The sequence below is a fragment of the Arachis hypogaea genome, chromosome 18, assembly GCF_003086295.3.
Source record: "Arachis hypogaea cultivar Tifrunner chromosome 18, arahy.Tifrunner.gnm2.J5K5, whole genome shotgun sequence".
Classification (NCBI taxonomy): domain Eukaryota; kingdom Viridiplantae; phylum Streptophyta; class Magnoliopsida; order Fabales; family Fabaceae; genus Arachis; species Arachis hypogaea.
In genome coordinates, this window is record NC_092053.1 from 28,057,963 (window position 1) to 28,130,051 (window position 72,089).

The window sequence follows — 72,089 nt, forward strand, 5'->3', positions numbered from 1 at the left end:
TATGTCCATGGTAAAATAGAGGGAGAAAATGATGGTTATGAAAATGGCGTGATGGAGGAAGAAAAAGAGAAGAAGATGAGGAAGAGAAAAGAAAGAGGAAGAAGAAAAGAGAAGCTGGTTCAGCGATGGTGGTATCACAGTGATGGTTGTGAAGGAGAAGCTCGATGATGGTGGCGATAAAGATGATGGTGACTGACAAAAAGAAAAGAGAAGAAGAGAAGGAAGAAAAAAAAGAGGAAGATGAGAAGAGAAGAGGATGATTTTATATTTTTTTTAGAAAGGAGATTTTTAATTCCTACAATTATTTGGAGTTGACACTTGGCACGACAGACTGACAACTTGCTACTAATAGATTGTAGGGGTCGATTTGTCTAATTTTATTAATAGGTGAGAATCGAATAAAAATTTAAGAATAATTAAGGTACAATATATCATGAAAAAAAAATCAAAAAATGAAAAGGATATTTACTTTTATATTAATTAAAAGTAATTAGATACTTATTTTTCATAGTAAAAGAGTTTGATGACAAAAAATTAACTAAAGAGAAAAAATGTACAAGACTAGGTTTTTGAGTTTAAAAGGGAATAAATTATTTCTAACATAAAAATATAAAATATTAACAAATTTATTTATATATAATCAAAACTAATTTTATATAAAAAATATCTTTGTATGATAAAAATATTTAAATATTAATTTTATTTATAGATAAAAATATTAATATTTTAAATTTGTATAGATTAAAATAGTAATTTATTCTTTTTTTATAAATATAAAATTAATTTTATTTACTTATAAATAAATTTGTTAATATTTTAAATTTTTATGAATAATAGTTACTCACGTGAAAAAAAGTATACTTTGATCTAAACACTCAAGTCAAATGCTTTGTTGTAAAAAAAATTCTGTGCTTCATTCCCACTATTAGCTCTTTAGAATTTCTAGAATATCTTGGGAGAAAGAAATGATGCGTTTGATAATGCTAGATTCAATTATGTAAGGTTGTATATTAAAATTAATTATTATTATATAATACATATTAAAATATAAAATATATATTTGAATTATATATATATATTTATATAAAAATATATAATAGTTAATTTTAATAGTTAATTTAATATATAAATATTATTTTTTTACTAGACTACACGATTATAATAGAAAAAAACAAAATAAAAAGAAAGAGACAGCACATACAAATACGAGAAAATGTTTAATATACCATATTGTTAATATGGATTTCTATTTAAGAGTAATGTTTTTTTTTTTAAATAAATTTACACAAATATCATTATATTTTTAGCTGGCATGTCGTTTATTTGTTTTTGATGGATTCTGGTATCACTATAAGCGAATCATGTACTTCATTCGACGATAGATTCGTATGTAAGCATAAAATAAAAACCCAAAAAAAATTATAAATAGAAATTTAGGTAGGTTCAGATAATCAATTATCCCAACAAAGTCAGAATATGTCTTCTATCTATTTAAATACTAAAAAATATTTACAAATTACTCACTAAAATAGTTTTTACATAGTCGGACAGTAAGAATCAAACTCAAACTTTTATAAAATTTGAATGTTGTTTGTTTGATTAATTTTCAATGTTGTATAGCTCATCCAACCTTAATTGAATTTAGGTTTTTTTTTTTTTTTTTTTTTTTTGGGATGAGATATATGCAGGCTAACGAAGAATGCAAAATATAGATATCAGCTTTTTAATCTTTGGATAAATTATCAAAATACACTTGAATTATTTGTGTGCTGATAAAATGTTTTTTAATTTTATTATCGATAAAAATATTTTTAAATAATTTAAAATTATATTAAAATATCTAGTTGTAATTAGAGATTTGTTCTGTTAACGAAAAAATATGGCGTAACTCATTTGTTAATGTCAACTTTATTTGCCATATAGAAAATTTTATTTGTCACATCACTAGTTTCTACTAATAAAAAATTTCTTAGTTTACAAATATGTATTTTTATCACGTTTTTAAATAATTTGAGAATGTTTTTGTTAATAATAAAATTTGAAAACATTTTTATCAACAACAAAATATTGAGTATATTTTTTAGTAATTTACCCTTAATTTTTTCTCACTTATACTTAAGTAAAATTTTCAAAATACTTTTCTTGTTCTGAGGATGCAGTTACCGTTCCATAAATGATTTATGACCAAAAATAAATAAATATAAAAGACAATTTATGATTTATTAATTAATAATTACTGACTTATACGTCATATGTAACCGATCGATTTATAACAGGCGCATCAAATATATTTTTTATCACCACAACAAAAATTATTTTTAGTGGTAATAATATGATAACTACTAATATATCTTATTTAACTTATGTTTTTATAGTAATTATATATTTGTTTTTATTATTATATATTATAATAACAATTATATATTTTTTCCGGTCATTAAAATTATTTTTACTCGTAATCATATGATTGTCGCTAAAATTTTTTAGCGACAAAATCTAAGACAGCTAATGTTTAATTGTCAATAAATATATTAACATCTATTTTTATTGTTGCTAAAAAAATAAATAGTAGTTAAAAATGATATTTTTAATATTGTACCAATTATGTGAATTGTCTTTGAACAAATTAAAATACAATAAATATTATATTCAAATTCAATTATGTTAAGTGTATACTAAAATTAGTTATTAAAATTAATTATGAATGTAAAATATGTATTTAAATATAAAATATATATAAAAAATAAATAAAATATATATAAAAAATTATACAAATACATAGTGTGCAAATAATATTTTTATTTCGATTAAATAAAATATACTCTTTATATAGATGGTTAAAGACAATGACAATAGAAAAATATTATCACATTATTACAAAAACCACCTCCGGCAGAACTGAAATAGCATATACTCTCTATATGCATTTAATAGGTAAGAAATGTGTTACATCATGATTTTTATCACTAAAATTTTTGACACAAATTCCTCAGTCGGTCAGTCCCTAATAGGCTATAATATATAAAAGATAGCACTTTCTATTTGACTTTGTGATGTTGATGAAAACCACTATTCCTAACATAGAAGGAATGTCTAATCCCAATTAATAATATTTGACTACATATGTTATCATTAATGTTAATATTATTATATTCTATTATGATTTTCCTACATTCCACAACACATGTCACGACAACTTGTGTGCCTATATAAATACCGAACTATCAATGCTCATAGCCTAATAATCACACACACATATACACCATTTTTGATCTCATTCTTTCTCATGGCAATAATAAGCTGGAGAGTTTTGTGCTTTGTTGTTCTCTTCACATCAATTTTGATCAACCACGAGGCTCGGCCAGTTCCTTCGCCGCAGCCGCCGAGGCGTCCGACCAGCCTAGGACACCGTGTCTTTGTAGAAAATGCGAAACAAATGTTGAAGGAAATTATAAGGAGGAAGCAGTTGCTGGGAACCCAATACAAAATCAATAGACTTAGCCCAGGTGGTCCTAATCCTCATCATCATCGTTGATTAATAGTAGTAATATTAACAGGTGAAGATTCATAGGCAGCTATTTTCATGTGAAATTGATAGTTAAAAATCATTAGATAATTTAATATATTTAACTAAATTATTATCTAACGGTTTTTAACCATCAATAAATAACTGCACGCATGTGAGTTTCTACTATATTAATAATTCGCATTCTATCTTTAGGGTTATAGGGGATCATTGTTGTTCCTCAAAAATAATCATCCCAATTCTTTGTGATTATTGTATTATTGTTGATACATTTGTGTATCATTGAGATTATGATGCTTAAAAAAATCAAGAAATTAAAGGGGACAGTGTTGAGTGTCGTCCTATAAGAATTAAGCAGCTGCATTTGGAGCATAGTGGTAAGATTGGTCACATTTGTATAAACTTTATATTTTTTTTTTACTATTGAAAGAAGAGAGAGGGAGGGGTGTTGTATTTTAGAAATAGATTACTTTTTTTTTTTTTCATTTGATGTTTATTATGTATTAAACTTTATCTATGTTGTTATTTATTATTGAAGCTTCTCTCTATCCTTTTTTCTTAAAAACAATCTTCTTTTGTAGTTAGCTAGTCACTCTCATCAGCTCTCAAGTTTGAATAAAAGAAGAAAGTTGCGTTAAATTGTTGACTATAAACACGTAAAACTTTGTTAAATCTTTATATATGGCGAAAATAAAGCTTAATTAGATATTATCATTTGTTATGTACTTACAAGTGTAAATATTAAGATAAAATAAATCAACATAGTATTATAACAATAATAATGGTATTTAGATTAATTTTTAGTAACGCACGTTAAAATTTAGATATTAATAAAACATCTTGCAAATAAAAATCTCAACTCAAAACATTGCAAATAAAACATTCAACTCAAAAATTGCTTTGTGCAAGTTTTTAAAACAAAATTTTGTTAGTAAAATAAAGAAATAAATAAAATTAACTATCCCATATAAAACATGTCATGTGCTAATATAATAAGCATCTTGTTAGTTTAAGAGGAGTTTCTGGATCCCAATAAGTGCTTCTCAACTTTGAGCAATTTTCAGAAAAAGGGGGATAGTTCACTGTTCTGAACCTTCTCTTCAGTCTTAACCATTTTGCGCAATCAGGCTTCTACGCACATGTTCAAAGCACTACTGAATTAAATCAGACTTTGCATTCCTCATCACATGCAAAGAAAGATTCAACAGTGTTTTGGGGTCAACTTTGAAAGTACAAATTCATATATTTTTTGGATTCATTTTGGTTCATAATTCCGGTAAGCATTAAAAAATAGTGATAAATTTTAATATAGTTATAATTTAATTAAGAGTAACTATCCAAATTAATTTCCGAAATTTTTAAGATTAGACACTTTAGTGTTCCAACTTTTTAAATACACAAAAAACTCCATTAAATTTAATTCGGACAGACAAATCAGTCACTGGTCTTATTTTTCCGTTAATAACAAACGAAAAATGCTGACATGAAAAATGGACAAGCACACGTGACACTCAATTGTTCACATGTACAAACAGGATAAATTAATCCCTAGACTTAAGACTTTAAAACTGTATCGTTTTTCTTCTATTTTTCTCTCCGCCATCATTCTCACTTTTGCGGCTCTCTCCCTCATCCAGTTGTCTGTTCTGCTATTTTTTCCCTTCTTGAGCTTGAAACTGCGATTTCAATTCTAGTATACCGAACTCTACTATTATAATCGTCATCGCCTGCTTCTCATCACCTTTCTCTTCGCATCGTGCTCGCCTCCAAACATGCCTTCCAGTTCCAGCCGTTGTTGTCGGGTTCACATCACCTAGCCACCTAAATAGGAAGAACATAGTAGAAAATTTTTCGAAGGTGACTTCCTAGCTTCCTTCCCTTTCAACCATCGCCATCAAAGCCTTCTTTCTCATGCGAGTCTAACTTCTCGTTCCTTTCCTTCTTTTAGTTTCTCATAATGGTTTTCAATTGAATTTTTATTTCATTCTTAGTTGTTATGGGTGGTGGCTATTTTGTTTCAAATTAGTTTTTTATTTCTCACATTGTTAATTAGTGGTGTTTTATTTCAAATTAGTTTTTTTTTTTTATTTCTCACATTGTTAATTAGTGGTGGCTGTTGTGTTAGTGCTTTAGTTCATTAGTTATTCCTTCTATAGTTCTATTCAAGTGATCTTGTGGTCTAAGGGGCTTGAGTCTGATAGTTTTAAAAGAGGATATTTGATCATTAGAAATGCAGAATCAATGGATGAAGAGTGTTATTATCTTATTGAGAATGAAAAAAGAAGCCTAATAATTTGAGATAGATTTAAAACGACACAGTTTTAAAGTCCTAAGTTCAGGGACTAATTTGTCCTGTTGAGTTGTCCATGTATAGTTGTTCATGCCTCTATGTCAGCATTTTTTGTTTGTTATTGACGGAAAAACAAGGCTGGAGACTGATTTGTCTACCAAAATTAAACTTGAAAGAATTTTTTGTATATTTAAAAAGTTAGGGGATTAAAGTGTTTGATATTAAAAACCTTGGAGATTGATTTGAGTAATTATTCTTTAATTAATATATTTATAAAATTTTTTATGTTTTTGCATAGATACAATTATTATTGAATTGTCCTTAAACTTCTTGAAAATTTAACTGTTAGAAATACATTTAATACAAACTAAAAATTTTTAGAATAAAATTAAAATAAATTAAGATTTAAAAATATTTTAAAAATTTTTAACAAATTTTAGAAAAAAAATACTTTATCCAAATTATATGTCTTAAATAACTTTTTGCTACTATAAAATATTTTTTTAGTAATGGTTTTTCTCCATTTAACCACCACTGATAAAAGAATTTTTAAAAATAAATTTATTGATAGTTTATGAGAGTTTAAAACTCCCATAAATTACAAATAAAACTCCTATAAAACTAATTTTTATTATTATTTAACTGATTTTTTAACAGAAGAGTCGTATTATCTTAAAATAAAAAGATTGAAAAATATTAAACCATTCTTCCACCGACAATAATAAAGAAGTCTCACGGCCCACAGATTCAGCCCACAAATTTAGTTTTTATTATCTTATCTTATCTTTACTTTTATCTTTCGTAGGCAATGCTCTATATATATTTAGTTTTACCTTCATAATCAATCAATCAACAATCAATAAAATTTCATTATCTTTTCTTTTCCTATTCTTTCACAATTTTATCATAGTATCAGAGCTCCTCTTAAACTCTGCTGACATCTATGGATAAATCAACCAATTCAGATCTTCTTCGAATTGATGAGCTGCCTCCCTACTCTATCTTAGGTCAATGAGAAAGGGCACACCAGCAACTTTATCAGGAGCCTCTTTTAGATCTCTCGTCAACCCAACACTCTTCTTTCATGACACTTTCTTCCAATAAAGAAACTCGTCATTCAAACCAAATTGGGCTTTTATCAAGTCCAAATACTCATTATCTTTGTTCTTTCAATAGTTTTTCTATTGTTAATAATTTTTCACATCGAGATTCATTCTTGAACACTTGAATCATTGATTCTAGTGTCACAGATCACATTGCATCAAATTTTTCTTGGTTCATCTCTTACACATAAATTTCTCCTATTATTGTTCATTTACCAAATGGTTCTCAAATTACTGTTTCTTATAAAGGCATTGTTCATTTTTTACCATCCTTAGTTCTTCATGATGTTCTTTATTTACCTCTCATTTCAACTTTAATATTATCTCCATCTCAAAAATTACTTCAGCACTCAAATGTGAACTCATTTTTTCATCTTCTTCTTGCGCTCTACAGAGCAACAATTTGGGGACGATTGATTTTGGCAGAATGAGAGAGAGATTATATCAACTTGAACCCAATTTCAGTAAAAATCTATCCACTACACATTCCATAAATTCCATCTAATCCCCACCCATTACACCTTCAAATATATGGCATTTTCGTTTATGATACCTTTCTGAACAAAGACTTAATCATTTACATAAATATTTTTCTTTTATCTCTATGCATCATAATGAGGCTTGTGACATTTGTCATCTTTCTAAGTAAGAAAAAAATTCATTTTTCTCAAAGTTTTAATAAAGCCAATACAAGTTTTAATTCATTACATTTTGATATTTGGGGTCCGTTTCGACAAAATTCTATTCAAAATCATAAATATTTTTTTACTATTGTTGATGATTTTAGTCGCTTTACATGGGTTATTTTATTAAAATCAAAAGGGGAAGTGCAAAATCATGTAAAAAATGTTATTACTTTAGTTGAAACACAATTCAACTCTAAAGTCAAAGCTATTTGTTCCGATAATGGACCAGAATTCATTTTACATGATTTTTATGTTTCAAAGGGCATTATTCATCAACGTAGTTGTGTTGAAACTCCTCAACAAAATAGAAGGGTAGAACGCAAGCATCAACATATTTTGAATATAGTTCGTGCTCTTATATTTCAATCTAATTTACCATCATCTTTTTGGTCTTATGCTGTTAAACATGCTGTTTATTTACTTAACAGAGTTTCATCATCCGCAATTAATTTTAAAACGCCATTTGAAATTTTATTTAATCATCCACCAAATTATCATGAGTTTAAAGTTTTTGGATGCTTATGTTTTGTTTCTACCCTAATGGCAAACAGATCAAAATTTGATCCAAGAACCAAAAAAGGCTGTATTTATTAGTTTTCAACATGGTTTTAAAGGATATATTGTTTATGTTTTAGAAGATAAAAGAATTGAGATTTCTAGAAATGTGATTTTTTATGAAATGATTTTGCCCTTAGTCACCAAAAATGTCAAATTTCATACACTCAACCCAACATTGCCAAACACGCCTTCTCAAAAACAAGATTCAGTTAGTCTTCCAGTTGGACCCTCACCCATACCCATTGACTCGCTTCCATTAAACTCTTTCTCTTCTCCAACAACCCCACTTTCTTTCTCACTGCCGTGTGTTGACCAACTTGAACCCATGACCCCCGAATCTATTTCAAGTCATACAACCTCCCTCTTTCCGCAACAGACACTAACCTACCATCACCTCTTCATCCCACGTCACCTTCCTCGTCACCTGAGCAACTCCGTCCTCGTCATTTCGACCGACCTCACCGACCTCCAGCATATCTCTTTGATTACTTGTATAATTCCTCTCTCACCTCCACAAATCTCTCTCTCTCTCTCTCTCAAAGTGTCATTATCCTCTATCTTCAGTTATGTCTTTTTCTTCTCTTTCATCTTCTCATCATAAGTTCCTTTTATCTCTACATTCTGATGTTGAGTCAAAGTCTTTTAAGGACGCCAATCAACACTCTAATTGGCGTAGTGCTATGAAAGATGAGTTGGATGCTCTTGAATTGAACAAAACTTGGCGTCTAGTTTATTTCCCTGCAGGCATTAAGCAGGTTGGCTATAAATAGGTCTATTGCATCAAACACAAGCCTGATGGTTCAGTTGATCGATATAAAACATGCCTTGTGGCTAAAGGGTTCACTCAGAGTGAAGGTGTTGAATTTTTGGAACCTTCTCCCCTGTTGTTAAGCCTGCCACCATTAAATTAGTTTTGGCATTGGCCTCTATGAAGTATCGGCCCATACATCAGTTGGATATCAATAACGCTTTCTTACATGGGGATCTTTCTGAGGATGTTTATATGACTCTCCCATCCGGGTTTACATCTCCTTGACCGGATCAATGTTGTAAGCTACTGAAGTCACTGTATGGTTTACGACAATCTAGTCGTATGTGGTATGACAAACTTTCTCATCTTTTGCTATCTCATGGATATCAGCAGATCTTATCTGATTATAGTCTATTGTTAAATTCATTGGTACTCAAATTTCTATCCTTCTAGACTATGTTGACGATATTGTTCTCACTGGTAATTCCATTTTTGAACTTGTTGTCATTAAGTCTATTTTGCACCAACACTTCCAAATTAAAGACTTTGGTCCATTAAAATATTTTTTGGGTGTTGAGGTTACTCAATCAACGAAGGAAATTTACTTATCTCAGAGAAAATATTGTCTTAATCTTTTGGAAGATTCTGGTTTATTAGGTGCTAAACCTGCCTCTGTTCCAATGGATAGTACCACAAGACTATATCAAGACAAAAGCCTCCTGCTATCTGACCCTTTTGTATATCGCTGTTTGGTTGAGCGTCTTATCTATCTCACCACTACTCGACCAGACATCTTGTATGCCACTCAACAATTAAGTCAATTTATGGCATCTCCTACTGAATCTCATCTTCAAGCTGCTAAGCATGTGTTACGATATCTGAAAACTAGCCCAAGCAAAGGACTTTTTTTTTAAGAGAATCAGAAATTCAGCTTCTCGACTTCAATGACTTTGATTAGGCCGGATGTCCTGACACTCGGCGATCTTTAACAGGCTATTGCTTCTTGATAGGCAGTTCTTTAGTCTCTTGGAAGACCAAGAAATAAACCACCGTTGCCCGCTCATCCACTGAAGCAGAATATCGTGCACTTGCCAACACAGCTTGTAAACTTCAATGGATACTAAATGTGTTACAATTTTTACGCATCTCTCATATCCGTCCACCAGTTTTATATTGTGATAATTAGAGTGCTCTTCATATTGCTGCTAACCCGATTTTTTATGAACGAACTAAACATTTAGAGGTTGATTGTCACTTGGTTCGACAAAAAGTTCAAGTTGGAGTGATGAAACTTCTCCCCATTTCCTCTTCTAGGCAGCTAACTGACATCTTTATTAAGCCTTTGTCTTCTCAATCCTTCCATCTTAATCTCAATAAGCTTGGTGTTCTTGACATCTTTTATCCTCCAGCTTGCGGGGACATATTAAACCATTCTTCCACCGATAATAATAAAGCAGTCTCACGGTCCACAAATTCAGCACAACAAATTTAGTCTTTATTATCTTATCTTATCTTATCTTATCTATATGTTATCTTCTTGTCTTATCTTATCTTTACTTTTATCTTTCATAGGCAATGCTCTATATATATTTAGTTTTACCTTCATAATTCAATTAATCAACAATCAATAAAATTTCATCAGTTTTTCTTTTTTTATTTTTTTATAATTTTATCAAAAATCAAAATGTCTCTTTTTTTAAAAATAAAAAATGCCTTGTCTTTGGTAAAAATAGAGAAGGAACAGATTAATTTTTTAATAAAAGTAAAATGAGTAAGTGTGACACCAAAGGATCATCGGTCATAAGAAAAATTCCTACTATATTGCCCCCAAAAAAAATGCTTGCTTCGATAAAATCTACTTATGAGAAGAAAATATATATTTTTTTAAAGAAAACTTATCCAAACGGGGTTTTTTAAAAATAATATTTAATCAAAAGAAGTCCCTTTATTTTTGTGAAAAAACGAGGAAATGGTACCCAAAGCAAACCCCTATTTCTTTTAGTAGTTTTATTACGAATGCCATTTTGAAATGGAAATTTTAAAGAAGAGAGAAAATTATATAACTTGATGAGTAAAATATAGAGTTTATACATATATAACTAACAATACTAAGTCTACATAAAAAAATTAACTATTACATAAATTATCAATATAAAATATATATTAAAATATAGAGAAAATGATAAATAGGTCTATGACTTTTTACTTCGCAGACATTTTCGTTCCTGAGCATTTAAAAATACTTTTAAATCTCCGACTTTCACAAATTTTGGACGGATGAGTCCCTCCATCCAATTGCCTCCGTCAGACCCAACAAAAAAGTCTGACGTAGCATGACGGATTAACATGTGGACTGCTGATAACTGGAAGAGTACTTTTAAAAATTGGACAAATAAGTCCATGTACCTAAAAAAAATTCAAAGACTGGAAACAAAGCGTTTAGATTTAGAACATTGAAGAACACAGTGTGCAGGTTCGTCGATCTTTCTTCGTCTATACTTCTCAACCATGAAACATATTAATCATCAAAGCCTGACATCACTCATAAGTCATAATGAAACAAATTAGGGATGAAAGTAAACAAACAACTTGGCTGTTGAGTTGTGGTTGCATTTGAAAGAGATGAGGAAACAACAGGATCCCCATTTTGGATTGAAACAACATTCTCCAGGTTAAGGTTAGTATCCGGAATAACCGAGATTTGTGCCTCAACCTGCATTTTTTTCACCCTAGTATATGCTCATTCTATGGTATTCAAATGCACCAAAGATACAAGATTTAGTTCCCTGTGATCAACAACAAAAATCAATTTTTTCCCTGAGAATAAAAAATATGTCTCAGCTGCAACTCACTCGAATAACTTGTGGATCATAATTTTTTTTAATTCAGGTACACAGCCAAAATTCACAATGTAGTTTACAGGCACAGAAAAAAACCACTAGCATCAGTCTTATTCCCAGTGACCCACTTCACCTTCTTGTAACCTAATTTTTCAATTAATGGCGCATACAGCTTTTCAAGGTCCACCCCTTTGCTGAAGAATCTGTCAATCCACAAGTACCCTCCACCTCTCAAAACCCTATCCACATCAAACAGTAAGAATTCCATCATCGTCACCGAAATCCACCGGTTCACGGCACGCCCTCACCGCACAAGGTTCACCATTCCGTCGAACACCGCTAGCCGCTGCTGCAGCCAGAGACAGACCTAGGTGCATGAGAAGTGGGGCACTTGCCCCCACTAAATTTAGAAAGAAAATAATTATATATATATTTGCCTCCAATTAATTATATTTTTTGTTCCCACAAAAATTCACAAAATTTTGTTTATATATTTATATTAAAAATAATTTTATTAAATTTAATATATAACAATATTTATTTTATTAAATTTAATTTTATATAAAAATTAAAAATAAGTAAATAAATTAACTCAATAAAAAATTAATGAACATTATTAATATAATTTTTAAAACCAATTAATTAGTTGGTTACCAAATTAAATCTCAATTTTCTAAATATAAATAACACTATTAATATCTTTTTTTGTCTTAAAAAATTAGTTAAAATAAGAAAAAATAGTACTATCTATTAATTAATATTTTTTTAAATTATATAATACTTTTTAATTTTATCTCTTAAATAATCTTACTTGTAACAATTATTTTAGATTAAAAAGTATTTTATGTCATAAATATCATAACAAATAAATTTTTTAATTCAACGGGTGGTAATTAATATTTAAAAATTATAATGAGTAGTAGAGTAATTGTTTAAAAACATAGAAGTTAATTTTGATATATTAAAATATGTATATTTTTTATATAGTCATTTAATTATATTTGTTCGTTTAGATAATTATTTACGTAATGAATGTAAAAAAAGTTATTTTTTTAATTACAATACATAATTAAATAGGTGCATAAAATCTTTAATATAATAGTGTATTAAAATTAAATTAAAAAATATATAAAAATTTAATTATTTTAACAAGAAAGGGATAAAAATAATTACAAATTAAGTTTCTATTATTTTGTATAAGAATACTTTTTATATACAAGTACAGGTTTTTTTGGTATTTATATATAATTCTAGTTTTAAATTATAAATACTAGTGTATCAATAAGCACTAATATGCTAACTAATTTTTTATTATTAAATGTGTATAAAAGTAAATAAAAGTAAAATTAGTTAGAATGACAAGTTATTTATACTTTAATTTAGATGTTTTAAGTTCAAGTTTTAAAAATAAAAAATATTTTTTTTATAAATTATATGTAATGAATAGTATTTTAAGAATGAAAGTGTTCATTAACTCTTTTTAATTTTTATATTTTCATTATTTTTTAGTATAATTAACAATGCTTAATAATATTTATTTTAGTATAAATATTTTTGCCCAATTTCTAAAATTTTCTGGGTCCGTCACTGGCTGCAGTGGCACGTAAAGTGGCACAAGTCCCCTTAGCGCCACCGCCTCGCTGTATGGCGCACCCATGCTCATAGTCGTCATCACAACTGTCACGTTGCGGAGCTTCGTCGTGGCGGCGAATGACCCGGTGCCGCCACCGACGTCAAGGCCCACCCGGATGACTGACTTTGCGGACTTGGCAATCTAGAAGAGCTGCGAGATCGGGAGATCGAGGTCGGTCTTATAGGTTGTGAACTTGGATGAATTAAAGGAAGGGTTGAAGCCTAGGTTAGGGTTTTGGCGGTGGAAGCAATCGAAGGATTTGCAAGGGTAATGGTCCCAAATTACAGAGAAATCGGGGAGTGAAGAAGGGAAAGGCTTGAGGGAGACGGGATGAGGGTTTGTGAGGTGCGGTTCGGGAGAAGTAGCGGCGGAGGGAGAGGGAGTGATTTTGGCGATTGGAGAGTTGAAGAGAGGTGATAGAGTGAGAGGATGTTGGTGGCCACCATTGCCATCAGAAGAACAAGGTTCAATGTCATTGAAAAAGGTCTTAAATGAAATTGAGGATTAGAGTAGCACATAAAACGACGTCGTTTTGAGCGACATAGACTTATGTGTCTATTTTTCAAAAGTTTCATCTCACTAATGTGTCACGTGGGAAGCTGTGATGCCAGGTAAGCAGAGGGAGGAGCCACGTCAGTCTTTTCTGTTGGGTCTGACGGTGGCTTATGGACGGAGGCGTTTGGTGGAGAGACAGAGACTGAAAGACTGAGATTGAGAGACAGAGACTAAGAGACAGAAATAGAAATAAATCTCAGTATTCTGTTTGGTGCAAAGTGGGAGACAGAAATTAAAATAAGAATGAAACTCTAATTTAATTTGTACAAAAGGTAAAATTAGAATTAATTAATTGAAATGATGGTATTTTAGGTATAAAATATTATTAAAGTTTCAGTCTCTGTTTTTAAAAATTTCAGTCCCCTGTGTCCTTACTTTTTGGAGGTACTGAAATACTGAAATTTTAGGGACAGAGACAGAAATTTTAGTACCAGTCTCTGAGCCAACAAACATGATACTGAATCTCAGTCTCTTAATCTCTGTCTCAGTATCTCAAAACAAATACTACCTTAAGGACATCAGGGACTTAAAAGTATTTTCTAATGATCAGAGACTAAAATGTCTACGAAGTAAAAAGTCAGGGACTAATTTATCTTTTTCTCTAAAATATGTATAAAATAACATATATATTTATATACAAAATATGATAAGTGAATTAGTAATTAATTTTTATCATATATATATATATATATATAATATTTTATTTTTATACCAGAATTTAGTATTTATAATTTATAATTTAAAATTTAATATATTAATTAAAAATAATAAATTTTATTGGTAATATAATATTGTTCTATTTAAATCTTTTGTTGCTCTTTTGTGTTCTTGTTTTTAAACCAAAAATAAAAAATCAACCGTCTTCTTTGATATCAATTCTGTTTTCTTTTCTCTCCTAATCAAGTGAAACCCACTAACAAATGGTATTAGTTTTAAAATTCAAAACGAGAAAAACTTAATTATAACTTAAACAACTAGCCAGTAACTTGGATTAGTAAGTGCCTCGTGGGGCCCTAAAGGATCCTGTTATCAACCGATTAAGATTGGGAACTAAAAGAATTAGATTGAAATTGACATTTTGTTTGTTAATCAATAATAAAATATGTTTCACTACGTTTACATAGGTGGTATTCTGGATATTATTCAATATATCTAGTCAATAGTCATCATTAATTCTTCCAAAAGTCAAAATGCCTTTTCCCTTTTCATTTTAGATGGCGGTTAATTGATTGGGTTAGTATATTCTACCCATAGAATTAAGGACTAATTAATTATCAAAGCGCTAATTAATCTGAATGCTAAAAGTTATTTACTAGGATTATTAGTAGAACAATGCTAAGGAACCAAAAGGGTATTAACAAAAAATCAGCTAAATACCTTTGAGTGAATCCAAAATTCCTACGAGTTAATATATATGAATGTTTCTTCTGCTAAGTATCAGAATGTTTCTTTTTCATACTAAATGGATGTTCTTTTATATATTTTTTGAATTTTTTTGTATTGCAACTGTGAATGTCTCTATTTCTTTAAAAATTTCATATATATTTTTTTTAATTTTATAGATATTTAATTATTTTTGCTAAAATATAACTGGATATTTCTTTTGTTAAGTATTAACATGTTTTTTTTCATATTAAATGAATGTTTTTTTTTATATTTATATAATTGTTTAAAGACTCCTTTTGGTTAAGATCAAGTGTGTAACGTACATCCATAGACCTAATTAATGTGCTTCTTCCTTGGGCCTCTATCATACACCCTCGCCTACCGAATACTTCACTGCAGTCTGTAGTAGTAGTAGCTGAAGCTGAAGAAGAAGCAATGGCGTATTCAACGAAGAATGGTTTGCTACTGTACAACATATATAGAACCTTAACCTACGCTCTCTCGCTGCTGATTCGGCTCCACTTGAGGTGGCGCATTTTTCGAGGCCTCGACCATCGTTGCCGGTGGCTGGAGCGACTCGGTCGCCCTTCCCTACCACGGCGACTGGGACCTCTGGTGTGGTTTCACGCTGTGCCATTAGGAGAAGGAACGGCGGCGATTCCAGTGATTAGAGAGTGCGTTCGGAAGATGCCGAACGTGAACGTGTTGATGACAATCACTACTATGTCTGCGTTGTAAGATAAACTCTAATTCGAATTGCGTTATTTGCATGCTTTGTTAGTTGTTTATGCGTGCAAAACTTCGAGAGGCGGAGAGGGCCGGTGAGAGAGAGGGGGTGAAAGAAAGAGGTTTGTGTGTGTTATTGTTGGAGGTGGATAGGTTAATGTGAGAGAGAAGAGGAAGGTTTTTATAGGTTTCAATTAGGTTTACTTAATCAATTTTAAATTTTTTAAATTTTGAATTTAAAAAATTTAAAATTAATTATTAATATAAATTAATGTGGTTTTGTTTAGTTTTTAGCTGGTAACCTCTTGGTTCCATATACTTTTCCTTGTTAGTAGTATGAATGATGGTTGTTGTCTCTGATATTTAATTTAGTTTTGCTTGAATTGGTGTGTTAATGAAGGGTATTTGTTTATATATTGTCGTTAGTTTTTTAAGTGTTTTCTCTGAAATTTTTGTAGGCCTTAAAGCCAAAATCTTCTCCCTTTATTTGGATGGTTGAGTCTTTTCTCACAAATTATTGAAAAAAAACATCATTTTCGTTTATAAAATTAAACTTAATACACATTCTTCCTATCTTCCTTTACACATTGATGACATTTGAAGCTGGCACTTGATGCACAAACCTTAGAATAAAAACATTTCCATAAGCTGAACAAGGATAAGATTAAGAAATAGTGGTAATCATATGAGTGCTTGATCTAAATAGTGGGGTGACAATTTCATGTTTAGGAATTACAAAATTGAAGGGTGAGTGGCACATACATACATTTGTGGGTCGGTTATGAGAGGAAACTTTCTGTTGTCAAATGATGACCACTTTCTTTCGGTCACATACATAGCCACATAGGAAAAGATATATGCATACTTAAGACTTTCTATTATACCCTATGCAAATGCAACAACCATCAAAGTTTTCAAATTCTTATAATATATCCATCATTGCTTGTTTGTGAGAAAGAAAAAAGAAAATATTTTATATTCCATGGCGGCTTATAACTTATTAAGTAAAAACAACGAGGCCAATTCTACCAAATAAAGTTCATTTTCTTTAAGAAAGCCATCACCTGCTTCAGGATATCTTTGTTGGCTATGGCTACCGACATTGCCTCCATCCTCTACATTATTCTTTTCTTCTTGTTTGTTCTTTTGCAAAGATAATGTTTTCAAAGTTTTTTCCCTCTAAAAAATAGGGCTATATCTAGACAAAGAAAAAAACTATGCTAGGAAGTGCTGGGAAAAAAAAAACCATCTCAAATCATCATCAAACAAAGAAATAATCTCATTAAGAGTACTAAAATAGACATGTAGTCTCAAATCTTAAAAATATCCGTTGTTTATAAGATCATCTACTGTATCTTGTTATCTTTTCAATAAATCTGCAATATTTGAATTTTTTAATCACAAATTAATTAGAAAAACTTAATTTTTAGAATAAGAATTGCACAAGAGTAAAGATGACTCGTTGAAAGTGAACGAAAAATGCTGCAATCTAATAATATTTTTAAAATTAACTGTATTAAAATTATATATAATTTTGATGTATTAATAATATATATTTCATTATTGTATGATAATATGTCATTCGGATTTATGAATAACATTTTCAAATATTAAAATACAAGTAATTATTTTACTGATTTCAATATACAATTAGAAGTAAGAAAATGGTAAAACTTTTTAAGTGTAAAATTTAAACAGGATATTAGATAATAAGGGTAGTGGTTGTTAGATAAAATAAAGGATTAGCTGCCAATTTAGTATCTGAAAGATTTTGTCGTTGGTAAAATAATTTTTAAAAAAATATTATCGGCAAAATTATTTTTAAATAATTTAAAAATACGATAAAAAATTAATAATTATTATAATTTTGTAAGTAATAATTTTTTTTTATATTTAGCATATGGCTTATCCATTAAATCTAAACTGGTGGCAACATTTGAATAAATCTTTAGAAGATGCATAAAAAAATTCGAAACAAAATTTGATATTTAATTTTTTTTTATTTATAAAAAAATTTAGTTATTTACAATAAAAAGATTTTTAAAAAATTCATTTTACAAAAAATTACCAAATTTTAAGAATGAAAAGATTTTATTTTTAAAAAATGTGTCAGTAATGCAAACTTTCGAATACCATTTTAATAATCTATCTACTTAATATACTAAAATTGGATTTTTTCCTAACTAATGAAAGTGAGGTGTCAAGTGTTAACTCCTCATAAATTCATTTTTCCTCTAAAATAAAAGCACTATTCTCTCTTCTAAAGTTATTTTTAAAAAAAATATCTTTATTATAATTATATTACAATTAGCATTTAATAAATAATTCATGATTATATTAATTTAGAAAAATATATTTATTATAATTATATAAAATTAATATTTAATGCATTATCAATTAATAAAGTGAGGTGTCAATTTTTCATGAATTCATTTTTTTTCCAAAATAAAAATACTATTCTCTCATCTAAATTTATTTTAGAAAAATATTTTTATTATAATTATATTATAATATTTCAATTATATTACAATTAGCATTCAATGAAGGTTTAATTACCTATTGGTTCCTATAATTTCGCAAAATTTTTAATTAGGTCCCTATATTTTTTTTTCTTTTAATTGAGTCCCTGCACCAATTTTTTTTTTCAATTAGGTCCCTCTTAATAGTAATTGGCTTAATTGTATAGGGATCTAACTAAAAAAAAAAAAATTGGTGCAAGGATCCAAATAAAATGATAAAAAAGTGTAGGGATTAAAATAATTTTGGTGTAAGGACTCAATTAAAAGAGAAAAAAGTATAGGGACCTAATTAAAAATTTTGCGAAACTATAGGGACCAACAGAGTAATTAAACTTTTAATAAATAATACATGATTATACTAATTTAAAAAAATATCTTTATTATAATTATATAAAATCAATATTTAATGCATTATTAAACTAATTATCAATCAGGAATATTTTTAAAAATTTTAATTATATTGATACAATTCTAATTCTCATTCATTATGCAATAATTTTATTAGTGGCAAGTTGTTACGTTAATGGTGACCCATTTATATTGATATCAATTGATAATGATAATAATAATAATAATAATAATAATAATAATAATAATAATAATAATAATAATAATAATAATAATAATAATAATAATAATTAAATACTAAAATATCTACCAAACATTGTTTGCCTAACCTCAATTAGTTAACAAATTTAATTTTAATTGCTATGTTTTATTTTCTACATAATTATATTAATTATCAATTTTTTTATAATTATACATCAAATCAGTATTTAATACATAATTATGTTAATTGTCAATAATTTTAATTTTCAATCATTGTAATATAATTTTAAATTAATCGTAATTTTTGACAAGTTGATATTGATATCTACCTTAAAAAAAAACAAAAATCTATGATTCTAATCATGATAAAAATGTATATGATATGATAATGGCTTATTCAATCACGGCAAATATATGATATATAACGTAAATAATAAAAAATTAACTTAATAATAATTACTTTATATAATTATTTTTGTTCTAATAAAGGCTATATATAGTGTTTTTGTGTGATTTGTGATCTTAGATATGAGAGCCAACTTAGTTTTTTTAATTTATTATTCTTTTTTGACTATTTCATAGAATAAAAATGTATTCTTCGTTTTTTATCGAAGTTGATCCTTTTAAGGTACAATTTATAATTTTTTACTAGTATTTTTTATATACTCGTTCTATTATATTATTTTTTTGATAATTTAATGATTGTTCTTACTCCAACTTATTCTTTTCGTCTGATGTTTCAGTGTGATTGTCTTTTGCCGCAATCGTTTACAATGCACCAATCCATCAAATATCATCACAAGTTGTATATATTCACTGATTCGGGCTCTAATTACACAGATGTAAGCGTCTAACGAAGTGGCAGTAAACTCTATTTTACCAAAAAATGATTGGATCTACTCACATATTATGATCAACCCAATGGAATGTGAATAAAGTTAATTTTCTTGGGGGGAGGAGCTCGATTTTTTATTGAGGAGTACGTTGTTTCCATGGAGTTTTGTAGGCCAAGTTCAAGTTCCATCCCCTCCATGCTTTCTACATCTGTCCGAAAATCTTCGAAGTAAATCATATAATGAGATTAAACTTCCTCAATTTAAGTTCAGTTTTGGTAAATTCGTGTCAAAAATTCGAAGATACAATTTCAACGATCGGTAATATATTCAAATTTTCTTATTTTAAACTTTTTGTAATTAAAATAATTCTATAACATATTGTGATTTTTTTTAGAAATTATCGGCCTTCTTTTACATCAATGCAATGCTATTGAAGAGAATAAAGATCAATTTAATTTTTCAAGATAATCAATACATATACTAGCTCAACTCTTCCCAATTCAGAGTTTCTTAGTTAAATTCTTTAATTAGCAATAGACATTAGGAGGCTCTATCAACTTTAAGAATATGTTGACAAGTTGTAGTATGAAAAAAAACGAAGAAAAACTTTGGAGAGTAAAACGGAGTTCATTTTATTATCTAATCCCCCCACTTCTCTCCCTTTCTCCCAAATTTCAACTTAAAAAAATTATTATAAAAGATTATTAATGTATGAATATTAAGAGAGGTTATTAATGTATGAATACTATTAGTACTTTTAGTATTTTTTGTTTGTTGGATATTTTGTAACACTAGTATATGACTTCTGTATGATATGAAGAGGTAGTTAGTATAATTTTTTTTCTTTTTTTTTTTAGTTATATATAGTTGTACTTTTTGTCTCTGTAATGGTGTGATTTCTCCTCTAATGCAATAGACACATTTCTCTCTTCTTTAGCTTGCATAGCAAAATCTTTATTTTTCACCAAGAAATTTACAGATCAGATTTTATCATAGTGCGGTGAGCGTGGAAGAGCTGCAAATATTGTTAAGCAAGAATTGTGAACTTTGCCCCTTCCTTCTGCGACATCCATGGAAGATCGAGAAGCGGGTGTGGATAATAAAAAAAAGTTCACAACTGCAAATATTTTCAGTGAGTGATTTACAAAATCTCACAAGATTGATGAATCAACTTGCCAGCTTTCAAACACAAGTAGGGAGATTAACATTGAACCCAATTTAAGACCAGAAAAGTCCCTTCTACCTCCATCCAAATGAAAGCCTAGGTTTATCACTAATTCAAACTCCTCTCACAACTTGAAATTATCACTCATGGGCAAGATCGGTTTGGCTATCCATCAAATCGAAGAACAAGTTGGGATTCATTGATGGAAGCATTCTGAAACCTGAAAAAACTAACTCAACCTATGAAGCCTGAGACAGATGCAATACCTTTGTACTATTGTGGTTGCATTATTTCCTAAGAACAAAGATTCTTTAGAGTGTTCTTTGGTGTAACGTGGCCTCGGAGCTCTAGAACGATCTCAAGCACAATTCTATGAAGATGGTTTGTTTCGGATGGCTGATCTTTAAGAAAAGATGTTTGTGATGAAGCAGGAAGATCTATCCATCACTGCATATTTCACAAAATTTAAGGGAATTTGGGAAGAACTTGATGGGTTTAAACCAATCCCATCCTGTGCCTGTGGGGCATCATGCTCATGTGGATTGGAGATCATAAGGTAGCGTTTGTTTGTAGAGACTGGAACTGAGATTGGGAGACAGAGACTCAGTATTATGTTTGTTGAGCTAGAGATTGGTACTTAAATTTCTGTCTCTGTCTTCAAATTTTCAGTATTTCAGTACCTCCAAAAAGTAGGAACACTGGAGACAGAAAATTTTAAAAATGGGGACAGAAATTTTAATAACAATTTGTACCTAAATTACCCCATTCTAATTCAATAATTTCAACATTAACCCTAATGTAGATCAGGGCTTCATTGTTAACCCTCGTGACTCCATCTTCTCATTCTTCTTCAAGGTCATCACTGCAGCCTCTAAAGCACCATTTCAAGAACAGCCACCTCGTCGCCGCTGGCCTAGCCACCGCTAGGTAAGTGAGTTGCCATTTCAAGTTCATCTTCGTAGCCCTCATGTTCTCATCTCCTCATTTTCTCCTTCACAGGACAATCGAAGAACGAAGCTGCCGCCTCTCCCCTGTTGGTGTCGACGTCAACCACCAACTCGTCGTCCTAGTTGTTGTGACCCAGGTTAGTTCTATCCAAATGTTGTTTAATTTATTGATTCCTTTCATTTTTTTGGTCGTGCCCTAATCTGCGAATTTGTTCATGACCTAGTAATAGGACTTTTCTCTTCTGATATTCAATTTGATCTGTGGATTTAACCATTACTTTTGTGTAATGCTTAAATCAAATTTGTTTGTGTTTGAAAGGTGTATTTGTACTCAAAACCTCTTAAGCTTTTGTTTTGTTTGGTTATTTTGATTTGGGAAAATTAAAATTTAAAACGAGACAAGTTACTAGTTGCTTGTTTGTCATTATTTTGTTAATGATGTGAAATAGTAGCACTGAAGTTGAAGAAATTCTTTGCCTAGTATTGTAATGTAGTTTAGATTTTGTTCCTTTGTTGAAAAAACAAAGTAGAATGTCTGATTTATATAATGTTAAAAAGGTTGTAATGTAGTTCAGGTTTAGTTGCTTGATTTATATCAATTTACCTGCTTTTTGATGTTATGTCTCCTTTCAATTTTTCATATAAATATGCTTGATATAGCTTAGGTGATAATGATGGCACAGTTATTTGTCTCAAGTCTCAACCATTTCACATTTTAATTCTTAATGCAATGATAGAAGTACTAATTTCCTCTTATTATTCATTAGCTTCTATTCTTTTTTGCCTTTTGGAAGACTTTGATTTGCTTAAAGGAACTAAAAAAAATTACTTTCAGTTTATGAAATGAGAGAGATAAATTGATATTATCATTTCTATTGTGTTAGTGGCTTTGATGCAGAGGAACAGGTTAATGAAGAGATTGAAGACCAAGCAATTGAATTTGATGACTCTGAGATGTCTCCACATCCAGACATCGATGGAGGGACAGCAGTGCAAGGACAAGCCTCACATTCTGAAGCTAGTGCGAGTGGAAGAAGCACAAGGTGATATAGAAGGAAGAGAAAGTAAGTTGATGTTTTAGAGAGGTTCATAGAAGATTGCCCTTGTGCGTTCTATTATCTGAAGTTGACTGTTGATCGACACTTGTTATGTGGATTTGTCTTAGGGCATTAAGTTTTTCACTATAGGGTTTTAGTATGCATTAGATGGTTATACATTAGATGGTTTAAGGTACAAACTTATATTTGGTATACATTTGGCTAGATATGTTGGTATTGCTTTTATTTTGGTATGTATTGAGTAGGTGCGTTAACGTGTAGTACAATTTTTTTTAGTTTCCTAACTCCCATGGCCATGCTTGGTACAATATTTTCTTTTAATATGAACAAAACGACTTTAATTTCATTTTGCCTTTGCAACAACTTGCTGTCATGTGATCATAATGTAAAACCAACACATAATCATTTTGTCATGTGATCATAATCATGTGATCATAATGTGATCATAATGTAAAACCAACCAACACATAATCATTTTGTCATGTGATCATAATCATGTGATCATAATGTAAAACCAACAATCTGAAACATGTACTAATTTTATATTTTAAAAAATATAAAGGTTAATTTTTTTTAGTTTATATACTAAAACATGTACTAATTATTGAGGAATGCAAAGTGGGTGTAAATATTTGAGCTTTGTATCTTGTCTTGGGGATTTTTAGTGGGGAAGGAGGAGTGAATGAGTAGATATTTGATGGTGATGATAATGTCCTTTTCTTTAACCAATGAACTACAGGAGAAATTGTGGCTCATTCATTATGTCAAACTAATTTACACAATTTGTCACTTGCATGTTTCAATTCAAATGTCAAACTACAACTTAAACAACAATACTATGACCAGGACAATACAAACTACAGAAACAAAAAGTTGAAAGAACTTTTCATAAATACAACATCATTATGCAGATTTTCAATTCATTCGATCGACTTCAAATTGGAATTCAAATGACAAGAGCGATCATCTGCAACTTCAGAATGTTGGATACTTGGACCTGCCCATCTAAACCATCCACATCGTCTTATAGGACAGGCATAATATTTTTTACCTGAGTTGGCAATGCTATTTGAGACTTGTAACTGATGAAAAGTAAAGCAAGAAAGTAATTCATTTATATTTTTTTCAGGATAAAGAAAATTCAAAGTCAAGAACTGAGGCAGCTTAATTATTTCAAAGATTGCAACTAGAGATATAACAATAGAATGCCATAAAAGAAAAGAAAAGAAAAAGAGAATGTAAAAAGGGAATGGAGAAAAGGCAGTAGTATTTAATTTTCACACAACATCAACACCAGAACCAAGTCAACTTGAGCAGTTTTCTAACAACCCCAATTTCCCAATTTTATTGTATTAAGGACCACAAAAGGTCACAGGTTCATGTGAAGATGCAAACAAATTAGCAGACAAAGGCAAATCTCAAAACATGATCTTATAACCATTTCACTTTTCTAAAATAATTTCAAAATTATAAGCAATTTTGAACTTGGAAAAATAGAAAAAGAGATTCGAACACGCAAATACAGCAGGTTCCAAACACACTAGGCTTCGTTTCTTCAATATGCAAATAAGCACATAAGAATCGTACCTTTGATAAGTGGACTTCTAGGCTTCTATGTATGCCAGGTCCGTTGAGAGACAAACACCCGAGATAAGAGACACAGCTCCGAGACGGTGGCGATGATAGCGGTGCAGACCCAGAAGCACGCAATCCGCAGCAATGAAAAGATCGTCAGAGCCTTCAAGATGCGATTCTGAACCACTAGAGACAGACGCGCTGTCGTTGCTCGGTAGTCTTCTGCGTTTCTACCGGCGATGGGGAAGACCGGAAGATTTGGGGAGAGGAGACGAAAAGAGGTCTAGAGTGGGTTATGGCTGGAGTGGGTTAGGGCGACATTTCTGAAAAAATGAATTTGGATTTGGGATTAAGGTTGCATACAAAATTTATGGGTATTTTTATAAATTTAACAATTTTAGTATCTAGTTTTAATTCAAATCAAACAGGATACTGAGACATAATTCAGTCCTGTACACTTCTATGCCAAACATAATACTAAGACTTTTTTAAGTTCCTGTCTCTCAGTCACTATCTCTCAGTCTCTGTCTCGCAAACAAACGCTACCTAAGAGAATATAGAGACCAAGAACATGTTGTTAGAATTTTGACAGGATTAAATGAGCAATACACAACAGTAAAATCATAGATTATGTTGATGGTGCCACTACTGATATCCATCTACTCTTTGCTTTTGCAATAAGAAAGACAATTAACTAACTCAGATCAAAGTGAAGAAAAGGTGCTAGCTAATGTTGTCAATATTGGAGGAACTGATAATAAAAACAATAGAGGATTGGGTATGACCTTGAATGCAAATTCTGATATCACAAATTGAGGTGGTAGAGGAAGCCATGGCCGAGGCCGAGGTAGAATTAGTAGTGGAAGAGGAATGATGAGAAGTTGTTCTCATTGCGAAAAGACTGGACACACTATAGAGACCTGCTACCATAAGCATGGATTTCCTCCTTATTTGCAAAAGAGATTTGGAGTAGCAAATGTGAACAATATGATTGTTGCTGAGAGAACATGTGGAGATGGCAACATACCTGATGTGCATTCAACTCAAGAGGAGAATAGTAAGAGCCTAGACAACTTGTTTTCCAAAGATAAAAAAACAAGTCTTGATTTCTCTATTCCAGCAATATAAAGGTGATCCTGCTCATAGTTCTCTTCAAACACAAGCCTTAAACACAGCTCTTTCAACATGTATACACCATATTTTATCAATTTTTCACATTCTTTTATACACACATGACTGGATAATTGACACTGGTGCCACTGCACATGTTACTTTTTTTTCTTCATACTTTTCACTCACATCACACAATAGATCCTGTATTAATCAAATGTCTAAATAGAACTGAGACCACAGCAATAATTAGTGAAACTATAATTTTAACCCATAATCTTTACCTTACAAATATGTTATATGTATCCTCTTTCAATTTTAATCTCATATCTGTGTCTAAAGCAACTAATTTTTTATCTTGTCAATTCTTATTTAATAATACACATTGTGAGATACAAGACAACTTTTTCTTGAAGATGATTAGTCATGCTAGACAAAGAGATGGCTTGTATATCTTTAATACAGATGCAATTTATGTCAACTTAGAAGCAAAGAATAGAGAACTAGTTAACACCAGCAATTCAGTTAGTGTTGCTGCTATCACAGACACTATAAATCATGAAACTTGGTATTGTAGGTTAGGACATGTCTCAATTGATAGGTTACAGTAAATGAAAAAGAGTTATCCTTTTATTGTATATCCATTAAAATATGAACCTTGTGAAACATGTCATTATACAAAACAAAGAAGATTGTCATTTGAATCAAATAAAATCTGTTAATTTATTTAATTTAGTGCACATGGATATTTGGGGACCTATTTCTACCCCATCTTTTGCTGGCCATAAGTATTTTTTTAACAATAGTAGAAGACAAAAGCAGGTTCACAGACAAAAGTGAAACTTCTATTTTTATCTAACAATTTGTGCAACTAATTGAAATCCAATTTCAAACAAAAATAAAAAAAACATCAGGACTGATAATCGAGTTGAATTTATCATGAGTTTCTTTTACAAAAACAGAAAATAATTCATCAGACTTCATGTGTTGAGACACCTCAACAAAATGGATTTGTAGAACGAAAACATCAAAATATTTTAAATATTGCTAGAGCACTCATTTTTAAGACTCATCTTACTAAAATTTTTTGGAGATGTGTTGCATTCATATTGTACATATTCTCAATAGAGTGCTTAGTTCATCTATTAATAATAAAAGTTTTTATCAGATTTTTTTTAGTAAAATGTCAAACATTCAACATTTCAAAATTTTTTGATGTCTTGCATTTGCTTCAATTTTAGTTGTAAATAGAAAGAAATTAGATAAAAGAGGAAGAAAATGCATTTTTCTTGGCTTTAAAGCAGGAATAAAAGGATATCTTTTGATGGACATTAATAACAAAAAATTTTTCATATCTAGAAATATAATTTTTAATGAAAATTTCTTTCCATATAAGAATAATCAAGTTTCTCATCAATTTGAACATGTTTCCAATTCTAATCAAGACACTAAGTCTACACTACATAATCATGATCCTATAGATGTCTTTAATAGCAACATATTATCTTTCCATACCTTAGATTTACATCCCATTCAACATACATTGCCAAACACTCCTTCCAACACAATTGATGTTCAACCACAGCCAACCTTACCCATCTCTTTGAGTTTACCAGCAGCACCAGCATCATGTACTACCCCATCATATGATGAAAACCAATCTAATCTCCAGCCCGCTGATATTAATCCACCTCCTTCACTAAGAAGATCTCTTAGAGAAAGACACAAGCCAAAATATCTTGATGATTATGAATGTATGCAAACTACGGTCTCTGATAGTATGGTCCAATCATCAATCACAAAACGGTATCCTATTTTCAATTACTTGAGTTACAATTTTCTATCACAATCACACAAAGTCCTTTCCATTACAATTTCCACAAATCCGGAACCAAAAAACTATGGGCAGGCTATTCTGAGTGATTGTTGGCAGAAACCAATCAAAGCTGAGTTTGAAACATCGGAGGAAAACAAGACTTGGAAACTTACTACTCTACCAAAAGGGAAGCATGCAATCAGATGTAAATGGTTATTTAAAACCAAGTATAACTCTAATGGGGCTATAGAGAGACACAAAGCAAGGCTTGTGGCCAAGAATTTCACTCAAACACAAGGGTATGACTATTTTGATACCTTTGGTCCTATAATCAAAATGACTACCCTTTGTGTACTCTTAGCAATTGTAGCTGGTAAGAACTGGTTTATTCATCAATTAGATGTGACCACTACCATTCTTCATGGTGATCTACCTGAAGAAGTCTATATGAAGTTGCCCCCTGGTTTAAATGCACAGCCAGAAATGATTTGCAAGCTGGAATGATCCTTATATGGCCTTAAGCAAGCAAATCACCATTGGAACTCTAAGTTATGCTCTGTCTTGATTACTTCAGGTTACTCACAATCAAAGGCATATCATTCTCTTTTCACCAAATCTTCTCTAACAAGTTTCACTGATATTCTTGTTTATGTCGATGATTTGGTTCTAACGGAGGATGACATAGAAGAGATCCAACGTGTGAAGATGAAATTCGACACTTTGTTCAAAATCAAGGATTTAGGCGAACTAAAATTCTTCTTGGGCATGAAAATTGCAAGGAGAAAAAGGGGAATAGCTTTATATCAAAGGAAGTATACTCTTGATCTCCTAAAAGAGTATGGATTATTAGATTCAAAACCAGCCAGCACATCTATGAATTATTCAATTCATCTCTCAAAGTCATCAGGAACATTATTAAATGATGTTAAGCCATATAGAATACTCATTGGAAGGTGGATATACCTCACTAATACCAGGCTTGACATAAGTTTTGCTGTTAGCAAGTTAAGTCAATTTCTAGATTGTTCCACAGATGAGCACTTTAAAGCAACCTCACATGTGTTGAAGTACTTGAAAGGAGCTCCTGGAAAAGGATTATTTTTTAAGTCTATTTGTGACTTGTCCCTACGTGGTTTCTCATATTCTGATTGGGGTACATGTCCGGATACCCGAAGATCAGTGTCCGGACATTTCTTCTTTCTTGGAAGATCTTTAGTGTCCTGAAAAAATAAAAAACAGCAAATAGTTGCTCGATCATCTTCAGAGGCAAAGTATCGAATAATGGCTCTTGCATCTTGTGAAGGAATTTGGCTTATGTACATCTTGAATGACTTCAAAATCAAGTTACTATTGACATTATTTTGTGACAACCAATCTGCTAGATATATTGCGGCTAACCCAGTGTTTCATGAAGGAATGAAACACATTGAGATTGATTGTCACAAAGTTAGAGAGAAAGCTCAAGTCGGTTCTTTAAAGCTCATGCCAATTCTATCAAGAGAACAACTTGCTGATGTTCTTACAAAGACACTTCCACCAGGCCTTTTTGAAGAGATATATAGTAAGCTTGGAATGTATAATTTGTACACTCCCAACTTAAAGGATGCTATTAATATATGAATACTACAAGTGCTTCCAATACTCTCTGTTTATTGGGTATTGTGTGACACTAATACATGACAGCTGTATAATAGAATATGAAGAGATAGCTAGTATAATTTTTTTTCTTCTTTTTTTTTTGGCTATATATAGTTGTACCTTTTGTTTCTGTAAAGGTGTGATTTCTCCATTAATGCAATAGACACATTTCTCTCTTCTTTAGCTTGCATAGCAGAATCTTTATTTTTCACTAAGAAAGCTGTAGTTCAGAACATATTTCATCGAAGACGGTAAGAAATATTTAATTATTAAAAAGAATCGTTAATTAAAGAAAGGTGTACGTATTCAAATTTAATGCATAAGATATGGCTTCAAACCCAAAAAAATATTTAAAACAAATATGTTACTTACACAGTCAAATTTAACCAATCTCAACTCATAGATCTCATTGATACTAATAGTGTTAATCAATTGATCTCATTTAATGATGATATAATTCATATATACATCATAGAGGTAGAAAAGACCAAATATGAGAATAGACTTCATGAGACAATAGTGATAATCTTTATAATAGATATGCCTTCAAACTAATTTTTATTTTTCACAATTTTTTGTTATATTAATGACTAGTGGATTTTATAAAAGTAATTTGCCATTTTTTTTATGATCAACACACTATTAAGTAATTCAACTCAAGGAGTCAACGTTTTCAATACTGATGGTCAAAATCCACTAACACCAATTCTTTGTACAACCCAATTTGTCTCTACACTCTACACTATCGATGATGCTGCTAAGTGAAATGATCTTATAAAAGAAGAAGGGCAACTTTTTCAAAATACAAGTGAGCTGAGGAGAGCATTATTTGAATATAGGTCTTTGGTAATGCTTATTTCTGTTTATTATAGACAAATAAATAAACCTAGGTACCTCCAATAAATTTAAACAAGTAATAAAGCCCAAAATCCATCAAATTCCATAACATAAAAAAAAGTTAGTAATATTGGCCAAAGTTGTATGGTGCATCTGAAAAAATAGATTTATGGAGAATTCAGGAACAAAGAGAAATTTATTGAAGGAGTCCCAACAATAACAAAAGCACATCTGTGTACAAAAAGATGAAGCCGATAGAAACAAAGAAGATATATCAAAAAGAAGGAAAAGAAAGCATAGCAGCGATGGAGAGTGAGACGATGGAGAAGGAAAAAACACGAAATAAGGAACAAAGAAAAGACAAGAGAATAATAGGATAATTTTATCATTTTAAATTTTATTTATTGGTTCTTCTTTAATATAATTTCTATTTGGTCTTTTTTAATAATTTTAATATAATTAGTTCTTTTTATTAATTAAAGTCTCATAATGGTCCTTGGCATTAGTTTTTTCAAATAAAACCTTAGAAAATTCCTTAAATACTCTAGGAGCATAAATACATAATTTAAAAAATACATAATTTGAAAAATATTTACCGAAATAAATATCTTTTTTTTGTCTCGTTTACACTGTAAACGAGATAATTTTGTACGTATCTCATTTACAGTGTAAACGAGATATAAGTAGTTTTTCAATTTTTATATATCTCGTTTACAGTGTAAACGAGATATATGTATTTGTAAATATAAAAATATATTTTCTAAAAATAATAAAAAAATATTAATAATATCAATAATCTAAATTTTTAGCATACAATTAGTACTTAAAAAGGTTGGTAGAAGAGATTAAATTGATATGTTTGATCAATTAGTACTCAAAAAGAGTACATAAAAAATTTTTGGGGTTAAGTACTTTTTTCGTCCTTAAGGTCTGAGGCCAAATCAAAATCGTCCCCTACCTTTTTTTTGTTATTAAAATCATCCTCAACATTACAAAATATTGTAAAATCATCCTTTTGTCCATAAATAATATTTTTTGACGATTTTGTCCTTAAAAAAACTCTTCCCTTCACCATTAACCCCCAATCCCCCTTCTTCATCATCATCGAGCCTCTTTTTCTCTCTCTCTCTCTCTCCCAGACTCTTAATCTTCCTTAACCCATAACCACAAAATAAATCAACAATCCAGCAACAGCAATAGCAAAATAAATCAACAATCCAGCAACAACCACAGCAACAATCACAAAATTAGCAACAACATAAATTAAAAAAATTAAAAAAGAAGAACTCATGTATATATTCTTCAAAAAAAAAAAGAAGAAGAACGAAGAGCAGAGAAAGAGAGCAATAATCCAACAAAATAAATCAACAATCCAACAACAGTAAAAATCACAAAATAAATCAACAATTCAACAATAGAAACAATCACAAAATTAGCAACAACATAAATTAAAAAAAATAAAAAGGAAGAACTCATGTTTATGTTATTCAAAAAATTAAAAAAAAAAGAAAATTGAAGACTATATTCTGTATTTTGTACTAAGATAAACAAAAAATACAATATTTTCCTCTGCAACAATAAAACACAGAAGCCACTAGAAGTCGATGGAGCACTTCCCCTCAAAACAAACCCCAAAAGCACTAAAGCAGACGACTTTACTCTTGCTGAAAACCTCCTAGAAGCAGAATAAAAACACACACACACACAGAGAGAGAGAGAGAGGGGAATCGAAGAAGGAGAAGAGGTTGAGCAAGACGATGCTACCGACGAGCAAGATCATCGTTGTCGTTGTCGAACTGAGGAGAAGGGAACGACCAGAGACAGAGGCCAAGTTTGAAGGGGAAGTTTGGACCTGAGTTTTAGCTTTCTCGCCGTAGAAGGCTGCCCTCTTCTCCACCGTCGCCTCCCTCTTCTTCCTTTTCTTTTCTTTTTTCTTCCTTTTTTGTTCCTTTTTTTCGTTTCAGTTGGTCTGTTTTAGGTGCAGTGGGAAGGGGGTGGGGGTAATGGGTGGGTGGGACTGGGGTAATTAATAATAATAAAAAAAGATATTTGTGTCATTTCAAAAATTATTATGTTCAAAAGGACGATTTTATAACGTTTTTGTAACGTTGAGATGATTTTAATAACAAAAAAAGTTCGGGGACGATTTTGATTTTGGCCTCACACCTTAGGAACAAAAAATTTACTTAACCCAAAATTTTAGATTAAATTATAGATCGAATTGGATTGATTTAAATTTGAAAAATAAAAACTGATGTTCAAGTTCTATGATGAGAATAAATACGGTAATTGTGCCCACTCCTAAAAATTAAAAGATGGGAAGCGTGGAGTTGATGGATAAATAAAACAGAAAAAGAATTGGGAGATAACCGTTTTAATTGTGTGTTAGGGAGATAAATAAAACAGAGGAAGAGTGAGAGATAACCGTTTATCCATTGTTAGGAGAGGTTGACGAGAATAAATGAAACAGAGGAAGAGTGGGAGATAACCGTTTTAATTCTCTATGTATCGTGCATCAACTTCATGCTTCCCATCTTTTAAATATATTCCCATACAACAAACAAAATTTAAGTATATTTCAAACTTTATATACTCCCATACAACAAATTAAACAAAATTTGAAATAATATTATATTTAAATTATATTTTAAATTTTTATGTACTCCTATACAACAAATAAAATTTGAAATATATATAATTTGAATTTAAAAATTAATACTCAAGAGAGTACATAAAGAATTTAAAAAATTTGTCAATTAGAAACAATGGTAATAATAGTGGATAAGGGAGCCACTCAGATAAAGACGCCTAAAAGGTCTTTTTTTAAAGATATTTTTTAATAATTAAAATTTAACACATATAATCGATTAAATCGTGTTATTTTTGTCAAAATTAGACTAGATAAATTGATTTGACCGAAAAATGGTGAATCAAATCTTGAACTGGTCTAAATTAATATTATTTTTTTTATAAAAAATGACTACAATACCCTATTATAGAAAATGACTAAAATACTTCTATTATATATATTAATTTTGAGAATCCTAAATTTTAGTCTTTTATTTTTCTATCGTAGGGTTAGAATTTAGAATTTTTAAAATATATATATAATAAGAGTATTTTAATCATTTTCTATAATAAAGGTATTGTAGTCATTTTTTATAAAAAAAAATATTAATTTAGACCAATTCAAGATTTGATTCACCATTTTTTCGGTTAAATCAATTTGTTTAGCCTAATTTTGACAAAAATAACATGATTTAATCGATTATATATATTAAATTTTAATTACTAAAAAACAGCTTTAAAAAAAGACGTTTTAGGCTTCTTCATCTAAGTGGCTCCCAGTGGGTAATTAGAAAAAAGTTAATCATATTAATAGTAGACAGTTTAATGGTGCACTTATGTACTTTCACGTAAGTTGACGTGTTTATTTTCAATGGACAATTCATCTTTTCTATCATTTAAAATGAACTGTTTATTTTTCCTATTATTTAAAATCGTCCATCTTTTTTATTATTTGAAACGTTCTATTTTTAAGAGTTTTGTCCAATTTAAATTATTAATATTTTTTATTATTTTTAAAAATTATATTTAATTATTTATAAATACATATATCTCGTTTACATTGTAAACGAGATAACATGTATCTCGTTTACACTGTAAACGAGATATACAAAAATTGAAAAACTACACATATCTCGATTACACTATAAACGAGATACGTATAAAATTATCTCGTTTATTGTGTAAACGAGATAAGAGAGGAGTATTTATTTCGGTAAATATTTTTTAAATTATTTATATCAATAATTATTATAATTAATTTATTTATTAAAATAAAAAATTCTAATTTACGGACATTCTGATTACAATCAATTAAAAAGTATTATTTGAATTTCCTTAGAAAAAAAGAATTATCCAAAATGAACCTCCAAGATTCAGGTTCTATACTAGCAGAAATTTAACCAATCTAGCATGTTCAGTTTGACATTTCATTAGCTGTGTGAGAAATCGTTTTGTTCCAAGCTAAGGACTCAAATATCCTTAATTTTACCTTGACTATAGTCATACACTAATATTTATTCAAATATCATTTTTTATGAGTTGTGATAATATTTGTATGTTATTTTATAACTAGGGTTAATGCTTAATTTAATTACCATAATCACATAGATGAGTCATTTTAGTCACAATAACTATTAAATATCAACACTTAATTCATTACAAGAAAAATGTTGAGTACCGTCAGAATTACTAAAAAAATTTGCCAGTAATATACCGTCAAAATAAATTTGACGATATAAATCTTGCTGGTAATTGTTTACCAGTAGATTATTTCGTCCACTGCTAATTACCGTCAGAATATTTCTGCTGGTAATTTTTACCGTCGGATTTTTCTCCTGGTAAATCCAACGGTAATATATTATAAATTAATATTTAAATTAATAACTACTTCCAGATTTAACTGACGGTAAATCTGATAGTAAATTTAAATTTTAAATTTAAAAAAATTTGTTTAAAAATTAATATATAATTCATGCATATTAAACAATTGACTTCGAAACTTGAGGGTAAAATGTTTAGGGTTATAACAACAAATTTCAGCAAATAAAAAGAATTTACAAACAAAACTAAAAAAAATCCCAAGAATCCAGAACGAAGAATTTACAAGTTTCAGCAAGTAAACACAATTTACAAACAGAGTTCAATAAATAAAATCCTAAGATTTGAAAATTTTAAAAATCATAATAAATAAAGAATCAGAACAAAGAATGAACAAATAATACCTAGACTCCATTGGAAGATGCAGCCACGGAGGCACAAAGACTGAGAGACAGAACATCATGGCTGGCACAGCGACATGAATGACGATCTGGTAGTCATCCAAAAAATAATTATCAGAAGTACGGAGAGAGAGCAAGAGATAAACTCAAGACTATCTAGATAGCAAAAGCAGTTTAGTCAAACACACCATTAATGCTAGTAGCAAGCATTCTGTGTATAAAAACTAATAAATTTTATAGATAAGGGAAAAACCTTAGAAAATGATAATCTTATTGAATAACTTACTACATTCTTAGGGTCATCCGGTTTAATACAAAGCTTTGTCGGTAAACTTTGTGATTGGACATCGATAGTTATCGCTTATACAATTTTCCGTTTGATAGTCAGATTTGTAGTTTCAGCAACTCGCTCAACTTTTAACAAAGTATCGAAAGAAATTAATTGCTAAATATACCATTTTTCATCTTCACTACAAATAGCCTGAACTTTACTTCCAATAGAATATTTATCTTGAGGATCAGAATTGATCTCCCAAGTGAAATAAAAAAAGCAATTAATTATGATCATAAGAAAAATATTTGTATTTAAATAATTTCAATCATTTGAAATGAGCACTTGCCCGTATAATCTCAATTCACCAAGGGGCTGTTAAGTACAGTTGCGAAAGCAAAGTAGCTTAAGCTTTAAAGGCAATATCATAATATGCTACACTACTCAGATTCACAGTTTCACCGATAGTCAAAATAGCAAATTAGACATACTACTTCATTATCCTTATGTTTTGCAAAGAAGAAGGTACACTAGCATTTGAATCACATATTTCATTATCTTGTTCAATTTCTCGATTTCAGAGCAACCAATTCGTATTCATAATCAACAAAACCAATTCATAAACTAATTCAACAATTAACAAAATCAGCATATTCATAGTCAGCAAACCTAATTCCTAACCCAATTTAACAATAAAATTAACAACAATACCATTTCAACCATTTCAACATTTTAAGTTCAACATCTTCCATATTCTAATCAGATTCATAAATCGTATTCTAATTAATAAATCAACTATTAAAAATTAACATAAAATATTAGAACAACTAAAAAAACTTACATGTTGACTGTTGTTGTAGCTGCAGAATCGAGTAGTGCAGTACAGGCAGCAACACGCATAAAAGAGAGGTAAGGGAGAGATGAGGAAGCGGCGCGGTGTGGCGAGACCTGAGCACTCACTAGGCGTGGGTGCAGTAATGTCGGATGAGCAGAATACGAGATAGAGGGAGCAAGACAGCTAGCGACGAGCACGCGAGGGACGACAAGCAGAGGAGGGGCGACGAGAGGCAAGCATGTGGTGGATCCGGAATTCACGAGCACACGTTGTAGTGGATCTGGCAAGAGGCGCGGTGATGGAGGCAGGCGTGTGGTAGCGGTGAACCGAGGTGAGAGTGAGAGGACTGGGGGAGAGGGGCAATGCTGTACCTCTTTGTGTGGGAGTGGGAGTGAGAGAGAGTAATGCGAAAATGTGGGGAGAGGGGGTTTGTAAATTTAGGGCAAGATTACTGTCAAATTTATCATCGAAAAAATTCGTCGGTAATGCTTTGCGAGTGACCAAAGTCCAAAACGCAACGTTACATTAATCAAGGTTACCGGCGAATAAATCCCGCTAGTAAATCCGACGGTAATGCTCGCGTCAATTTTTTCTTTTTTTTCCCTTTATTTATTACCGGCGGATTTATCGTCGGAAAATCAAATCCGACGGTAACTTTTTTACTCGACAAATTTATTGTCAAATTCATCGATAAATATGTCGGTAACCCGCCGCTAATGTTCTTCGCTAAATCCGACAATATTCAGCGTTTTTCTTGTAGTAATTGATCATAATACTCCACGAAATGACTGATTTCTGTCGAGTAGGATGACTTTTCATATTAAATGCCATGCATTGTCACAACTCCACAAATAGTGTTAGAATTAAAAATGTTTAAATGGACTAATTCAATTTACAATAATATTAGAGAGAAAATAATTTAAAATTATTTTATTTAACTAAACATCTATAATGTAACATATATAATCATACATTTATTACATATAATAGTATTTTACTATTCTACTAATAATTAATGAATGTAAAATAAGATTAACAATAATTAAAGAATGTAAAATAAGCAAACTTTGAATTATTTTGGTAAATTTTTTATTGTCTCTCGAACGTTTTGTTTAATTTACAAATATATTTTCAGTGATTAAAATAACTATGTATTTGAAGACACCAAAAATAGAAAAAGCTCATGTATATTGCAAAAATTAAAATAACTCTTCATTTAACTATGAGAATTAAATGAATCATTAACCCTTATAACTGACCAAAATGTAGGCCCTAAGAAAAAAAATAGGAAAAGTATGAGTGGGTATTAGAGATATAACCATTTGTGTTACCTTTTTTCATCAGTTGAAACTTTTGCGATGAGTGGTATCATAACATGGTATTAGAGCTCTAGATCCGAAAAGTGAAGAATTCGATCCTTGGTGAATCCCAAAATCTAGTCCATTAGCTCCCTAACAGGACTCAAAAAAATATTGTCTGGCAGTAGGAGCGGAAGTTGAGGGGTATGAGGTATGTGCTTTAGAATCGAAAAAACTGATCCAACTAACATGTTAGTTTTCATACAAACCGACAAACCGTTAGGGATAAAGCCTACTTTAATTGAAGGAGGTGCCGCAACAATTCATTAAACTAAAGTAGGAATACAAGGATAATCTATAAAATTGATTGTCTCCTCTTAAATCTTACTTTAATTCATTGATTCATTTATCTTATATTGATTGAGATCAGTCTGACGATAATTCAAGTTATACATTTCCATTTAATATTTCAACTTTTCAAGATACAAACCAAGCAACATACTGGACAGATTAGATCGTAAACCAGCTAGCTAGTTATGGTTTTCGGTTTAAGTATTTCTTTTTAATTTGAGTAATTAATCAAATTATGCTCAGAACATTTCATTAATATTTGTATCTTAACCAAGGTTCTGAAAATCGGACCGGACCTGCCGGTTTGATCGGTTTAACCGCGAATCGGCGATGCAAGCGGTCCGGCCCTCTTCTAATAACCGCTGGAGAAAAAACCGCAAAAAAACCGATGAATCGACTGAAAATCGGCCGGTTAGACCGGACTGATGACCGGCCGATTCTTCTAAAACAGTAAAACGACGCCGTTTTTAATTGTTTAAAAAATATAAAAAATGAAACCCGACCCGATTACCACTCGAGAACCACCCCCTTCTTCCCCCATTCATTCATCTCAGTCTCACACTCTCACTAACGGTGAACCCTAGCATTCCCAAATCCAGCCCAGTAGCCACCGCTGTCGCCGGGGTTCTCAGGTCGTCAGCGCCACCGCCGTCGCCTGATCTCTTCCCCATTCATTCATCTCAGTCTCACTCTACACGTGAACGGTGAACCACTGAACCCTAGCCCTCTGAAGCATTCCCAGCCCAGTAGCCCTCCATCGTACCCGCGGTCCTCAGGTCGTCAGCGCCACCGCCGTTGCCTGGTCCTCAGCACCGCCGCTTCGTCTTCGCTAGCCTCTCGCTTCGTCTTTGCTGGTCTTTGCTTCGTCAGCACCCAGGTGAGTGACTCCTCTGTTTCATCTTCTCTGTTTCATCTTTTATGTTAGAATGTATGGTTCTGATTCTAGAACGCCTAATGTTGATGTTTTTGTGTTTTGCTGCTTTGTATTTGTTAATTTGTTGAATGGCTGAATGCTTTGTATTTGTTAATTTGTTAGAATGTATGGTTCTATTTTGCAATATTGTTGAATGGCTTAATGTTGTAGGCAGAATTGTGTTGTGTTGAATGGCTGAATGTTGTAGGCAGAATTGTGTTGTGTTGAATGGCAGAATGCTGTAGGCAGATATGATCTTGTGTTGTGGTTAAGAACATGCTGTTAATTTTCATTGTGTTTGGCTCCTGCTTTAGGTTAAGAACATGGTTAATTTTCATTGTGTTGTGGTTGTTTTTAATTTCATTGTGTTGTGGGTGTTATTAATTTCAGTTATGGAAAATAGTATTAATCAAGAAGCAACTGATGGTGTCAAAAATAATGCAAGGGGTCAAAAATCTTCAGAAACAATTTCACTGATGGTGTTTGTAAGTACCAGGTGAAAACTCTTCAAACTACCCCTACTTTTGTTGAGGAAGTTCAAGAAAATGAAGCTGTGGATCTATGGCCGAAGATGAAGGAAGAGGCTGAACTTGATGTAAATGAGGAACCTATTCTGAATAGTTACTACCAATCCTCAATTCTGTCTCATGATTCATTGGAATCTGCTTTGGCCAATTACCTTGCTAACAGATTAAGCAGTGCAAGCCTTCCAAGTAACACACTCTTTGATCTTTTTGTTGGGATCTTAAAATCTGACCAAGAAATTATGGATTCTGTGAAGGATGATCTCAAAGCAGTTAAGGAAAGAGACCCTGCTTGCATAAGCCATGTGCATTGCTTCTTGAACTTCAAAGGCTTCTTAGCATGCCAATCTCATAGAGTTGCTCATAAGCTATGGCTTCAAGGAAGAAAAGTCTTGGCAGTTATGATCCAGAACTGAGTTTTCGAGGTTTTCGCGGTTGGTATTCATCCCAGTGCTAAGATTGGAAGCGGGATTCTGCTTGATCATGTAACTGGATTAGTGGTTGGTGAAACTGCAGTGATTGGTAACAATGTGTCAATTTTGCATAGTGTGACTTTGGGTGAAACTGGTAAAGCTTCTGGTGATAGGCATCCAAAGATTGGTGATGGGGTTTTGATTGGTGCAGGGATTTGTATTTTGGGGAACATTAAGGTTGGTGAATGTGCTAAGATTGGTGCTGGTTCTGTGGTGATTAAGGATGTTCCTCCTAGGACTACTGTTGTTAGTGATTTTGTTATGCTGCTGTTTTGAATTAATTTAGGGGTGATTATTTGTTATGCTACTATTTTGAATTAATTTAGGAGTGATTAATGATTATTTCTAGTTGTATTGTTGCTGTTTGCACCATTACTCTTTTCACTATTTAACTTTGTATTTTGATAAGATCATATGAATTTGGTTGACATTTCATATGTTTTAAATTTGGAAGATATTTAAGATTTATATTAGACTATAATTAAATTTTATGATGTTTATATATAATTTATTTATTATTTTATTCTGAAATAATTTTTCTAGTTAAACCATCAATTAAACCAGTTAGACCAATAAACTAATAAATCAGTAGCTAAAGCGGTTTGATAATCGGTCCAGTTTTCTGAACCTTGATCCTAACAAAGATGTCAAGGGAAGAGAGACAAATGTCGAATACAAATTACAAATTTAAATACTAGAGATTTAACTACTAAATTATAAGTTTAACTATTGAGTATTACATTAAGTCAGTTTTCAATTTGGCTTCTAAAATATTCTACCTCTCATTGTCAGATAAGATATGATATTTTATGAAATATGCAATGTCAATGCATGACTATCTTTTTCAGAAAACAAAAAAGTATATTTTCTTTGTACCATAAAGGTTGAATCAAGCTTAACCATTGGGCCGCATCCCATTGTCCACTTACGAAACGCAATGCTTAACTGTTATGTATGAATAATATTAAAAAATTTTATTTTATTAGGACGAAGGGACAAAAGTATACTTAAAAGTTCATACTTTAGACATGATTACACTTCAATCATTTAATGAGTCACGCGTGTATATTATTTATACTTCAGTGGACACAATATTTTTTGTATTTATTTTTTTAAGGAAGAAGGGACAAAAATACACCTGAAAGTTCATACTTGTGTACACAATTACACTTCAATCATTTAACGACGCCACACGTCGATGGCCGGAAGAGTAAATGTGTCCGCCGGAGTGTATAAATGATGTCCACGCGTGACTCATTAAATGATTGAAATGTAATCGTGTCCAGCGTGTGAACTTTCAGGTGTACTTTTGTCTCTTCTTCCATTTTATTATCTAATTATATATTTATATTTGTAAGATTTTGAACTAATAGGTAAAATCAAATTTCTTTTATTTTTTGCTTAATGTAATAACATCATTTTTCTTTTGTATTCTTTTTTCACACTAACATTCTTATTTTTTTGAATTTAATTTTAATACATTAACAGTATAAAATATTTTATACAATTATACAATCATATAATGTTATATTATTAAATGTTATACCGTGTGTATGTATAAAATTATTTACACTTCCGATATATCAAAATTAAATTCTATTTTTATAGACTTCAGCTTACAACTTTTAATTCACCAAAAGAAGGGTTTTATCTTCTTTTGGTGTAAAATTGCGTATATGGCCATATAAATACAAAGACGGCATGTAAGCTGAATAAGCAGTTCTTTGTCTGAGGCAATTCTGGCGTGGCCCATGTGATTTGTGGAGAAAGCACACACATCATACATTAATATGACGCAAATTTGCAAAAGGATTTGGACTGGAGTCTAAGGAATCTTGCCTCTAATACTCTTTTCATTTTTTCTTTTTTCTTTTTTCTTTTCTTCTCTTAATGGAGTCAATAAAATAATGGTTTAGTTAGAGGTGAGAACGACAATATATGATGAATAGAAGGCTAGGTGGCTAATGCTTAATGGGAGGATGAATCAACAAGTCACGGTTGATCTAGGTGGTAAATAATCAAAAATAAGAGGAAGAATCAAATTGAATGAATTAAGCATATAATGCAATTAGGAATAGACACTACATTTATAGAAACCAATATAACCTTATACGGAAAATTGAATGAAGCCCAAAAAGAGATATATGACAAGTTGTTTTGGATTATTGGAATATGCTTACAAGGCTACCAATAAAGCTCTTATTGTAAATGGAATTCCAACAGTTCCTACCACATGCATCACATTCAGCCTCGGATACATGTGTATAAATGGGAGTGCCATTCTTATCCTCCAAGCCACACTCACTCACTCACTCACTCACTCACTCACTCTCATTGATAGCTTTACGTTATAGGCACTTGAGCTTATTGTTCTTGCTTCTTGCTGCAAGATAATGTCTATTACTTTAATGATGCCAAGAAGAGAGTTTGTTATTCTCTTTATGATTGTTGTTATAATTTCTTTGCTTGTAGTGAGATCGGAGGGAAGACATTTCCCTGAGTACAAAAACATCATTGGTAATAAAAGGATTTACAGTGAGGTTCACTTACATGACATGGTCAACAATGCACGAAGAAGTATAGAGTATTACAAGAAAAGGTTAATGTTGGCCGGAGACAAAGTGATGAGGGTGTCACCGGCTGGTCCAGATCCTCAACATCACTAGGGTTATAAAAAATGTTATTTGAATATTTTCTGTGAACATTCTAGTGTCCACACAAATATTTTGTATTTTTCGCCTTCCGAATGATACTTGATTGAAACCATAATAATATTTTTCTATCAAGGTTCACACACCAAATCCCACCATCAATCTTGTATTGTGACCTAATTTCTAAGGGAAATTAATGGTTGTGGTTTTGAATGTAAACTTTTGCACCAAAAAATGAGTGTTAATTATTATTGGCCATATAGCTCAAGTTGCACAAAATCCCCCCCGCGTATGTAGTATTTACTGAGAATGAATCCCTTCTATAAAAAAATATTAAATTGGTTTTTGTTCATTTTTATCATGAATTAAATAGATGGAGTCAACGTAGGATATCCACAAAATTATCTAATCAATAATAATATTAAGTTTTATATAAAAAGATTCATTCCTATTGGCTTATTAGAGGATACTTTGAGTGACTAGACAGTTTTGTCTTTTGCATGATTTTATCTTGAAATAAGCCTGACTTCTGGGTTGATTTTATCTGAATAGGATATTATCCTTGTAAGCATAAGCTGAGTTCGGTAATAAAGGAAAAAAGTATCCATCATTCACTACCCGAAAGAATACATTTTATCTTGATTGCTAGCCTAAAAGACTTGCGCTATAGCATACCAGCATATAGAGTCATAGAGATATGTCTTGTCAAGTTGGTATGTTACTCATCAATGCATCAAATCCATCAAAGACAACCCCAAAGATATTTTATTTGCCTGAACAATAATAACTCAAAAGATGAAAATAACAAAAAAATCTTGAAGGATTTAAAATTTGACAAGAATAATTAATTGTCAAATAGATCCATTTTTGTTGACGAAAAACGTTGTTATGACACAAAAATGTTTATGTGACAATCTTACATGACGTAATTCATTCTTTTCTGTCAACAAAAACTGAACTATTTGACCATTGGAGACCTTTGTCAACTTTTTAAATCTATCAGCAACTCTTTTATTGTTTATCTTTTGAAATTATTTTTGTCAGCGCATGAATCTTTTTGGTGCATTTTTGGTAATTTACTCGTTGTTCGAGGTACGAAACTAATCTGCAACGATAACCTACTAGAATCACAAAACTAGTAATGTTGAGGATCTGATCCAGCAAGGGTTGACACACTCCAATTTTCTTACCCCTACCATTCACCTCTGTTGGTGATACTCACTACTAAGAAGGCAACTAATAATCCTTTTACTAATGTTTTGAGTACTCACTTCATGCAATGGAACTATAATTAGAACAAATTATCCTGGCATAACTGAAGTAGCCATTTATCTTAAGAGTAACTTAAATGTCAAGGAAACAGTTGGCTTAATTTGAGTTAACCTTCAATTAAGAACAATTTTTAGCAATTAGATGGAACAGGGTACTGATATATATTACCTCCATTTTGTTCAAGAACCAAAGTCAATACCATTGAACATTTGGACTTGCATGACCCTTGGAAGCCATGGCATAGTAATCAAGCACGCAAGTATGTTTTGTATTCATCATAAATCAAATCAGAGATGTATTGAAATAAATCATAAATCATCTTTATAAATCAGACCAAAAGAGAATTCTAAAAGACTAAAACTTAATATTTGAAATGTACAAAATATCCCTATTTATAAGTGAGTGTCTATTCAAAATGGTTTTCTCAAAAGTAAAGTTGTAAAATAAGATAATTCTACTCATTTAAAAATCATTCCAAACCAAAAAATTGAATTCAATTCTACTAATATATTAAACTCATTCCAAACCATGAAATTAAATTTCAAATAGAAATCAATTCCTTTTTCAATAGAATAGAATTTTTTTCTCACATTAAAAACACTTTCCAAACACACTCTAATCGCGTAGATCAAATAGCAAAGTGAATAACTTGAAAAGAAAAAGAAAATTAGATAAATACTCATCTCGAAAAAAAGTAGCTAGACACTTGTATGTCCTTACACGACCTGAAAATTAATTAACACCAAAACATTAATATTTTCTTCTTTTTTATTAACAAAAGGGTCCTTATCTTCATCTTTCTGTTAGTGTTAAAAGTACATTGATCTAAATTGCACAAAAAATAATAGTGCTGTATAATAAGGAACAAATAGAGCATATATAAAATCTTTTGTCACTATAACATTAAAATCTTTTAATTCAAGAGTCACAAATGATCATCTTCCTTGAATATAAAATGCAGCAATTCTTAAATATTTGTATATCAAGATACCTAAGGTGCTCCTTTCAGACTCTCTCGTAATTTGCCTCTCTTGGATTTTCCAGTCTTCGTATCCCACTGCAATGGAAATAAACAACAAATATTACATTCAGCTAATGTTTCGGTCATAGATCTCAATTCCTGCTTCTTAAAATAAATTGAACCGAATTGAACTTAATAAAGACAATTTTTTGACAAAAAAAATAATAAAAAATAAATATTAAAAATTTTTAAAAAGGAGAGAAAGAAGAGCATAACTCAAAATTTTAGTTATAATACTCTTTTCCTTGTAATTTCAAATTGAGAAATGATAGTTGAACACCAAAAAAAAAGAGAGAAATGATAAATTCTTATAATTGGTACATCTAAAAACCTTTCTAATCTGAATCCCACTCACATCTACTAAATAATCCTTAGATATTGTATAAATTATAACTCCTGCCATTGTGAATGAAGTTTTGAATTAGGACAATTAATAAGCTTATCATTAGAACTTAGGAGATCATTAAAACTATCAAATTTGTGGCCAATTGATGATGAATCCAGAAAGAGAAGCTCCATTTACTTCACCTTTGGGTCTCCCCTATCCAGTCCAGAATATGAGAAGAATCTTCCCGCTTCAAAAAATGCCTTCACAAGAAACTAAATGTTAATGTTGTTCCAACAAGAAATATATTCAATATTGTGTTTGTACACATATCTTCTGCACACAATCTAAACTACCTATTTCTGGTTCTGTAGGACTTAATTAAATTAGCTTCTCGGTGATTAGAAATATCTCGTGGCATTCTTAGATTCTCGGGCACAACAAGCCTTCCGCTCCTGTTCTGGTATGAATCAACAATGAAGTTGAGTACTGTTTCCTGCCATGAGTTATTCATCTCAAGATCAACATAAGGTAACAGAAAAATAAATGCATGGGGCAAAATGAAAACGGTCAGAAGCAAACCACAACTCAAGTATAAGAAAAGGAATTTAATAATGTTTGGCACAGCAGCACTAGAAAAGCAAATAGCGAGAAGTGTGTTATCTAAAGCCATAACAATAAGGTTATGATCTTGTAAATTGAAGAGGTCAGAAGTTCAAATAAAGAAAACAATCCAAAAAGCTTTCCCTAGATCCCATCCCACCAGTTAGGACATAAAGAGATGTTGGTTAGCAGTAATTAAAGCAGGTCAGGCTGAGGACATAAGGTTAAGTTGGTTTATAGTTGTTCTAGCATAAATAAGAAATTACAAGAGAATGGTTATATATGCACATGCAGTAATGATCAGTGGCAAGAAAGGTTCAATAGTTATACCAGAGGTTTAGAAGCATCAAGCCAGTCATATATTTTTTCATTTCGAAACCATGTCAGCTGTCTCTTCGCAAAATTCCTGCAGGAAAATTTCAAGGAATATTCCTAAATAGCCAATAATATGCATCAAAGATAAATGGAAATCAAATACCAAAAAACAGGGAGATGATGATAAGCAGGGGGAATACAAAAGAAAAAGGAAGCAACTGCTTTTTTAATAACTTTATACACCATGGAGTAGTAAAATCAGTTAGTACCAAATAAGATTTAGCGTTGACACACAGCAGAGTGTATGTGAATAACAGAAGAAAATTTTTCTGCAACAGTTATCTTGTAGAGGATATAATGCAGTACCGTGATACTTTTTGAAATTCAGATAAGAACTTGTAAAATTCTCCTACTGAACTCTGACCATTTAGCTTTCTGCAACTTAATAAGTACTCCATGGCCTGGAATTATTGACTCATGTTAATAAAGAATCATACTATATAAATATTCATGTTAGTCTGTTACTCCATAATTTATAGTAGGCATTTATTTGCATAGCCTATGAGCATAATTTTTTATTTTATATATGTATTAATTTTCATATACACTATTTTCTTATTTTCATAACACACGTTTTCAAATTTTTTTTTATGATTATATCTTCAGCATGCATACATCATCCATGCTTATTTCCTTTAACATAACAAACCCAGTTAAACTGTGGTTTAACCACAGTATTACCTCAAAACAGTTCAAAGATCAGTTCAATTCTGAATGGATTTTGGTTCAATCACGTATAGTTCAAAAATCAAAAAGAACTTTAATGTTTTACCTGTCGTGCAATGTGGATTATTCAAGCCTATTTCAGTAATGAAAATTTGCAAATATAAAAAGTTAAATGTATATACAAAATATATAGAGATAGTATACTTGTCTGTAACCAATTCCTCGTGTTGCAGAATTCGAATTTGGAAGAAGACCCAAATTAAGAAGCCACTGAGCCTCAGATAGAATCCCATCCCTTCCTGTAGCCAAAGTGAACTAAGACAATTATTGGAATTGAATATTCATGATATTGACAGACAACATAGCATATATTATTATCATCATGGACCTTTTAATGAATTTACTTCCAACTTGCAAGGAAATTGGTATCCAAGAAGATAATTACATATCAACAGAGAAGTAACACAGAAGAATGCTCAACAGAATGTATAAATCGTGTTTGTTTCCAGTTTATGATATACCTAATAGCATTTCTTCACACCGATAATCAAGTGATTTATAGAGGTCAAGTCTTTGGACAGAAAGGAAAAAACACATAAACTCGTAGTCCAAATCTGACATATTGGTTTCTTCTGTTGTGTTTGCCCTAGATGACTCAGAACCATCAATAACACTAAAGTCATCCTGTTTCCTGAAAGAATCATATGGTACCCGAAAAGCAGAAGGAGGTGACCCACTGGACTGCCATTCCGAAGAATAAAAGAGAGTAAATTTACGAACATATATCAGATAGTAATCCATTCAAATCATACATTTCAAATTTATATCCACAGAAAAATACAAGTGATCCTAGTAATTCATTCAAATGTACTCTTCAAATTTATATCCACAGAAAAATACAAGTATAAATAATTCACAAGTAAAAATCAGCTGATTGTTACATTTAAGCAGATTCCGCATTGAGAAAAATTAAGTCTGAGATACACCCGTTAAGGCTGGTAAAATAATTATTCTTGTGCTTATATTTACACAGTTGCAATAAAATGAATAAGATATATAAATGCAGGACGAGAACTGATATTAAAATGTTAACATCAAGATTTTTTTTTATTTCTGGAAGACCTTTTGTCAAAGCCAGAAAGGCTTAGAAACCATGCAGAATTCAAAGTTGCTAATATGCAGCTTATAAAATTGCAAGCTTACCTTAATAATTTCCAGGCTACGCCGTAAGCGATACCAATCATTCACTGGTAAAAGTTGGGCCTTCGGATCACCGGCTTTTACAACCAATTGCACAGCTGCATCCCATTCTTCTTTTCTCTGTAGTTCAGCCAACTCTAGATGTACTTTGGATGCAATCTCCGGAGAAGCTATAGGCACATCTGGCTTTCCATATATGAACCTTTAAAATCAAAGTTCAAACAGCAAAACTCATAGGTATCAAATGTGCCACATTAGATTGTTTATAACTACTTAATATTTATAAACAAGAAACTCAATAATGGAATGAGATAAGACAGTGATAATTCACAACTATAGTGAATGCCCTATAGCAGCAGTTGAAAGGAGTTTATGATGCTTAGTGAAATAATGGGTTTTAGCAAGGGGAGAAGGAAAAGAACAAAAAAGCTAATGAACAATATGAAACTGTGATATATAAAACAAAAGCATTAATTCCTATGTACCAGTGGCAGATTGTTAATCCTGATTACATAATTGAAAAAACCATAAGAATTTTGGATAATCTAAGTGAGTCTATGATGTTTAATATTTTAAAATAAAATAAAAATGAAATAAGACATTTTCCTCATTTCTAACAAGATTTCAAAGAAGACAAACTACTATAACCTGTAGCTGGTTATCAGTGTGTTAACAAAGATTAGTGAATTACAATAATATCCTAGGGATATAATCATATATCCACATCCTTCAAGAACACAAGTCTGCAGCAATTGGAACCACATCAGCAACATCTTTTTGTGTTGATTTACAATTATATTAATGTCAAACCAAGCTTTTCCTACCCTTTTCATTCAGCAAGTTGCAAAATAAGAAAAGTGTCTCATTTTTAATTTATGCTTTCATATTGCCTTGTTATTGATACATCATACAACTACTGTACTACAAATAAGCAGGTCCATTTGAAACGATAATTAGTTGACAATAGGTGGCAGAAAAAGGCATACCATCTTAAATACAGTCCAGTGCCCCCGACAACTATGGGAACACGCCCTTTGTCAAGAATAGATCTTGTAGCTTGCCTTGCATCCTCGAAAAACTGTCCAACAGAATAGTCTGATAAATAATAATTAGTTTTACCTATAGAAAAAATAAGCTCTTCAAAGATCAAATATGAGATGAACTAATATGCAGTGATGATAATCCTAATGAATAGACACTCAAACAAATATAGCCAGCAAACAGACAACACACCTTCAGATGGATGCAGTATGTCAACCAGATGATGTGGTACCTCCTGACAAGAAAACACAAATAGAAACAGTGATTTCAAATTATCTTAATTATATTTGCAGTTGAATAAAACTGGTCACCAGATATTCAGTAATTCAGTGCTAGCACTAATTAGTAATGCAAATTTCAGTGAACAATGAACATATTCTCAAAGAAATTTACATTTTCAAAACTTTAAAAATGAATATATTCGATCAGCTTCATCATTCAGAATTTCACTACTTGAAGCAGTTAAAATCCTTGAGATGGGTTGAATTTTTTGTGCCGAGACAGAGTATGGCCAAAAGATTAGAACGTAAGCAATGTATTCCATGCCTCGTCTAAGACACAGCCATCAAGGATTCAATGGTCCTCCATAATATTTACACATGACCACCACATCCAAACTATTCATATTTGTATTATTAGTCATTGAACTTCAGATTTTGGTTACCAATTATTATAGCTGGGTGGAAAAAGAAAATTCATGTCGCCCCTTCATAATTAACAATTATCTTAAGAAGATAGAAGCTGGAGTTTTGTGAAACTTCTTGAATATAGAGTAACCATGGACAAGAGAAGAAACCAGAAAGAATAATATTAAAGGAAGATCTGAACTAGAATGTGCATATGAATATGTCTCACTAATTATGAAGCTACCCTCTTTAGATGGTTTTCCTTTTGAAAGATAAGTATATACTTAGTCATCAATTCTCATCTTTTCCTTTTTTTTTCCCCTTCGCAGTCATCAAAACTTAAAATTGAAAAATCACATGAGCATTTGTCAAATATGAATCATATGTATAATTATTTTAGAGAAAAAAACAACCTTGTTTGTTGAAACTAAACCAAAACTCTACCAACCTCATCACAGCTTACTGTCAGTAGAGAGTATGTTAACTACCAGAATAATTTCAAATAAAATAAGTAGTGCATTTCCAAACCATCTGATTCAATTAGTCAACCAATTACACCAAGCAATATGATCTACTGATAAAAATAAAGGAAAACTGACATAACAGACAATCCATACAAAATTTCAGGGAATAAAGTGAAAATCTATCTAATATAAACTAATGCAGAGTAGCAGATGATGTCACAGGTATGCACCTTTCTATCATTTTGGGAAGGCTTTGCAGATCCAATATCAAGACCCCGATATACCTGCGGCACAAGAAACCATTTTCATTAAAAACTCAAAACAACAACATCAACAGTTGTTACATCACAAAAAGTTCCTACGTCAAAGAGGAAGTAACACAAATACAGCAAAATCCAAGGAGATGGACAAGCATCATTTCCATGGTATTCCCTTGAAAAATCAACCTATTACCGTTCTCATAACTCAGTTCACCAAAATATTATCTTGGTACAATATAACATAATATGTTTCCCCTGCATAATAATAACAATGATTACAATAATATCAAAAGAAAAATAGCAAGCAGCCAGAAATCCAGAATTATCTAAGCTTTGGACGAACGAATGATTTTCGCTCTTATTGACTAATCTCTGAAAACACATGACAATAATTCTAACACAAATAAAACCAACAATGAAACATTACTATTACTACTACTACAGCTACTAACAATAACAACACAATAATTTCTCAACAGCTGAAGTCCAAAAGTTAGCTCAACAGAATTTTTTCACTGATCATGTGAATCTTGAAATTCAGAATTCTAAAAGTCTAAAACTAGCAAGACATTCAACAACAAGAACAATTTCAAATTATCAAGCAGAAAAAAGAAAAAGAAAAAAAAAAGGCGCCAAAGATGCTGGTTTGGTTGTCTAAACCTGGATAGAGTCGGCACTGACTATTTCCCCGTTGAGGCGCTTGGCGAGCTCAAGAGCCAGGCGGCTCTTGCCGGTACCGGTGGGTCCGGAAATGACTATCACCTTCTCTTTCTCCTTCTTGGCGGCGGCGGAAGCGCCGGCAAGGTATCGCCGGCGAAGAGCGAGGGAAAGCGGTGGTGATCGAGAAAGCGAGGTCTCCGGGAGACGGAGGCAGGTGCGGAGGTTACAGACTCCATTGTGAATCATCTTTGTGAATTCAGCTGAACTCTGAGTCCTCACTGCATTATGAAGTCACAATGGATAAATATGTTGATGGAGAATCGGAGATATTTGTATTTCCCACTTGATTTTATTGCGAGAAAATGACAAACAGGTCCAAACCTTTTTTATCACGGATATTTTTGTCTCTAATGATTGGAAAATACTTTTAAGTTTCTAATGTTCTTAAGGTGATTATTGTTTTGAGGTAATGAGACAAAGACTGAGAGACTAAGACTCAATATTATGTTTGTTGGTTCAGAGAATAGTACTAAAATTTCTGTTTCTGTCTCCAAAATTTCAGTATTTCAGTACCTCCAAAAAGTAGAGATATAGGAGACTAAAATTTTTAGAGATAGAGACTGAAACTTTAATAACATTTTATAACTAAAATATCCTCATTTCAATTAATTAATTTCAATTTTACTCTTTGTGCAAATTAAATTAGAGTTTCTTTCTTGTTTCAATTTTTGTCTCCCATTTTGCACCAAACAGAATACTGAGATTTATTTCAATCTGTCTCTTAGTCTCTATCTCCTAGTCTCAGTCTTTCCGTCTCTGTCTCTCCACCAAACGCTACCTAAAAGTTCGACAGATCAGTCCCTCTGTCCAAATGGCTCAGTCAGATCCAACGGAAAAATCTGATGTCACGCGTACGCGTCGCTATGAATTCAGCAAATCCTCATTTCTTCATGAATTCTCCACTTTGCATGTTTTTTTTTTTCATTTCTTTCAAGTCATTCTTGCCTTCAAAACTTTAAATCACTCTTAAATCCACCAAATTCAATACAATATTAATATAAACCATAAAATTGTGGTTCATCAACTTTTCCACACTTAAACATTAGCATGTCCTCATGCTAAACTCTTGTGGTTCATCAACTAATATGCAAAATGCGTCTACCTACTTGATTAAAAATGAATCAATCTCCAAGAACATATATGAACAAGTAGGGCTAAGATAGTATGATGATTTATGAATTCCACTAATTCAAATCTCAAAATGAAGTATAAATATACTTGTAAGAAGAAATCTCGTGAAAGCAAGGAACAATGGATTGAGTATCAAACCCTCACCGGAAGTGTTTGCACTCTAATCTCTCTAGTGTTTGAGGGTCGATTCTCTCAATTCTCTACTAATCTTGCTTTCTAAGGCTTTCTCTTCTATCTTCTACCAATCAACATATATTCAATGCATGAATACACATATCAAGAGGTCTTTTCAAGGGTTGTGATGGGGTTAGGGCTAAATTTAATTTACTTTTTTCTCATTCGATGCCTTGATATGTTTGTTTGAGTGATTTAAAGTTTTGAAGGCAAGAATGGCTTGAAAGAAATGCAAAAAAGCATGCAAAGTGGAGAATTCAGGAAGAAATGAGGATTTGCTTAATTCATGGCGACGCGTCACGTGTACGCGTGAAAGGGAAGTCTGCCAGGCGACACGTACGCGTGACAACTGACAAGCATTACGGGAGCCAACTTTTCTGTTGGGTCTGACGGAGGCTTGGACGGAGGGACTGATCTGTCCAACTTTTAAGAACATCAGGGATTTAAAAGTATTTTTCAATGGTCAGGGACAAAAATATCTGCGAAAAAAAAAGTCAGGGACTTATTTGTCCTTTTTTCTTTTATTGTTTATATATTTATTTTCGGTCATGCTAAGTAGCCAAATAGTATAGAAATGTCACAAGTAGAAGTGACGTATACCTCTTTATCATTCACATTTATTATCATCCACCCTTCTTTTTTTCTTCTTTTTCTGGGTAGTTCGAGTCATTAATGTTCTTTTCAAAATTAATTTCAGTTTCACCCAAATTAAATCCCTAATAATATCTTTCAATTTTATTATTATTCATTAAAATACAATTTTTCTATAAAAATTATGGATGTTAAATTAAAAAATTTTAATAATTTTTACTATACAACTCATATTTTACTTATAAATTATTAGAAAATAAAAAAAAATATAAACAAAAATTAAAAAATAAATTTTTAAAAGTAATTATTATACTCGTCATATTAAAATCAATAAATAAGCATACATATGAATATTAAATAAAAAATATTAAAATAATTAAAATCAAGACTTTTAGTGCATATATGAGATAATTTGAAAAATACAATAAGACGCATAGTTTAAAATTTGGTAATATTAATTATAAGAATTTATTAATTATAGATATTATATGTATAAAATTATGAATATTATGAGTATAAAATTATGTATGTTATTAATATAAAATTATAAATGTTATGTGTATGAATTTATAGATGTTACGAGTAAATTTATTAATTGAATAAATTAATTTAAGAATTTGATTATTTTTTCAAATTCAATTATGATAAAATTTAAAAACATCTGTGTTAACTTTCTTACAAAAGATAGGATTGAGACTCGAACCCGCGTGTTAACTTTCTTACAAAAGATAGGATTGAGATTCGAACCCGCGACCTCTAGATGAGTATGAAGAGACTATGCCATTTGAGCTATAACTTGTTGGCAATTTGATAGTTACTTATGCAATAACTAAAAAATGATATGTATATGGATGTAATATCTAATAAATATTAATTTAATTTTTAGATGTTAGTTGTATGTAATTATAGATGTTATGTGTATGAATTTAGTTAGTACAGTATAATTATAAATGCACATAAAAACAAAAAAAAATTAAATCAGTTTATTATCATACCTCATCAGAGCTAGTGTGGTTTTCTATATTCTTAAAAATTGGTTGACTGGAAACAATTTCATCGGGTGAGTCCGTCTATTGTTCAAATTATTTTTCAACTCCTTCTAACATAGGTACCATGTTAAGGTCAAATTCAAATGCCATATTATTTGCAATGATAACTATGACTTGTTATAATTTTTTTTGGCCTATCCCAATTGTGCTTCCAATTGAACTAAAGTCGTGATTTTTAGGTACTTAATATAGATGTTCCTATTGTGCTTCAATTACAATAAAGTAATTTTTGTCTCTAAACCTATACGGCCTTCACGATTTTTCTAGCAATTACAATGAATGAAACAAGCTCTTTATGTTTCACTTAATCTCCACATACAAGCCTTTTTGCTATATAAGTCTTACAAGTCCTGAAAATCCCTTACTCCTAAAACGCGTCTCTTCTAGCACGTCTAGTCCACGCGCCTTCTTAATAGATTTTTCAATCAATGAATGCGCGAATATATAACTTCCTTTTTCGAAAGGATTTGGTTTTCTTTTTCGAATTTCTTTTGTGTTTTCTTACCTTCTCTCTTCGATCTCTTTCGTGCGTTCCTCTATGCGTTCTCCTTCGATGTTTACTTGTGTTTCTCTCTCTGTTCTCTTTTTTCATTTTTTCTCGATTTCCATTCTTTCTTAAATCAAGCTCTGAAATCATTTATTCAGATTGTCAGCTGAACCAAAACGAAGTGGATTTTGAATTTGAATCCAATAAAGTTCCTGAGGTGTGGTTTAATTCCAGTTAATATTTTTGTTAGTAGTTTATGATTGTGGAGCTTAATAATGTGTGAACCTTACCTGTGAAATTTGTTGTTCGTTGTTTGAATTGAATCTAATGTACTAGTTCTGATGAATTTTCTGCATTTTATATCAGACTTTCGAATGTAAATCAGAAATATTTGGGTGTATTTACAGTTTATGACTTTTTATCTGACTGAGGGTGAATTGTCTTATTCTTTTAGTTGAATTGTTTTAGTTTCTCTTTAATGATGATTTATGACTCAGATTTTTGTTATTTTTTATGATGGTTTTATAATTGTATTTGCATTATGCTTGTTTTAATATAGTGTATTTTGGGTGTACTTTACAGCCCCTCTGTAATGTTGATGAGCAGTTTGTTCCTAAGATTGGGATGACTTTTAATACGCTTGAAAATGCTGCAAAATTCTACAAGGATTATTCGAAGGCTGCAGGTTTTTCTACAAGAGTTCAGAGCATAAATAAAAAGGGAAACGAAATTAAGAATCAATTGATTACATGTAGCAGAGAAGGAAAATGAAAATCGAAAATATCTCCGACCGAGAAGAGAAACCCCTCAGCTGGTTTAAATTGTCCTACAAAAATTTATATACACATATTGAAGGACATTGGTGTTTGGATTATTTCCAAGGTCGTGTTGCATCATTCACATCTCTGCTATCCAAATCAAGCAGAGATGCTCAAACAGTACAGGGATCTAAGCATGTTCGTGCGTCGTACAATAGAGAATAACGAGGAAGCCGATATCAGACTAAGCAAAACTTACCAATCATTTGTGGCAGCAACCGGGGGTCACCGCGAGTTAAATCTTATCGAAAAAGACGTGAGAAATTACATCACGAGAGAAGTATGGAATGTTTCAGAACTAGACGATGAAAAAGAATTCAAGAAATACTTATTAAGAATGAAATAGAAGAATCAGAATTTCTTTTTCGAGCTTGAACTCGAGGACGATCAGTCGATTAAGATTGCTTTTTGGGCGGACGCAAGGAGCAGAGCTTCCTATGAGTATTTCGGAGATGTTATTTTATTCAACACCACCTACAATACAAACAGGTAATATGTTGTTCTGGTTTATGATATTGAATTAATGCTGTTTTATAAATCTGCTGTAGAGGTCTATATTGGATGTTTTTTGGTGTATAGTTACATTATTTGGGTGTATTTAATGGTTTGAATTCTGTTTTGTCGTAATCTGTTTCAGGTATAATCTGGTTTTTGGTTCTTTTGTCGGGGTGAATCACCATGGTCAGTCAACACTTTTGGGATGCGCTTTGATGAAAAACAAATATTTTCAATCATTTAAATGGTTATTTCAATCTTGGCTTCGTTGCATGGGAGAAAATGCTCCTGAAGGGATTCTCACCAATCAATGCGCATCGTTGCAAAGGGCTATCGAGGCTTGTATGCCAACAACTATTCACCGTTGGTGTATTTGGCACATCATGAAGAAGATTCCAAGCAAATTAAACAGCTACAAGGGACACCTAGAAATCGAACAAGAAATGAACCATGTTGTTTGGAACTCTCATACCAAAGAATCATTTGATAGGAATTGGATTGATTTTCTGCTGAAGTATGGTCTTGTGGACAACAAGTGGCTTTCAGGTAATGTCTTTTAAAATCTGCAGCAGAGGTATAAATTGCATGTTTTTGGGTGTATTATAGTTTGATTTGGGTGTTTTTTGCAGAGCTTTACGAAGATCGTCATATATAGATTTCAATTTATCTAGATCACCACTTCTGAACCGGGATGAGAAGCACACAAAGGAGAGAGAGCATGCATATGTTTTTTAACAAGTTCGTTACCCGGAACAGCTCATTTATCCAATTCGTCAAACAATACGATAATTGCCTTGGAAGCAGGGAGCAAAGAGAGAGAGAATCAGATGTTACAGATTTTTTACACCGTCATATCCTGTGCAAAAAAAATCCTCCATAGAAGCCTAGTTTCAACATGTGTACACTCACCAAAAGTTTAGGAAAATCCAAGCACAATTCAGAGGGAAGGTGAATTGCATCACAAGATCAACGAACTTTGCTCTAGACTATTCAGTATACGAAGTTACAGAACAAGTTTCCAACTCAACATTCAACAAGTTTGCGGTTACATACGACTCAGTAGCAGCCCAAGTAAAATGCTAGTACTTATTATTCGAGTCAAGAAGGATATTGTGTCGTCACGCCCTAAGCGTGTTAAGCTTTGAATGAGTAAACAAAGTGTCACCGAGATACATATTAGAACGATAGAGTAAGAACGTAAAGAGGAGACACACACATATTAAGAACAGCCACGACGGGCCACTATTGGAGCCAAGAAGCAAGAGGTTTGACGAATTGTTGTTTCGTTCGCAAAATATATGCGAATTTGCATAAGAATCCGAGGAGATCACCGCCATTCTCCACCGTGCCTACGATAACGTTGTGGTTGAGATGCAAGAATCGAAAGCCAAAAGGAAAGGGACATGTTTGTTATCTCACGAAGATGCTAACTTGGAATCCGTTAACGAGCCTCAAAGCCCTCCAAGGGTGAGAACAAGAGGACGTCCCAAAAAATAAGCTAGGTTCAAAGTTGGACAAACAGATTCAAATGCCTCAAAGAAAAAGAAAACGAAAGCTCCAAGCGAGGTAAAAGTGATGTTCTTTAAACAAGGAGTAATTGAGTTTATTTTATTTGTTAATAGTTTTGCTAATATGTGAGTTTATTTTTTTCAGTTGAACCTTTTTGATGGTGCATCAGTGGTGCAACCAAATTCTAGCCAATATCACGGACATGTTATGAATTATCTGTTTAGGGATCCAATAGCAGGGGATATGTTTTTGGGTGTATAGTGACAGTATTTTGGTGCAACTCAATTTTTTGGGTGTATTTCTGCATTCTCTTGTGTTTGACATTTTTATTTTTTTATATGTTTTAGATGCTGCTGTTTGTGTTAGAAATTAGTGTTTTGTTTATATTTGTTTGTTTTAAATTTACTATACATATACAATCAAATCCTAAAGAGGTTAACAATTCAAATTTCTAAATTCCCATACCTCTTGGTTGGTTTTTCCATGGAAATATGTGAGGACTCAATTTAGGTGTATACCAGTTATATTTGGGTATATTAGCACGTTTGGTGTTGTTTTTCTTCATTTTTGAACCTGTAATTGATAACTTTTGAATACAGCATAGACAATTTATGCAAAAAAAATTTATAATAAAATTGAATTAAATATTCACAAAATTTACAAAAACTGTTCAAACTATTCCAAGACTATACAGTACTCAAACTAATCACTATCAATATCATCTAATTCTATTTGACAATATGGACTCAATAACACTGCGGATGGCTTGGACAATCTTATTGCTTCACTTTCTCTAATTGCTGTATCTCTGTCTCGATTCATCTCATAAAATAGAATCTGTGAAGCATATCCAAAAGTGGTCCATCTCCGCCTACAATTTAAAATAATATTTGTTTAATGAACTCTGTTAATTTAGTAAAGTAATAGAGAGTTATAGAGTTTTAAACACAATTACCTGTGTCCAATTGTCCTAGTTATATTTCCCCTTTTTAATGTTTTGAGGATCAATTATTTCAAGTCATTTCATTACATAAACAGCACAATCATAGCTGGAAACCAAAAATAAATTAGCAAATTAAAATAGGACAGCAATGGAAAACACAATTTTCAGAGAGAAAGATTTATACTGTATTTTTTTGCCTGAAATGTTGATGTATAGGATTCAATTTCATGATCGTCTTTCTTGAGTGGTGCTCCCTCAGCATATACCCTCATTCTGGAAATCACATACCCCCTAAAAACAAAAAACAGAAATAACTTACACCTAAAGGATCCCATAGTACACCTTATTTTGAACAGAACTACACCCAAATATTAAAATACAAACAATAGAAATAACTTACAACAAATTTATTAAGCTTCATTCTGGATTCGGAGGGACACTTTTTGTGATACGAGTCAAGGATAAAAAAATTTTTCTTTCTAACATCAGCCACCCATATCCACCAATGCTCTGTGTAGCAAACAGGTGCAAATATCTTAAGTATGGCCACATTGAACAGTGTTTTAGTTTAATTGGCACATAACTAAAGAATTGTGATAAGTTTTAGAACTGAAAACTTACATATGGATGAGATGCTAATTTTTTCAGGTCCAAAAAAGGTATGAATATTTTGTAGTCTTCAATCATAAATGGCTTTTTTAAATTTTGGCGGTAAGAACTCGCCCGCTCCCCCCTCCCCCATGATTCCCAATAGCCATGTTCTGCAGCATTTGTGAAACAGCAAAAGAAATATTTAATACACCCAAAATATTACATAAATACACTCAAAATTGAGTTCAATAAACCTTACCACAATAGTAGGGGGAGACAGTAAATTTTTTCTTCAAATCTTTTAATATTTTGTCTGTTCAGAATCAGACACATAGCAGTGACAATCTAGAAAAACAAAAAATTCAAATTAATTACATCAATCAACATTGCAGTTACATGTCATAATAAAATTATTAATCTTATTCTAATATTACCTCAGCTTCGATATATGTACTAGCTTTTAGAGATGCGAAGTAGATTTTGGACAATAGTAATGGTTGTTGGGCATTGAGGGTGCAAACTGGCTCATACTCATTAGTACCTCCATCCCCGTATGTCTTTACATGTGTTGCCCAAAGTTAGCACTTTTTGTTGATTTCGGCCGGCAATTCCTTCCTCCTTGCAGGAGTTTCAAACTTTTCAAAATTTTGGCCAGCAGGCTGCTTTTCGAGCGGGAGACTTTTAGCCTCTGCAAACTCTAATACTGCCTTAACCCCAGTGTTTGTAATTTTCTCAACCAACTCTCTAATTCCTCAATTAATATTGGTGTCTCAGGGCTTTTTTCCTTTTCAGATCCTGGTCGGCCCTCTTGAATCAGGGTTTCTTCTTGACTTGAATCAGTGAAACCGAGGCTGAATGATGGCGCTGGAAATTATTTTGGTACATAGAATGCTGTGTTGGCGATCATCATCAATGCAGCAATGGCTTCAGGGGGTGGATTACTGCATGTTGACATATAAGATACTATAAGAATAAGAATAGACGAATAATATCAAAAGAGAATTATATTGTACTGAACTTACATTTGAGATGGAGATGGTGGCACTGTGGGTGTACTTTCAGTAGGTTTCTGGGGTTGTGGAGTGTTTCAGGGTTAGACAAAAGGATTCAAATTATAAAAAAAACAATTACAGCTCAATTCAGATGAAATACACCCAAATAAAAACAAAATACCCCCAAATAATAACCAAATACACCCGAATATTTTTTCTCACTCCTTAATTGTTTCTTCGCTAATTTTCTTGCTCGAGGACTTTGGAGGGGATGGTTCAATTTGGACAGGGCTTGCTGCTGTTGTCTGCGATGGAGGCATGCATACTTGAATCGGAACTCTAAACAAGACAAAAATAAAAAGTTAAAAAACTCCCTTAAAATAGATGATTAGAAGGTTGAAATTTAGTTGTAAAACTCACATATCAAGTGGTTCAGATTGTGGATGTGTCTCCATCCGAACAACGATCATCTTCTGTTGAGCTGGGTCACTGACAGATTCTTCTTCCAGACCCAACCTAAAATCTACCCAAATAATGTCAAAATACACCTGAAGCATTGAAAAGAAACACATGCTCTATTTTTTTAGAACTTATGTAGTTGCAGATTTTTCTTTTTTTTCCTGCCTTTTTTTTCTTGAATAAAACATTAAAGTGCTTTTTTTCCTAAAAAAATATATATACAGAATTAGAAATAGATGGTAAAAAAATAATTAAGCAACCGGTATTAGAAACAGAAATTACATGCTATCTGTGGATTTGTTTACGCTGCTTTGATCCGTTTGTGCTTGAAATAAAGGATCATTCTCGCTTCCTAAGTTTATCTCCGGCATTCTAAACATAAAATAAATATCATTCAATAAAAATACTATTTAGTTAAATCAGGATCTCAAAATTCTATCAAATAAAGGATCTTACGTTTTGGATGAATCATAGTGACCTTCCGTCGATGGGAGCCTAGCTTCCTTCATTCTGGGAAAGCAAAAACAATTATCAGCAACCAAAGCACCTTAAAATCGGTAATATACACCCAAATTCAACATACCGTTGTGCAGCAGCCTTTTCATTGGTTTTCTTCTTTTTTGATTCTCTTAAGAATTCTTCTATATCTTCAGTTCTAATATCAGTTCTGACAGTACATGCAAAAGAACATGTTAACAAATATAATTATGATGATAAAGGGTAAGATAGATTTACAAAGTATCTTACACATCATAGGATTGAATTTGTTCTTCAAAAGACAAATTCTTAACAATGTACTTTCTTTTTTTGGATTGTGTCTTGGAAATAAAAAAGTATGAATCAGACAGACATAATAAAATTGATGATAAAATACTCTCGAAAGCAGTGCATACTTTTTGGGTGGAGTCTAAATTTTTTTCTTTGATTTTTGTTTTATTATTGGTGACGATTCTTCACTTCTGAAATTAAATGAGAAATACTCTGTTAATACATCAAATTTTGATAATAAACAGAAAAGAAAGTGATGCAATGATAATTTCAGAATCTTACTCATCATTGGATTCACTTTCACTTTCTGAAGTGGAATCCTCCAAAATCTGCTTCCTTTTTTGGATACCATTCTAGAGGGCAAACAATCATTAGCAAAAAACACCCTAAAAATAACAAAATATACCAAAAAATATTACTTACTTTTTAGCTGTCCTGGTGGGTTGTTTCCTTTTTTTGTTGCTTCCTCTGAGTCTTGTTCAGACTCAGACTCAGAGGTAAAATCAAGTTCAATCTCCGATGAATCACTCTCGGATGAACTTACCTTCTTCTTTTTTGTCTTTTTCTTTTTTTCTTTCTCTTTTTCTTTTATTTTCTTCAACTTCTTTTTCACTTCCGCCTTCTTGACGATGCCCTGAAACAGTAGAAATGTTAGCACCATCTACATAAATAAAATACACCCCAATTAGAGAAGGTATTTTGTTCAGTTACCATATGACCATCAATTTCTGCTTTGATCCTCGCAACCAGCAGCTTTCTATTCCAGTGGCTAACCCAGGGCAGTCCAGGAATTGCTTCTCCTTTCTTGTTTGTGTGTTTTGTTAGATGAAAATAGACTATCATCAAGGCATAGAGGCAGCCATCAATCGATTTTTTCTTTTTCAAACGGTAATTGGTTATGTCTTTGATGATAAAATTGAGCACATGGTGCTCCAGTTGCACTCTGTTATGTTGTCCATCAGAAAAATTGGAGCTAGGTGGACAGGAGATACTTTGTTTATCATAGTTGGCAACAAGAACGCCATTTGAATATAGAGGATGAAAATCCTCTTGAACATTAGGCGATCTTGGTCATTGTCAACACCGATATTCATCATCTCATCGGTCAAATTCTTTAATGTCTTTCCCTGGAACCTTCTAAAATTCTGTTTGTTCTCCTCATAAAGTTTCTTAAAACTTACTTTATCGGAAAATAGGTCTCCTATAAAAAAAATAAATTACGCTCCAAATTATTTGAAATACACCTAAATACCAGCCATATACACCTAAATTTATTTCTTGATTATATGAGATCAGAATAAGATATTACAAAAAATAGATTACAGAGAGTGCAAGTATAAAGGTTTTCTGTAATCAGTTACCTGATGTATTGAGGCCAAGGGCAGCCCCTATTATTTTGGGTTTAATTCTAAATGAACCGTGGCTTGTGTCCAGTTTGTTTTTATCCAAATTAAAGGAATTAGCCAACTCCTTTAAAAGTTTGTGTGGCACCTTCATTAGCGGTATGTGCATGAGACCACCAAATCCTAATTCGCGAACGATGACCTTCTTTGCCTCGCTCATCTTTTCAAACTTTTCACTCAATAGTCGTATGGCACATTTCAAGTCCTTGGTTTGCTATAAACAAAGCAAAATGAGAGTCATTTAAATAACCTATATTTACACTAGAAAAAATTGACTTATTCTAATGTGTGTGTGTGTGCGCGTGCGCGCGTGTGTGTGCGCTTACATTGTATTTTTTTCATCTTGAATATTGCTTATCATTTTTACTATAAGGAATAAAAAATTTTGTCAATAGATAAAAATACCAGCTAAATACCAGCGGCACAACACAAATACCAGTAATATACACCCAAATAACTGCCTGATACGCCCAAATACTAGTCCTATACACCCAAATCCAGTCCTATACACATTTATTATATTTTGGATTACGCAACATTATATGAGATTAAAATAATATTCAAGTCAACTAAACATGCATACAATGACACTACAAGCTAAAGTATAAGTACAACAGCACCAGTTACAGTTGAATACTCTTGATATATATATCAGACACATACACCTGCATTTTTTTTAATAACATAACATTATATGGGTTCAAAATGATATTTAAGTTCAAAAGTTCACTAGAGGGCACCAATCACATTCAAATTTCATGATATACACCCAAAAAATTTGCCATATACACCCAAATATGTGTTCACTTGAAATACAGTACAAAATTTATATGTATGCAAGATGACTTCCAAACATGCAAAAGATGAAAAAATACGTTAGACCATTCACTAAAAGTACGTAAAATAGCGTAAACGACTTGAACAGTTTCACCAGAACAGTATTATCAATTTTAAACCAAGAACATATATATAAATCTAATTAATAAAAGAGAAATACGACGATATAATGCTTCATTTTCAAAATCAGAAAGAGAAATATAAAAAACCTAGAAGATCATTGAAACATTACCTTGAGGCTTGAATAATGTTTCTTCTTTCTTTTTGGTGTTTTTCTTATGGAGATTTTGATATTTTCTTGTTGATTTCGTCGACTGTTGGCGAGGAGTTTGAAAGTTTCTTCAGAGTTGTGGTTGATTTCGAATGTGCCTTGAATCTCGAGGGTTGCGGTTTTGATTGAAGAAGAAGAAGAGTCGCTCATAATGGTGAGTAGCGCGCTTTGAAAACGGTTGAGTGACGCGCGTGTTTAACATGCTTGAGTTGGGAGAGAGTAGTTTTTGTTGGGCTTGTAAACTAAAAAGACTTGTATGTGTAGCATATCTGTTTATGATTTTTCACTCCTACAATGGTAATGAAATGGAATAAAGGAATTATAAATCAATTAAAATTAAAGTCATTTAATGAATATTATTATTACGGTTCTTTATTATTATTAGTCTTTATTATATTCTTAATTATGATATTCAAATTGTAAAAAAAAAACATTAAGTAGTGATTGAAAGGATAGTTAGGCATATGATATTATAATTAATATGATTAATATATAGGGCCATTAAAAGTATGATAAGTGGATTGATAGGAGAGTGAGATAAAAAATCAAAATGTTATTAAGTTATGTAAATAAAATAAATTTTGAAAAATTTTAACTAATTATAGCTGAAAATTTTTAGCTCCTAAACTTTTTTCTATTGTAAAAATAAATTGATAATACTAAGAAAACAAAAAAAAAATATTTGTCTTATTTAAATTAATAAATATTAAATAAGACAAATTAAATATAATTAATAAATATTAAACAAAATAAATTCTGACCGATTTTGACTAAATTTTTATTATTACTAAATATTTTCGTATTTTTACAACAACGTTTGGGAAAAAAAAATTTTAATATCGAGTTAAGAAGGATATTAACTCCAACATAACTCGATATGTGTATTGTATTGTATTAAATTGTAGGAGTTTTAAATTTGTTAAAATAACAAAACAGTGATGCTTTTTTCATTTTCAAAATTTAAAAAAAAAATATAAAATAAAATATCAATGTGGTTTTGTACTTTAATAATTTTCAAAATTTTAAAAAATATTTTTTAATAAAAATGTTAACTATGTTTTTTAATTAATTAAAAAATATTTTTAGACAAAACATCAATGTATTTTTTTAAAAAAAAAATTATAATAAAGTAAAACTTACCTGAAATCAAATAATTTGATTTAACATACATTTTTTACTAATATTAAAAAAATTAGCCCAAAATTTATTCTTAAAAATTTGCAGAATTTTGTGAATTTTCTAGCGTGTGCTTCTTTCTCAAGAAGAGGAAATCTGTTTTTTAAAGGAATGAAAAAATTGGGAATGTATTTTGTTCAGCTATATATATATATATATATATATATATATATATATATATATATATATATATATATTTCTTTTATCTTTTTAGGTATTTCTATTAGCAAAATAATTTTCATAACTAAGAATTTATATAAATTTTATTATTTGATAAGAAATTAGAGTAATTTTTCACATTTAAGTAATTATATATCCAAGTTTATTCATGTGATTTGAGTTACGCGTTTCTTTTTTCTGTTTTCTTTCCCCTCTCTCATTGCGCCTTTTCATCTTCTTCTTCTTCACTCCAAATGCTACGTCTTCTTCTTCTTCTCCTCCTCCTTTTTTATTACTTTTCAATTTCGTTACTGTCGTCACCAACAACACTTCTTCTTCTTCCTCCTCCTCCTCCTATTGGAATTTTGTCTCCTCCTTCCTTTTCATCCTTTTCCTCCATCATCATCATCATCATAATCATCATTGTTATTGTCATTGTCTTCTTCTAATACGTATCGTCGTTATTGTTATCATCGAATTCAAATTTATATAATGGACAATTTTCGGTTTATTTGGTATTATACAATGGTTTCGTTTTGAGCTAATTTTTGGTTCATTTGAAACGCAAGTGTTTCTGAATTCGAATTTATATAATGGATAATTTTTTATTCATTTGGTATTATATAATGGTTTCGTTTTGATAGTATTTTCGGTTCATTCGAGACGCAGGATTTCTGAATTCGAATTTATATAATGGATAATTTTTGGTGCATTTGATATTATACAATGATTTCGTTTTGATAATATTTTCGGTGCATTTGATCAACACAGAGAATCAGAATCAATAGAGATGCTAGAAAAATGTTAGTGTTGTTGGTGTTGATGATAATGATGATGGAGGAGAAAGAAGAAAAGAAAGGAGGAGATCAAAAAAATTCGAATAAAAAAGAAACATGAAGAGGAGGAGAAGGAGAAGGATGAGATGGATGTGGTGGTATGGTGGTGTTGACGATGACGATAATGAAAAAAAGATGAAAAAAAAAGGAGAAAAAGAAGAAGACAGAAAAGGAGGAGGAGGAGGAGAAAAAAACGAAGAAGACAAAACACCGCAACATAAACTAAAGGGATACGTATTGTTTTGGTCCTTAACGTTGAGGGTCAGAATCGAAACCGTCTCCATCGTAATTTTGGATTTAAAATTATCCTTAACATTTTTTTTCGTATTAAAATCGTCATTTTTAATAAAATTATTTATTTTATTACTAAACTACCCTTCTTTTAATAAAAAATATAAAATAAAAAAAGAACGCAATTTGGGGGAAGGGGAAGAGGAAACGCGTTTTTGTTTGTTGGGGGAGGGGGTGCTGGGGTGGGGGGAAAGGAAACGGGAAGGAGGGAGGGAAGGAGGCCACCGCCGATCTACCTAGCCCACTGGTGGTCCTACTTCGGCCTCTGCATCTGCCGTCGCCGTGGAGTGCGTCGCCGGGAAGGGGAGCTCGAGCTGCCGATCTACTCAGTCGTGGAGTGAGTCGCCATCGTTCATGCATGCTCCTGCCACCGCCGATCTACCCAGCCGCTACTCCTCGCCGCTGCTCCTCGCCGCTTCTGCTTCTTGCTTCGATCTTTGTTTCTGCTTCTTCTACTTCTGCATCTTCTGCTTCATCTTCTACTTTCTGCTTCTGTGCTTCTGCTTCTGCATCGTCTGCTTCTACATCTTCTGCTTCGTCTTCTACTTTCTGCTTCTGCTTCTACTTGAGTGCTTCTGCTTCTACTTCTAATTTAATTTTAATTTGTTATTTACTGATTTTATCATTGTTGTATGTTGATTTATTGAATCTGGATTTAATTTATTGAATCTGATATTGACTTGTTGAATCTGGATTGGAATAATGCATTTGTTCATCATAATTCCTAATTTTTATTGTTGGTTTTGTTTTTGTTTTGATTTCTGAATTGCTGTTACTTTTTTTTGTTTTTGGATTCATTGTTGATTTGTTTTTGGATTTTTTGAATTTCTGATTTTGAGTTGTGTGTTTTTTTTGTTGAATCTGTATTTTTAATTTGTTAATGGAAGAAGAATTTGTTCTTCTGGAAGAAGAAGAATTTGTTTTTGGATTTCTTGAATTTCTGATTTTGAGTTGTGTGTTCTTTTTTTTGTTGAATCTGTTTTTTTAATTTGTTAATGGAAGAAGAATTTGTTCTTCTGGAAGAAGAAGAACAAGAGAATTTCTTCTCCAGGAAAAAGAAGAACAAGAAGAATGAAATGGTGAAAAAAGGGTATTTTTGTCATTTAGAAAAAATTATTAAAAAGGATGATTTTAAAATAAAATGTAACATTAAGGACGATTTTAAATGGCATAGTCTCCCCATACTCAATTAAGAGGTTGCGGGTTCGAGTCTCCTATCTTTGGTAAAAAAAAAAAAAAAAAAAAAAAGAAGGACGATTTTAAATAAAAAATTACATCAGGGACGGTTTCGATTCTGACGCTCAACGTTAGGGACCAAAACAATACTTATCCCTAAACTAAATGACTTGGATAAACTTAAATGTAAAATTAATTGAATGTATCGAAATTAATATTTTGCCTAGAATGTTAACATTACTTCTTGAAAAATGAAAACTTCGTATTATTACAGGTAAATAAAAATTTATTTTCTATTTAATATCTATTTATAATAATTTTCTATGGCATAATCTTCTCATATTCATATAAGAAGTTGTGGGTTTAAATTTTTTTATCTTTAATAAAAAAATAAAAATTTATTTACTATTTAATATCTATTTATAATAATTTTTAAAATATTTAATATTGTTTGAAATTTTCCTTTATAATCTTTTAGTAGAAAAGCCAAAAAGTAAAAAACCGCGAATGAAGTGTCAAAGTTTTTACAAAATTTTAGTTATACAAATATAAAGCTATGAATTTCATATCAGCATAATTTTATTGAAAATTTATAGATAAAATCATGTCATTATAATAACCTTCTAAATCATGAATAACCCAAACCTGTACTGAGAATTTTATTGGATAAAATACTATCTTAATCCTATTATTTGGGATAAATTTTAATTTAATTCTTAACGTTTTAAATATTTTATTTTTGTCTCGAAAAATTTTAAATAAATTGAGATTTTGTTTGATAAAATTTTTTGAATAGGTGTTTGTGCTCTTCAAAAGCATAAATAACTCGTTTTATGTTTAATAAAAAAAAACTCATAAGCATGTGTTTATAATTTTTAAATATTAAAAATACTTTTAAAAGCATCTAAAAAAGAGGGTGATTGTTACAACACTCTCTGAATATTTGGAGTTTTAAAACTCCGTGAGATTTAAATTTAAAAAAAAAAATAAAAAATTTGGATTTATTTTAATTTTTAAAAAATGCTACTTGTATAATAAATTCAGTCTTTATTCAGCATTTAAATTTAATATTTTATTATTTTAATTTTTTAATTAATTATATTTTTTATTTTTAAGGAATTATTTTTATTTTTAATATTTATCACCATAAAATTTGTAACTACTTACAATACATTGATTTTTTGCAAACCAAACCATAAAAGTAATAAAACTTGTAACAACTTTTCGTGTACTAATTTTTAAAAAATCAGTGAAGTCAGATAAAGCATTCCAACGACATAACCTTTGCAAGCTGCTACTTCTTGCAGGCGCTGATTCTCCAGCTGAAGCATGTGCCACTTTCTTCTAGAAGCCATTCCATATACACGGACATCCCCGTACAATCATTCACACATAAAGCCCACGGCTTAACATGTTCGCATCAACACTATAACTATTATTCTCTGTCACCCTCTCATGACCTTTTAATCATTTCATAATCACATGTGCCGATTTATCTTCTCTTTTTCTTTTAAAACCAAAACCAATCCCCCTTTCATCCTTAAAACTAATTCTTTAACTTTTTTCAATATATTACAAAATGAAATCAATAAATAAAAATTCAATTACTTTTAAAATTCACTAAAACTCCTCCAAATAAAATTCTTGAGTCAAGTTCAAAACATAAACCCATTTCATTTTTAAATTAAACTTAAACATAATACTTTTCTTAAATAATTTAAAATCGTAAAATAATTCTTTTCTAAATAAATCGAGCTCAGAATATATACTTTTCTTAAATGAATATAATCCAACGTATAACTATTTTCTGAATAAATCGACTATTTTCTGAATAAATCGAAAATCAAATAATACGATTTCTCAAATCCAATCTTTTTATTTTAAATAAAATTTCAAATAAATTCTTAAAGTTTATAACAAAATTTCGGCGGCATCTCTCCTAAAATCCGGACTCTGCCATCCTTCTCCAGTTCCATCCAAATCATTTCCAATAAATCAAATTAGACAAATTCCAATATTTTCAAATTATCCTATCGTAATCCAGAAATAAAATTCATCAGAATAACTCAGCTCTTGACTGCATTTAAACCCTCCAAACCTCAAATTTATCACAAATATCAATATAAATTCAATTAAATTCAACCGACAAATAATCACGACATCATTTCACTTATCAAATACCAATTTAACCAGTGAGAATTTACCAAAATTCTACCTTCGTACAAAATCAAAATATGCAAAATTTCAGAGGAGCCTTCTGACTGAGCCGTCAAAGAAGAAAACGTCCGGAATCGTCTGTGTCTCCTAAAATTTCAGTTGGCCGAACTTAAGGAGTAGGGGAGTTACGTCACCGTCGACTTTCACCGAACAAAAGCAATACCAATGTGTAGAGAAGGAAGTCACAAACACTTTTACCATATTAGATTTTTTATTGAAGTTACGGATCGCAAGAAATCGAAATCGGAAGTTCGGTAGTGGTTACGGTTCTCTCTCTTTCTGTCCCTCGGTCACTCTTCTCTCTTCCTCACGGTGTATGAAATGAAAACCAAAGGAAGTGAATTGATGATGATTAATATGATATAAAATGGCTAGGTATCATGCTTATAATGATAAGTAATTAGGTGTCACAAGCTTCCTTTTTTCTTTCTTCATTTTGTTCGGTCACGTTGAGAAAAGAAATAAAGGATATGCTGATGATAATATATGATGATGATTAAGGTTATGTTTAATAAAGTGCCATTGTTTAATGTAATTCCATATTTATTTTCTTTTCCTTTCAAGGAGTGGTCCGGCTACTTCTTTTTTCTTTTCTTTTGAAATAATAATAATAATAATAATAATAATAATAAATAAATAAATATGTATGAGTTATTAAGATAAATGACATTAGTAACTTAAAAATTAAAAGATATTTGACGAAACATTAGCAATTTTAAATTCATTAGAAAATACCAATAATTAATTTTATCGGTAAAAGTCGGACTTGATAATAATATTATTAATATTATTATCTAGGCTCCATTTAGAGCAAGTAAAATAAATAAATAACATAATAATAAAATTATATTACCATTTATTTTACTTCGGGTTCGAAGTCGATTCGTCAAAATAAAACTAATTGCTTTAAAATATTATTTTAAGAAAAACTTGTATTAGTGCAAAAATTAGAGTTGTTACATCCTATCTTTCTAAAAGAAAATTTTGCCCTCAAAATTTTCTTTACCTGTAATAGGTGCGAGTAGTCGGTTCTTATCTTATTTTCTAGTCCTCAGCTGTGTTGTGTTTCCTCATCTCGTCTCAGCTTACGTATAGCAGTTAAAGAAATAAAAGAATGCAATGCACCAGAATCATAAAGTGCTGTTACGAAGTGAGTCTTGACACAATACTGACCTTGGGTTAAGGAGTCTGAGTACGAGCATCTTCAGCCGTCATTGTAAATACTCTCCCTAGCTGTTGCGATTTAGCTACTCCTTGTACCGACTTTTCTGGACAATTGTTTGCTATATGCCCCGGTTCACCACAGTTGTAACAGACCCTCATTCCAAAATAACAAGGCCTACTGGTGTGATCCCTTCCACATTGCCTACACATCAGGCCCTCTTGACTCTCTGAGGTTGCTTACTGGTGTCCTGTCTTTACCTATTTCCATTCCCAGCAGTAAAGCGCATAGGAAAGTTTTTAACTTGTTGGTTTCCTCGCATAGGTACTCCTGGTACCTTAAAATCAACCTTCCGCTGTACCGCATGCCTATGGAAATTATTAAAGTTCCTTGGCGGTAAGCTTCGATGACCCATCCTTGACGCTGTCATCTTATGTTCACAGTCTTCCATCAGCTGACTCTTATTGACAAGTTCTGCAAAATTTTGTATCTCCAGCAGGACTAATGAATGCATTAGCTCATTGTGAAGTCCTCCTTCGTACTTCAAACACTTCTATTCTTCAAAATCATCTGGGTTTTCCTGACAAATCTTAGAGAATCGACACAAATCCTCAAATTTTTGAGTATATTCTGCCACTGACATATTCCCTTATTTCAACTGCATTAGTTCCATTTCTTTAGCATCACGAACAGATCTAGAAAAATACTTTTTGTAAAGTTCCTCCTTAAAAGTATCCCAATCAATCTCTTCTACCTCCTGCCTCAACAAGCGTTACACTCTGTGTCACCAATGTTCAGCTTCTCCCTCCAGCATATAGGTCGCAAACTCCACGTGTTGTCTTTCTAGTACATGTTATGCTCACAATGACTTCTCGATACCACGAAACCAGTTGTCAGCTTCAGTTGCAACAAGCGTCCTCTTAAACTTGGGCGGATTCACCTTCAGAAAGATTGCTAGTGTCATAGGGTTATTGTGTTTTCCAGCGCCTTCATTATCATTACCGTCTCCACCATGCTCACCATTGCGTCCCCCGTTACGATCTCCATTCTTCTCCCCTAAACAGTCAATTACTTGCGTTGTCGCAGTTGTCGTTACACGCACAGCCTCAGCCATGGTGTTCATCGCAGCTATAAAAGTATCCGCACCCCTCGTCGGTTCCTTTACAGGGTTCGCACCATGTCTACTACGTCCTCGTCCCCGTGCAGCCATCAAGATCCTGTTCACACCCAACATGCAATATTAAGGTGATCAATCTTAACATTTCAGGCAAAGTGTGAATAGTCTCTAAAATGGAAACACAGCGATAGTTATGCAATCCATATCACAAGGATATCCTATATGCATGAAACATAACTCAGAGAATGCAATGAAGCATGATTCAGTCCATATCCCCAGGCTTTAATAGGAACGAACTGCTCTGATACCAAATTGTAACGACCCAATTCGCAGTACGTCATGATCATACTAGAAACTGGGTGCTACCAACTTGCTTACCCAAAACTTTAACTATTTACTATCAAGACTGTAATCAAATTAGCGCGCTATCGAATTTTTAAGAAAAATTTTACTTTATAAAAAGATTTGCGAGGGCAGTTAATTAGACATACACAAAGCCAACACTATACATAAACATAACATATAGCATAGATCATAGATACATATAAAGGTACTACCATATATATCATGAGTTAGTGTACAACCCTTCATATCTTGCTACTATATACATAATTAACGCTTCGGGCCCTGGTCCATATAAAAAGCCCCTAAGCTGGC

The 72,089-nt window shown here is 31.4% G+C and overlaps 1 protein-coding gene and 2 pseudogenes across 4 annotated transcripts; 1 reads left to right on the top strand and 2 right to left on the bottom strand.

Annotated features, from left to right (window-relative positions):
• Positions 1 to 11,830: 11,830 nt before the first annotated feature.
• LOC112769838 (probable methyltransferase At1g29790) lies at positions 11,831 to 13,790 on the bottom strand (annotated as a pseudogene).
• A 15,120-nt stretch (positions 13,791 to 28,910) lies between these two features.
• On the top strand, positions 28,911 to 40,002 carry LOC112769839 (serine acetyltransferase 3, mitochondrial-like; annotated as a pseudogene).
• A 3,964-nt stretch (positions 40,003 to 43,966) lies between these two features.
• Positions 43,967 to 51,129, bottom strand: LOC112771550 (tRNA dimethylallyltransferase 9). 4 transcript variants are annotated; one of them, XM_025816322.3, is made up of 13 exons: positions 50,721 to 51,038; positions 50,031 to 50,084; positions 48,903 to 48,945; positions 48,656 to 48,764; positions 47,673 to 47,871; positions 46,991 to 47,210; positions 46,674 to 46,768; positions 46,110 to 46,204; positions 45,759 to 45,834; positions 45,182 to 45,321; positions 45,029 to 45,088; positions 44,471 to 44,536; positions 43,967 to 44,204 (listed from the first exon to the last, which is right to left on the bottom strand). In XM_025816322.3, exons 1-12 carry the CDS (start codon positions 50,964 to 50,966, stop codon positions 44,485 to 44,487), a joined length of 1,389 nt encoding a protein of 462 aa, XP_025672107.1. In that variant the 5' UTR covers positions 50,967 to 51,038; the 3' UTR covers positions 43,967 to 44,204; positions 44,471 to 44,484. The 4 variants fall into 4 exon arrangements, with proteins under 4 accessions (XP_025672107.1, XP_072081944.1, XP_029150989.1 ...); XM_072225843.1 differs by lacking the exon at positions 50,721 to 51,038 and adding an exon at positions 50,163 to 50,319 and having other exon boundaries at positions 48,656 to 48,747; XM_029295156.2 differs by lacking the exon at positions 43,967 to 44,204 and having other exon boundaries at positions 44,356 to 44,536; positions 50,721 to 51,129.
• Positions 51,130 to 72,089: the final 20,960 nt, after the last annotated feature.

Bases quoted from the DNA above. Each gene is read 5' to 3' on its own strand.
- LOC112771550 (XM_025816322.3), bottom strand. From the start codon at position 50,966: ATGATTCACAATGGAGTCTGTAACCTCCGCACCTGCCTCCGTCTCCCG. The intron at 48,946-50,030 runs GTGCATACCTGT...TTTTCTTGTCAG, and splicing joins CTTCCCAAAATGATAGAAAG to GAGGTACCACATCATCTGGT. The intron at 44,537-45,028 runs GTGAAGTAAATG...TTTCCATTGCAG, and splicing joins TGGATAGGGGAGACCCAAAG to TGGGATACGAAGACTGGAAA.